The 72,089-nt window shown below is 41.9% G+C and overlaps 2 protein-coding genes across 2 annotated transcripts in view; both read left to right on the top strand.

The window, feature by feature from the left end:
- LOC140727627 (NXPE family member 3-like) overlaps nucleotides 1-22,099 on the top strand; it is a 22,692-nt gene extending 593 nt beyond the window's left edge. The window contains exons 1-5 of the mRNA XM_073045232.1: nucleotides 1-169; nucleotides 2,105-2,883; nucleotides 11,659-11,732; nucleotides 14,299-14,508; nucleotides 18,264-22,099. The exon at nucleotides 1-169 is cut by the window's left edge and continues 593 nt beyond it. Of these exons, the coding sequence (XP_072901333.1) occupies nucleotides 35-169; nucleotides 2,105-2,883; nucleotides 11,659-11,732; nucleotides 14,299-14,508; nucleotides 18,264-18,817 (1,752 nt within the window). The 5' untranslated portion in view covers nucleotides 1-34 and the 3' untranslated portion in view covers nucleotides 18,818-22,099. The remainder of the gene's footprint in view (nucleotides 170-2,104; nucleotides 2,884-11,658; nucleotides 11,733-14,298; nucleotides 14,509-18,263) is intronic.
- Nucleotides 22,100-34,336: 12,237 nt separating this feature from the next.
- Nucleotides 34,337-63,246, top strand: LOC140727625 (NXPE family member 3-like). Its single transcript, XM_073045229.1, has 6 exons — nucleotides 34,337-34,589; nucleotides 42,106-42,282; nucleotides 43,525-44,312; nucleotides 56,158-56,231; nucleotides 60,505-60,714; nucleotides 62,461-63,246. The coding sequence occupies exons 2-6, from the start codon at nucleotides 42,136-42,138 to the stop codon at nucleotides 63,012-63,014; spliced, it is 1,773 nt and encodes a 590-aa protein (XP_072901330.1). The 5' UTR covers nucleotides 34,337-34,589; nucleotides 42,106-42,135; the 3' UTR covers nucleotides 63,015-63,246.
- Nucleotides 63,247-72,089: the final 8,843 nt, after the last annotated feature.

Genomic DNA, 72,089 nt, shown 5'->3' with positions numbered 1-72,089 from the left:
AACGGGCATGCGCGTTAAAACCGAAAGTCCGTAAATGCACGGGAGTTCTAGACTTGCCGATATGGAAGAACAACCTAAAATTAAAAACGGTTATATCCAGCGTTCGCTGTTCGTGTTTTTGATGCTGTTAACTCTGACACTGGTCTTTCTAACCCTGCAGAATACAAAGGTGTGTATAATGGTGAAAGTAAAATGCTCAGTGAAAAGCAGTTCCTGACCATCGTTTGAAGTGATTGTGTTTAAACGAGTGCGCGTCTCTTGTTGAGCACCCGTTTTACAGGGAAATGATTTAAATGATCACAATCTGTTGCTCATCGCTCCGCTTCTCCTTCTACTGGCAACTCAAGACTTTAACCCATGCTCTCTTTCACCATCCTGTCCGCTCGGACACGCAAACTGTTGGTGCAGTTTGGGTACATCGTCGTTTTCGCTCATTACCAACCCTGCAAGTAGACACGGGTATCTGCTGTGCCTTCCCACTTTCTCCCCTTCAACTGTGGATCTACACACAGAGCAACGGAGAAATGATTAAGCTGCGCCTTCATAGCGTTGAAACGGCTATTTTAAATCACTTTTTATTAAACTATAAAAGTTTATTTACATCATCAGGTACAAACATTCAGTATTTACAAGACAGTAAGTATATTCAGATCAAAATGTGGTTACTACCATCTATAAAACCGTCAATACCCCGTGCCGTGGGGGCACCGTTCCTGGAAGTTTCTCATTGTACCGCGTGCTCCCTCTCCAAGAACAACCGGGAGCGAACAAATCCTCAGAAGAGGGGCACGGGGCGGGCAATCTGCCTGGGCAGTGTCTTCCATTTTCAGCCGCTTCGACACATAAATGGCCAACTTGGCCAGGCCCATGAGCATTCCCACCCCCTTCCGAACTGGGTGCCAGTAGATGAGGAACGCGGAACTAAAGTGCAGCGAGAACCTCAGCAGCAGCCCCTTGAGAAACGAACAGAGAGGCTGCAACCTCCCCCGTTCCGTGTACGCGTGGTTCACTGACTGTTCCCGTCTACAGAGTGGACAGGTGAACCTGCTCAGAAACCTGTTGTGCGGTACTGCCCGATACACCTTCCACCCCAGCTCCCCAATGTACAGTCCTTGTGACTGGTGTCCTCGGGTGTATTTAAGTAGCAAACGACCAGAATTTGAAATATGATCTGTTCCTTCTGATTTTTTATTGTTAAGTTCAGCCAGTAATGGAATTGGGAACAATGGTGAAGTATAGTTGACCCAACGAATCGATGTCCACAGATCTCCCGCTGCCCAGTTTTCGGCAGAAATGGAGTTTAGCAATCTCTACTGTTGGAAATTGTTACTTTAATTAGAGCCATTATGGATACAAATCGTACTGCCGTCCACGGGTGCTCCGCATGCCCTGACAAAGCGTTCTGTTCAGCACTGACAGTGAGCATTAACAGTTCACCTGACCTGTAGTGGGGCACAGTGGACAATCCCACTTTGCTGCATAGGCTGATCTAACAGAATCTTTGCACAATGCTCAGCAGTGAGAATGACTCTTTGTTTTCACTTCATTAACTGTGGATAATGCGAAATTCAGTTCCTCCTTTAGTTAGCTTCGGGCGCTGAGTGGATAAATTCACTGTATAGGAATACATTGTAAGCATTTTTATTAATTTAGTTTATCTCTTGTTTTTAGATATCATGCTAGAAAGTGTCAGGTAGAGCCTTTCTCACTGAAGTATACACTCAGTGGCCATTTTATTAGGTACAGGAAGTGTGAGTGTATTTTCATAATCTTCTGCTGCTGGTGCTCTTCTGCACACCGCTGTTGTAATCCACGGGTATTTGAATTACTGTCACCTTCCTGTAAGCTTGAACCAATCTGGCCATTCTCCTCTGACCTCTCTTATTAACAAGGTGTGTTCACCCACAGAACTGCATTAACAAGGTGTACATGTGTACCTAATGAGGTGGCTTCTGAGGGCGTGTATAATGCTGTGAACACTAGATAATAATTCTGTGATTAGAACTATGTTTTCTAATGATTCTCGACTTGATAATGAACATGAAAAAAATGTGGGTGTGATGATGTTGAAAAGTATATTCATTAATGTTGTTGCTTTCCGTAGTTCGAGCAATTTTCAACTTCCAGAGGAAAGCCCAAAAATCCAGCTCCGAAAAGTAATTCCACAACACAGCAGGAAGGGAAAATGGAGGAGATCGATTGGGTACACAGGCTGGTGAAGATTGGCTATCAGTATCACAGCTTCACTCCTGAAGAAAGATTGGAGGGTTCAGCCTTGATGAAACTGATTGAATGGCCAAAGCCTCCCAATGCTGAAGTTCCCTTTCAGAAAAGCAGTGACCCAACACATACTTGCTTTGTTATTTTAAATTCTGGAAAGACTTTCTATGTGGGAGATCAGTTACAGGTGATGGTACGTATGTACGATTTTGAAGGAAATCCAAAGCAATACGGGGGTGACTATCTCCAAGCCCGGATCCACACTCCAGAGTTGAAAGCTGGTTCAGCAGGAACGGTTATAGATCATCAAAATGGATTTTACTATATAAATTTTAATTTATCCTGGGCGGGAAAAGTCCAAGTGTCTGTTTCGTTGGTTCATCCCAGTGAAGGGATCCAAATATTAAAAAGGCTACGTGAAGAACGACCAGATAGAGTGTATTTGAAATGTACTTTCAAAGCTGGGGATGTTTCCGAGACTACAGTATGCAGTCTGTTTTTGCCTGAAACTAAACCACTCTGCAATTTTACTGATCTCAGGGCAGGGGAGCCCTGGTTCTGTTACAAACCAAAGAAGCTTTCCTGTTCTTCTCACATAAATTATGCTACAGGAGGATATGCAAAGAATGTTATAATTGGAGAAGAAAGACGGTTTTTTCAAAGGTTACGTACATTTTCTTTTTTTGAAATTCAAAGTCAAAATGTGTTTAATATCAAAGTGTGTATATGATATACAACCCTGAGATTCATCTCCGTACAGACAGCCACAAAACAAAGTAACCCAACAGAACCCATTAAAAAACGACAAACACCCAATGTGCAGAAAAATAACAAATCATGCAAACACTTGAAGTTCCCGAAATAAGTCCACAGCCACAAAGCCAGTCATCACTGCAGCCAATTAGTTGCAGGGCACAGTGTCAGTGAGGCGAGTTGTACTGGCCTACCCCTCACCTCCAGCCCTGACACCCTGACCTTTTTAATTTGGCCTGGCGTTTAAACTGTGCAAGCCTCAGGTCATTCCTCGCTCTTTTGTCAGGGTCCCTCCGGATCGATACGCTCTTTGGTCTGGACTCCACCTCCTCAATTCAGCCTGTACCCAGCCCTTCCAATTAGGTCCGGCACTTAAATTGTTCAAACCCCAGTCCTGCCATGGGTCTGCATGTTTCACCTTGGTTCTGTCACTTCGAATCATCTCCAAGTCTGCTCCAGGTACCACTGCCTTGATTTGCCTCATAAATGCCATGTCACAACCGCCCTGCACCTTCGAGGCTTCAGTTTGCACTGCAAGGGAAGTTATAATCTAGTGATTGCAATGTTCATTTTCCATAAAAATTGTTAATAATGACTTATTTAATAGTTTTTTTAAAGAGCAAACATGAGGAAATCTGCAGATGCTGGAAATTCAAACAACAAGACACAGAAAATGCTGGTGGAACACAGCAGGCCAGGCAGCATCTATAGGGAGAAGCGCTGACGACGTTTCGGGCCGAGACCCTTCGTCAGAAATGTCGACAGCACTTCTCCCTATAGATGCTGCCTGGCCTGCTGTGTTCCACCAGCATTTTCTGTGTCTTGTTATTTAATAGTTTTGTTTGTTTTGTTTTGTGACAGGCAAGTAGACACTGTACTTCACCTGTGCTGTCTTGTTATTTTGTTATTGCCATTTTTCAGTATTTTCTGGGTTTGTTTCTGATTTGTATCTAACCTACGCTGTTTGTTGCTTTGAATTTCCATTCATTTTGTTTCTACATTTGGAGTTCTAATTAATTTAAGAAGTTTCAGTTGCTCCAGTTTGCTGGTGCTGGTTGTTAGGTTTAATTACTATAAATTATCTCTATGCTGGTACGAGAATTGGGGGAAGATTTGATAAATATCTGAAAAAAAACAGGTAAAAGGACAGCAAGAGAGACAATAGACAATAGACAGTAGGTGCAGGAGTAGGCCATTTGGCCCTTCTAGCTAGCACCACCATTCACTATGATCATGGTTGATCATACACAATCAGTACCCTGTTCCTGCCCTCTCCCCATATCCCTTGACCCCGCTATCTATAAGAGCTCTATCTAACTCTCTCTTGAATGCATCCAGAAACTTGGTCTCCACTGCCTTCCGGGGCAGAGCATTCCACATATCCACCACTCTCTGGGTGAAAAAGTTTTTCTGCATCTCTGTTCTAAATGGCCTACCCCTTATTCTTAAACTGTGGCCTCTAGTTCTGGACTCACCCATCAGCGGGAACATGTTTCCTGCCTCCAGCGTGTCCAATCCCTTAATAATCTTATATGTTTCAATCAGATCCCCTCTCATCCTTCTCAATTCCAGTGTATACAAGCCCAGTCGCTCCAATCTTTCAACATATGACAGTCCCACCATTCCGGGAATTAACCTTGTGAACCTACTCTGCACTCCCTCAATAGCAAGAATGTCCTTCCTCAAATTTGGAGACCAAAACTGCACACAATACTCCAGTTGGGGTCTCACCAGGGCCCTGTACAGCTGCAGAAGGACCTCTTTACTCCTATACTCAATTCCTCTTGTTATAAAGGCCAGCATGCCATTAGATTTCTTCACTGCCTGCTGTACCTGCATGCTTGCTTTCATTGACTGATGTACAAGAACACCTAGATCTCGTTGTACTTCCCCTTTTCCTAACTTGACTCCATTTAGATAGTAATCTGCCTTCCTGTTCTTGCCACCAAAGTGGATAACCTCACATTTATCCACATTTAACTGCATCTGCCATATATTTGCCCACTCACCCAACCTGTCCAAGTCACCCTGCATTCTCATAACATCCTCCTGACATTTCACACTGCCACCCAGCTTTGTGTCATCAGCAAATTTGCTAATGTTACTTTTAATCCCTTCATCTAAATCATGAATGTATATCGTAAACAGCTGCAGTCCCAGCACCGAACCTTGCGGTACCCCACTGGTCACAGCCTGCCATTCCGAAAGGGACCCGTTAATTGCTACTCTTTGTTTCCTGTCAGCCAGCCAATTTTCAATCCATCTCAGTCCTCTGCCCCCAATACTATGTGCCCTAATTTTGCCCACTAATCTCCTATGTGGGACTTTATCAAAAGCTTTCTGGAAGTGGAATTGCTCCAAGAACTGGCATAGGCTTCAAATATGAAATGAAATATGAAATTGTTTCTTTCTGTGTTGTAAGAAAAGATCTAAAAATGATCTACCATTTTTCTGCCTCCTGTATAACTGCTTTATTTTCCTTTGCAGTCTTTGTCATCCTCTGCTTGCTTTCAAATATATTTGCAATGTCAGTAAATATGGTTACACTACATTCAGTCCCTCTTCCTAAACAACTTAAATTCAATGGAATGTACTGTCACTCTGTCTGTACCACTGATGTGTTAGAGGTTGCCAACCAAAGTGATTCATTATCCTGACTGTTAATTAGTTGGTCCTCATTACATAATCTATAATATGATATATATAATTAGGTACTTGCATTGTGTGATAACCTTTTATCCAATAGCATCTGGAAATCCAAATACACAATTCTTGGTCTCCATTCACCCAGGGCAAGCCCTCTTCTCATTGTTACCATCAGGAAGGATGCCTGAAGCCACACACTCAGTGGTTCAGGAACAGCTTCTTCCCCTCTCCCATCAGATTTCTAAATGGACAATGAACCCATGAACACTACTTCACTTTTTTATTATTTCTGTTTTGCACTTTTTAAATATATATACTTTCTGTAATTGATTCATTTTTTCCTATGTTTATCATGTATGAAGTTATACTGCTGCCACTAAGTTAACAAATTTCATGATATATGCTGATGGTATTAAATCTGATTCTGAGCATTCTGCAGTGACTTCTGACATCATGGGGAAAATTCTGTAACCTGTTGATAGATGTTGCACTAAGTGTCTATTACTTGCTGCCTGAATTCTCTTTTCTTTAAATGGGGTTGTATTTATGCTTCTGTAAACCATTAGGCCTTTCCAGAATCTGGGGATATTGGAAAGTCGGGATCAATATCTTCACTATCTCTGCATCCACTTAGAACACAGAACAGTATATCTGAGGAAATGGTCCTTCAGTGCACAATGTTCCTTCCATTCCCTGACTGTTCATGTATCTGTATAAGTGACTCTTAAATGTTGCCTTCATAGAACATAGCAGAACATACAGCAAAAGAAAAAGTCTTTTAACCCACAATGTTGCACTGAACCAGCAAAAAGCAAATGAAAAACTCCTGAACATTAATCTCTCCATGTCCATATCCCTCCAACTTCCTCACATTCACGTGCCTATCCAAACGTCTCCTAAAAGCCTCTAATGTATTTGCCTCTACCACTATACCAGGAAATGCATTCCAGGCATCCACAACTCTCCGAGTAAAAATACTTGCCCCTCACATCCCTCTTGAATGTACCCCCTCTCACCTCAATGCATGTCCTCTGGTATTAGGTATTTCAACCACGGGAAACAGATACTTTCTCCACTCTATATATGCCTCTCATAATCTATTAAACCTCTTTCAGATCTCCCCTCAGCCTCCAGCACTCAAGAAAACTGCCACCTCTCCTGGCACTTACAACTCTCTGTAAGAAATGTTTCTTCTTTACTTGCTTTAAATTTTTCCCCATCTCACCATCAACTTTGACTAACTATACCTCTCTTCATTTTATATTCTATAATGTCACATTTCAGCCTCTGACATTCCAGGAAAAGCAGTCCAAGTTTATCCAATCTCTCCTTATTACGACAAAGACTCTCGCCGAAGGGTTTCAGCTTGAAACATCAACAATACTTTTTTCCATAGATGCTGCCTGACCTGCTGAGTTCCTCCAGCATTTTATGTGTGTTGCTTACCTATTGCTAATACTCTTTATTTTTAAATAATACAATTTATTTGTGTCACCAGTTTGCCAATCTTGTAATAAATGCTGCTTGGGTTCAGATAAAGTCTCTTTCATTTTGGCCACTTACCATTTTTCTCATTTTTATTTGGAGGGCACATCTTGTGTTTGCTTTTCTGTTTTTGTCCATCGTCTCAACATGCTGCTTATCATTATGCATTTGTTTCCTTGCTCAATTCCTCAACTTCACAAATTTCCCCTCAATTGGACCATAACTATGTCAGTAGACCCCATAGTATCCTAGGTATTTTATTTTCCAACATAAACTCTAACAAGTCTATCCAGGTGAAAAGGTCCCTTTCTCTCCATTTGCCCACAGAAATTGATGGCAACGTAGCATTTGTTCCATAATGGCATGCAAGCCACAAACCTAAACAATGTGCCTGCAAAGAGAACTATTTTTCTTCACGACCAGTGACAAACAAGGCTGCATCATTGCCCCAAAGCTTTTCTCAAGCCCCTTGTGTTTCACCCCACTGCCAATAATGGAGCTAATCCAATCTGTCATGGCTGGGTATGTTGCAAAAGCCCCTTACAAGTATTAGTGACAATTTTGTTTTCTAACTAAATTCCTGTCTGGTTTCTCTGAGACAAGGCATGGAGGGTATGCTGAACCTTCCTCGAGGCTGACTTTCAATGTCTATCCTAATTCACTGAGTCACCCAGTTCCTCTGCCACCCCTTTTTATTGCTGAGCATGTCAGTAATTCAAATGCAGAGTGATCACAATATCATTAATTAATATGCCAAATTGGCAATGCCAAATATTACACCTATCCCTATGTACAAGAACAATCAACATGGAAGGCAAAGAAAGCACTCAGAATTTAGTATGGCTCAATCTTTACTAATACTTGGATCAGCTAAATTTTAGACATTCAAATAATGCCTATAACTCTCAATAATCTTACATCTATTAGCTTGCTACCTGATACATTCAATCATAGAACTCAGCAGCAGACTTGAAAACTATTCAATTGAAATAAACTGGCCAGGCTCACTGACATTGTTGTCATGAATATCTATTTACAGTCTGTACCTCGCAGTTTAATTACCATAGGTCATTTCTCACAGCAGCTGCCAGTTGTTAATACTTTGATCAGTCACTCAGTACTGATGTGACATTCCTCCAGTTAAACGGTTTGCATTTCTGGAGAATTTCACAGACCATGAACTAACCTTGTGTGCAGTCACTGTCCAGTCTTAAGTTTCGGGTTGAGTCTCTGCAAGAGTTCTGTTTAGGATTGGGACTACATGGGTGCAGAGTCTCGACCCCAAATATCAACCATTCATTTGGCTCCTCATTTCCTGTCCCAGCAAGTTCTTCCAGAAGATATTTTCTTTCTCCACATTCCAGTACCTATAGTTACTTATGACTTCTTGCTGTTTTAACCCTTTTTTCCACAATCATCGGTTCATATGAAGTTGGCCTTAGATACATCCCACCAAGTTCTTAGATACTGGCCAGAAGCAGCTGAAGTTATTTTCCAATTGAGATGGATTGAATTATGAAGGGCTTAAAAGCGTGAATAAGAAGCACATCTTCTCTTGGCAGAGGATATAGATTTAAATAGTTGCTAAGACAATTAGTAAAGATCTGAGCTGAAGTTCCTTCACATAAGAGTTGATGTGCACACAGAATTGTGACATTCAATGTTGCACACCCAATCCTAGAAGTTGATGCAAGGCAAATTATGAAAACATTAGGTAGGAACTAGGAGAGTTAATTGGGAACAGCTGCTTTTGAGCAAGTCCACATCTGACATGTGGTTGGTCCTTAAAGACCAACTGCATAGAGTACAGGACAGATACTGTCTGTTCTGGTCAGAAGGAAGGACAAGATGGCAAGATAAGAAAACTTTAGATATTGAGAGAGGTGTTGAATTTAGACAAGAAGAAAAAGAGAAAGTACTTGTATGTAAAGCTTAGGAATCTATAATCAAGCAGAGCCCTTAAGGATTACAAAAGAAGACAGAAAAGAACTGAAGAAGGGAATTAGGAAAGCCAGGAGGGGCAATGAAAAGTCCTTGACAAGCAGGATTAAAAACAATTCCAAGGCATTCTATACATACAGTGAGAGCAAGAGGATAACCAGGGAGAAGGTGGGACCACTCAAGAATAAAGCAGTGGGGGTGAAGGGATGTCTGCTTGGATGCTGAGGATATGGGTGAGGCTCTTAATGAGTATTTTACATCAGTATTTGCCAAGGTGAAGGGCATGGGAGATAGGGAGATCAGTGCTGAGAGTATTGATATGACAGAGCATTTTGAGGTAAAGGAGGATGTGGTTTTGGATCTCTTAAAGACCATTAAAGTGGATAAGTCACAGGGTTTGATGGGATACATCCAGGGTTATTGAAAGAGGCAAAAGAAGAAATTACTGTGGACTTGAACAATGTCTTCAAGTCTGCTACAGCAACAAGCAAGGTAACAGAGGACTGGCAAGCAACTAATATCCTTCCACTATTCAAAAAGGGAAATTGAGATAATTCTGGAAATTATAGACCAGTGAATCTCACATCAGTAGTAAGTAGGTTACTGGGAGAATTCTTTAGGTATAGGGTTTATGACCATTGGAAAACCATAGCCTAATTAGGGAGAGCCAGCATTACTTTGTGCAGCTAAGTCATGTCTTACTAACTTGATTGAATTTTTTTGTACTGGGACCTCTCTCTTTGTTATGTTATGACCTAAACGAAAATGTAGATTGGTGGGTTAGTAAATTTGCAGATGATACGAAGATTGGTGTTGCTGTGGATAGTGTAGTTGACTGACAAAGAAAACAACAGATTAATAGATAGATACTTTATTGATCCCAGAGGAAATTACAGTGTCGCAGTAGTATGACAAGTGCACAGGTATACAAATATTAGAAGAGAAGTAAGAAACAATAAATAAATAAGTTACCTCAAACAGTCTAACAGAAGGAGGTCATCATTTCCCCGGCTATAGGTTGACTCATTATAGAGCCTAATGGTCGAGGGTAAGAATGACCTCATATCACTCTATAAAGCAGCGCAGTTGTCTTAGTCATTTACTAAAAGTGCTCCTCTGTTCAGCCAAGGAGGCATGTAGAGAGTGAGAAACAATTGTCCAGAATTGCCAGGATTTTCCATAAGTTCTTTTGTTCTACCACAGTCTCCAGTGTGTCCAGTTTGACTCCAATAACAGAGCCAAGCTTCCTAATCAGATTATTGAGACTGCTAGCATCATTTGTGTTGATGCCATTGTCCCAGCACACCACAGCATAGCATAGAAGATTGTACTGGAGACAGCAGACTGGTAGAACAGGTGAATTTCTGCAGATGACTTGACATTGTGTTGTATCGAAAGTCAAAGGAATACAAGATAAACAAGAAGGGATATAAATCAGTTGCAGATATTGGTGAGAAAAAGCAGATGGAGTTTAAACTGCCTAAATGTGAAGTGTTGCACTTTGCTAGGTCTAATGCAAAGGGAAAGCACACTATTAAGGGCAAGATCCTTAACAGTGTCAAAGAAACAGAAGTATCTTGTGGTCCCAGTCCATTGCTTCCTGAAAGTGTCTACACAGGTTGATACGATGGTTAAGAAGGCATATGGCATGCTTGCCTTTATTAGTCAAGGCATTAAGTTCAAAAGTCAGCAAGTTATGTTGCAGCTTTATAAAACTCTAGTTAGGTCACATCTGGAGTATTGCATAGTTTCGGTTGCTCCATTATAGGAAGGATATCGAGGCTTTGGAGATGGTGCACAAGTCATTTACCAGGATGCTAGGCAGGTTGCTTTTTTTCTTGGAGCAGCGAAGGCTAATGAGAGATCTGACAGAAGTTTATAAGATTATGAGAGGCATAGATAGAGTAGACACACAGCACCTTTATCCCAGTGTTTAAGTATCTAATACCAGACAGCATACATTTAAGGTGAGAGGGGGAAATTTCAAAGGAGACGTAAGGGTCAGGTTTTTTTTTACAGAGTGGTGTTTGCATGGAATGTGCAGCCTGGGGTGGTGGCAGAGGCAGACACATTAGGACTTTTAGGAGACGTTTAGATAGGCACATGAATATGAGGACAATGGAAGGATAATGAAAATGTGTAGGCAGAAAAGATGTACTTAGTCAGCCATTTGATTACTAATGTAATTGGTTTAGCTAAACATTTTGGACCAAAGGGCCTGTTCCTGTGCTGTTTTATGAGATTACACTAGGTAGCTCCTTTGACTGGTATGAACCGTATGGATGTGAATAATCTGAATGGAGCAATGCTACAGCACTGATAATCCTCAAGTCTAATGTAATGGTTCTTATCTATCTGATACTTTAATAAAAGATGAATTTCCTTTAGTAGCAATAACATCTAATGTGCAAGGCAAGTTGGAATGCACTGGGTTTGCTGAGTTATATCTTTGAAACTATTAAAGAGATTGAGTTTAAAGCCAAAATTTTGGAAGCTACATTAATTGCATTGGGCTAGGTTGGAGAAATAGAATAGTTAAGGACTTTCTTCAAACTGTCTCCTGAATATTTTACATTGAACATGTGACTTAATCTATGGTATTGGTATTTGCAGTGGTGTCAACATCAAGAGACCCATATTACCCTGTGGCATTGGTCATGTAATCGTAAAGCCGTCCCCACGACAAAGTAAGATCATTTATAATCATAACTAATAAACTGATAGTTTGGTATTTTAGAGAAAATATAAATGGAATAATGGAGTAGTTCCTTGGCTTAAGTATTGCAGATTTTTCAAATAAAATACAGGTCCACAATCCCTTATCTGAAATCCTTGGGGCCAGTTGCATTTCAGAATTCAGAATTTTTTTGGATTTCAGAATCCCTCTTTATTGGCTCCGGGACCCTCCATGGATACCAAAAAAACACATATGCTCAAGTCCCTTATTTAACCTGTCACAGTACAGGTGGACTTTAGGACCCAGTGGAGCTCTGGACCTATGCACATCCTCCCGTATACTTTAAATCATCTCTAGATTACTTATAATACCTAGTACAATGTAAATGCTATGTAAATAGTTGTTATACTGTATTGTTTAGGGAATAATGACAAGAATTTTTTTTTATTTCCAACAAAATCATTCAATAAAACAAAAATATACAGCTTCAAATGAACCAAATCAAACACATGGTAAATGACTTATTGGAATAAATGTAGAACATCACTGTCACTATAAAACTTCAGTAACTTGTCTTTCTGTTTCTTTAAATCATATACAGCGGTAGTTCCGACACCATATTCTTCACCATATTCACCATATTCTTTCTTCACTGATGCACCATGATCAAGCTTCTGCAATAACTCCACTTTCTGTGTTATTGATAATGATAGATGCTTCCTTCTCTTTTTCTCATTGTTACCCATAGGAATATCTGCAGCTCTTTTTGACATTTTCACAGCGAAATTAAACACAAAGTCAACAGTGAACACAACATATCAGCGAACAGCAAATGCATGTGTAACTAGTACGAGTGCTGAGCCACAACTGGCGTCTGGCGGCCTCTGCTAGTGCTGCCACGTCACACCTGAGTGACGTCAGCTGTTGGTGAAAAAACACTTCGGTTTTCAGAGCTTTTTGGATTTCAGAATTTCGAATAAGGGATTGTGGACCTGTATAACTTAACAGTGTACATATTTATTTTTGGAATTACATAAACATCAGCTATATATCCTTTTAAAACTATAACTTATTCAGCAAAATGTGCAGTTTAGTTGGGTTAAAATTGATCCAGAATTTTACACTGAATATATTTATCAATTTATCAATGATGATGGACCATCATCAAACATGCACTAAGCCTGAGCATTTCTGCCAGATCCCCCCCCCCCCGCCCCCCACCACAGCAACAGCAGCAATAAATAAAATTGGTGACTTATTCCACAGGAAATGAAATGGGTTAGAACTAGTGGTCAGCCAGCTACTAATCACTGCTGTAATGCACAAATTGTAGATGAGAGAATTACCAGTAATCTTAAACAAATTTTGTCCATTTATTATTCATAATGTAACATTTCATAAATAAGGTGGTGTACCATTTGCTCTTGGTGCAGATATAGTATTGCAGTTAATCAATGTTCCCTCTAATTTGGAATGTGCGCAAAATTCTTGTGCTGTGCAATGTTCTGCCCAGAGACAATAACATGTGCACTAAATAATTAAATCATTTCTTCAATATAAAGAGTATAAATGAGCCAGTTCTAAAATCTGCAAACAAATCAAAAACTCCACATTGTCAACACCATCTGCATCAGAATCCAGTAAAGGAAATGTGATCGTGTACGATTGTGAAATATACTTAACATGCCAATGAGATAGAGGGTGACCATTTGTTGTGCGTAATTTAAATTCCTTTGTGTGCTACTGGCAAAAGGTGTGTACACACACAAACACACACACACACCCACCCACCCACCCTAGAGGGAACATTACAGTTAATATCTAATTAGTTTTGTAGATTGAGGCATCTGGGTCCGATTTTTGAATAAACTACTTTCCAAGTTTATATTTGCTTCCTTAAAAACAGTCTGGAACTCTGCTATCAAATTGAGAAATGTAAAGCAAGTTGATTTTATTTATGGCCTGCCACTGCCCTACCTTTCCCTGCACTATCTCATAGTTGAAACAACATATTCAAACAGTATTCACAGGCTCTTTTTCCTGTGGGCCAAATATTCTGTCCCTAGGGATTTATTCTGGAAATCATCTGCATGATTTTTTTCCTGAGGATGTGGAATATTGATATTAAACATTACAGATTGAAACATATTTGGGTATTAGTTGGACTTGTGATATGGTAATGCAAATACACACTGAAAATTCTGCAGTTTTAGCTGTGAAAAGAGATGACCACAGATACTAGGACATGGAGCAAAATGATAAGTTGCTGGAAGAACTTGGTGGGTAGAGCAGTATCACTGGAGGCAAAAGAGATGCCTGACATTTTGTGTTGAGAGCGTAAAAAAGTATAGCATAGGAAAAAGCCGTTCGGCCCAAAGCGTTATGCCAAACCGATTAAATTAGTAATCAAACGGCCAACTAAACTAATCTCTGCCTGCTGACACAACATTATTAATGTCTTGTTTGGGTTTTTCCAGGGGTTTATCTCCTTTCTAAGTAAGTTAAAACTCCTCATTTCAGAAAGTAATGGCAGCCTAGCATATTTTTTATCTCCATTTGTCTCACTTTACGTTCAGCCACAGATCTCAGGGAATGTGTTCGGGGCAAGCCAGTGGTATCACCGTCTGGCTTTTATTTTAAGAACTGGTGGATATCGACAACCTGTAATATTCGTCACTTTACCACTCCTGCAAAAATTACAAAGTGCCTTCGTGGGAAAAAAGTTCATCTGTTTGGAGATTCTACAATACGCCAGTGGTTTGAATATCTGACAGCTTTCCTTCCAGGTTAGTTTGATTCATCATTTGATCTTTGTAACAATGTTTCTCTGGCGCATTTAAATATAAAATGGAAATAAGACAGGATATAATTGCACTACTCTTGTAGAACGTAGAAACAAGATGGGGAGGGTCAATCTCGTGGGGATGTGAATAGGCTTCCCTGTTGTCAGCACAAACTTGAGCAGGTGTGCAAAGAAATTGCTCTGTTTTCTTTTGTACATTGGTTCTTTGTCAGTCTTTGTTTATGTATAGTTTTCATAAATTCTACTGTATTTATTTTCCTGCAAGAAAATTAATCTCATGGTGACATATACATACTTTGATGATAAATTTACTTTGAACTATGATTGAATTTAATTTACTTAATTCTTACATCCATCCCATGTGAGGGAGTGAAAATCTTTGTGCTATGACTCCGTCGCAATGTACAGAAGTAAATTTATAAGTCTACCAGCTTGTAGAAAGAAGTTGTCCCATAGCCTGTTGGGCCTGGATTTAATGCTGTTGCAGCATTTGCCAGACGGAAGCAGCTGCAACAGTTTATGGTTGAGTTTCCCCAATGATCTTCCACGCCTCCTTTACACACCTGCTGTTGTAAATGCCCTCAATGGAGGGAAGTTCACATCCACAATTGTGCTGGGCTGTCCGTACCACTCTGTGTGGTACCCAGTGATCAGGGTTGGTACAGTTGCCACACCAGGCATTGATACAGCCAGTCAGGATGCTCTAAATGGTGCCCCTTGTAGAAGGTCTTGAGGATTTAGGGACTCATGCCAAACTTCTTCAGTCGCCTGATGTTCAAGAGATGCTAACTGGTGGGGTACGAGGAAGTGTATTGGAACTAGGAGTACAGATGCTTGGTTCATTCCAAACAGCATCACAAATAGACAGTGTTGAAAAAGATGTTTAGCACAGGCTGTCATCAGTCAGGGTACTGAGCATAGGAGTTTGGACATTATGTTGCATTTGTATAAGCTGTTGGTGAGACTACATTTGGAGTTCTGTGTAGAGAGTTGATCACCTTGTGTGTAAAACTGTATCACACTAAATGTTGAATTGACTGCATTGGTTGCTATGTGGTTGATAACAGGGTAACTTAACTGGCTGCTGTGAAGTGCCCTATTGTGGATGAGCAATGGTAGGAGAATGCCAGGTTGGTGTGAGGCAGTGAACAGGCATCAGGAAGAATTTTACCAAATAAGTGGGAGGAATGTGATTAAGAGGAATGCTCTAAAAGCTGGCAGAGTCAACGGGCCAAAAGGCCAAATTCTGTGTCAGTAAAGATTATGAAATACAGAAACTCTGATAATCTGCCTATAAGAGCTCTCCAGGTTGCACAAGATCTGACGATGCAAATTCCCCCATAATTTTTAAAGCCTTTGTCACAGCAGCTATGTTAGTTGCAGAAATCCAAACATCTTCAGGAGTTATGGAAGTACTAATACATTCAAAAGGCAACAAGTCTTATTTTTTTAAAAAAAGCTATTTTCATGCAAGTTCCCTACAGTAATTAATCAGATGCATTATCTTTAAGAATTTAGCTTCTGGCTTACAATGGGAGGCAATCTAATAGATTTACATTGTAAACTAACAAGGCTAGCTCTTCTATTGATACTTATAAAATCCTTCATCAAATAATATCACCTCCATTGAATCCAGTAGATGGTGGCATGCACTGTCACAGCGGCCTCTCTGGATCCAGTCAAAGGTGTAATTGTTCATCCTCTGTCTTTTTTTTCCAATCACAAGACACTTTCCTGGTAAGTTCCTGGATTGAATGGAGCCTGACTTGTTGCAAATCATGTTGTTGCCCGGACTTGTCGAGTATTGTCATGGCAAAGGAGTGTGCGGTCCAGCAAATAGTGAAAATTATTAACTTGGACATTTTTATTGTGATAGAAACATAGAAATCCTACAGCACAATACAGGCCCTTTGGCCCACAAAGTTGTGCCGAAAATGTCCCTACCTTAGGAATTACTAGGGTTACCCATAGCCCTCTATTTTACTAAGCTCTATGTACCTATCCAAAAGTCTCTTAAAAGATCCTATTGTTTCTGCCTCCACCACCGTTGATGGCAGCCCATTCCACGCACTCACCAATCTGAGTAAAAAAACTTACCCCTGACTTTCCTCTGTACCTATTCCCCAGCACCTTAAACCTGTGTCCTCTTTCAGCAACCATTTCAGCCCTGGGGAAAAGCCTCTGACTATCCATATGGTCAATGCCTCTCATTATCTTATACACCTCTATCAGGTCACCTCTCATCCTCCGTCGCACCAAGGAGAAAAGGCCGAGTTCATTCAACCTGTTTTCATAAGGCATGCTCCCCAATCCAGGCAACATCCTTGTAAATCTAATCTGCTCCCTTTCTATGGCTTCCACATTCTTCCTGTAGTGAGGCGACCAGAACTGAGCATAGTACTCCAAGTGGGGTCTGACCAGGGTCCTATATAGCTGCAACATTACCTCTTCTGATCACAAGACCCCATTGGACATTGTGTTGTCAATGAGCCAGTGAACTGGGATTTGGAGTGTTCTACATTGCCAGTGTTCATTGATAACACAGACAGCAGCGGAACAACATTGCTTCAGTTGTTGCACAAAGCAGGTCCTCTTGTCCCAGTCTCAACTGCAGCAGCTGTCCGGAGGAGAAGACACCGAAGGTGATGTAGGAGGGAGCATTGTTCTCCAGTGTTCACTGAGTGGAAGGCAAGCTAGACTGCCTTCATCTGTGGCTGCACTAGTGCATAATGAGCTTGTTTTTGCAGAAACGTGGCTCAAAGGCAACATACCATGCTCAATCAATCTACACATCATCAGGCTGAAGTTACGTTATTTTTGTTGACACTCCTTTTCTGCTGATGTAACTGTCTGACCTGTGTGTAACTGTTGGCTGTGTTTCATTTGGCTGTATTCATCTGTATGGTTGAATGATAGTGAAGCATAAAATTGAACTACTGTAAAGCCATCAATATTAATCAATGGATTTGAGACATTCTGACTGTGTACCATTGTAACTGCTCGAGGAAGACAAAAAAATGGTCATGTTAATCAACCTGATTAACATTGTTCATTTTTGACTGTTGGAAAAATTGGTTTATGGATATTCTCAGGAAAAGAACACTTATGTAATCCCTTTTTGACTCACCAAGCCCTTATTTCTCTCACTTATTTTAAACTTACCTGATTTATTGAAAATTGATTATAATAGTGTAAAATCTCCATACAAATGTGCAACATTTAGTTGTCCAGAAAATAAGCTAATAACACTGAAGTACCAGGTGTGCTGAATTATTGGGGTTTTGCTGCAATGTGAGAATTGTTAGAGCTTGGAATCTTCGGAGCAGCAGCTGACTTATTTACCTCAGCATACCCAACCTCAGTGCTCACGTGACCATAGTAGTTCTGCGGCTGTTCCAGACTAACCACTGGTTAATGGTAACTTGAATACATTGATGAAATGGGATTTAACAATTGTAACATTAGCAATGTAATTGAATGTCAAGTGGGGGGGGGGTAGATTATCTCCAAATGGAAATAGTCATAGGTTGGCACTTACCATATATAACTTGAGGAAACTAAATGATAAAGGCTCCAGGATTCCACTGTGAGAAATGCCCCTCTTTATTCAGCTCTAACCTTGTGAGATAGTTAATTCAATGCCTCCCTTTGGAGTTATGTTGTTTAAAATGTCTATTCAATTTTCAAAAAAATTATGATCAGGATTGTGAATTAACAAGTTAAATATATTTTATTTAGGTCTTAAAATGTTTGATCTTGGCAACCATATCAAGGCTGGCCCTCTGTGTGCTTTGGATGTGGAAAACAAGATTATGCTGGAATATTGTGCTCATGGTCCACCAATCCAATTCAGAAGTCTTTCAAGCCAGCATTTGTATTATATTTCAAACAAATTGAATGAAATTAAAGGAGGGAAAGATACAGTTATTGGCATTACCATATGTGCCCATTTCAACACTTTCCCAGTGGGAGTCTACATCAGAAGGCTGCAGTACATCCGGAGATCGATTCTGCAGCTGCTCAGCAGGAATCCAGATACAGTGATTGTTATAAAGACCGGGAATGCACGGGAAGCTAACCAAGATTACATTCTTAACTACAATGACTGGTTCTCTTATCAACTCGATGTATTGATGAGAAGAATATTTGCACACATGAATGTTGCATTTGTGGATGCGTGGGAAATGACCATAGCCCACTACCTGCCCCATAACATACACCCTCCACAAATTATTATAAAGAATGAAATAGATGTGTTTCTTTCATATGTGTGCCCTTCTGAAAAGGAATAAAGGTATTTGTTTACCATGCAAAGCAAAATCTACATAATGACATTGGAAATCTTAGATCTGTCTGTCTAAAATTGGTGCAATTTGAACCATAGAACCATAGAACACTACAGCACAGAAAACAGGCCATTCAGCCCTTCTAGTCTGTGCCAAAACTTTATTCCGCTAGTCCCATTGACCTGCACCCAGTCCATAACCCTCCAGACCTCTCCCATCCATGTATCTATCCAATTTATTCTTAAAACTTAAGAGTGAGCCCGCATTTAGCACATCAGATGGCAGCTCGTTCCACATTCCCACCACTCTCTGCGTGAAGAAGTTCTCCCTAATGTTCCCCCTCAACCTTTCCTGTTTCACCCTAAAGCCGTATCCTCTCATATTTCTCTCTCCTAATCTAAGTCGAAAGAGCCTACTCCCATTTACTCTGTCTATACCCCTCATAATTTTGTAAACCTCTATCAAATCCACGCTCATTCTTCTACACTCCAAGGAATAAAATCCTAACCTGTTCAATCTTTCCCTGTAACTCAACTCCTGAAGACCTGGCAACATCCTAGTAAATCTTCTCTGCAGTCTTTCAATCTTACTGATATCCTTCCTATAGTTAGGTGGCCAAAACTGTACACAATACTCTAAATTTGGCCTCACCAATGTCTTATACAACCTCACCATAACAACCCAACTCCTATACTCAATACTTTAATTTACGAATGCCAGGATGCCAAAAGCCTTCTTTACAACCCTGTCTACCTGTGACACCACTTTCAGGGAATTATGTATCTGAACTCCCAGATCCTTTTGTTCCTCCGCACTCCTCAGTGCCCTACCATTTACTGTGTATGTCCTACCTTAATTTGTCCTTCCAAAGTGAAACACCTCACACTTGTCTGCATTAAATTCCACCTGCCATTTTCTGGCCCATTTTTCCAGTTGGTCCAGATCCCTCTGCAAGCTTTGAAAGCCTTCCTCGCTGTCCACAACACCTCCAATCTTAGTGTCAACAGCAAACTTGCTGATCCAATTTACATTATCATCCAGATCATCGATATAGACAACAAACAATGGTCCCAGCACAGATCCATGAGGAACACCACTAGTCGCAGGCCTCCAGTCTGAGAAGCAATCCTCCACTACCACACTCTGTCTTCTCCCACACAGACAATTTCAAATCCAATTTACAACCTCTCCATGGGTACCTAGTGTCTGAACCTTCTAAACTAACCTCCCATGTGGGACCTTGTCAAAGGCCTTACTAAAGTCCATGTACAAAACATCCACAGCCTTTCCTTCATCTACTTTCTTGGTAACCTCTTCGGAAAATTCTACAAGATTCGTTAAACACAATCTACCACACACAAAGCAATGCTGACGATCCTTAGTGAGCCCTTGGCTGTCCAAATACTTGTATATTCAAACTCTCAGAATACCTTCCAATAATTTACCTACTACTGATGTCAGGCTCATTGGCCTGTAATTACCTGGTTTACTTTGGGAGCCTTTTTTAAACAACGGAACAACATAAGCTACCCTCCAATCCTCCGACACTGCACCTGTGGCTAAGGACATTTTAAATATTTCTGCCAGGGCCCCTGCAATTTCTACACTTGTCTCTGTCAAGATCCAAGGAAATATCATGTCAGGCCTGGGGGATTTATCTAACTTTATTCGCTGTAAGGCAGCAAGCACCTCCTCCTCTTTAATCTCTGTATGTTCCATGACACTGCTGCTTGTTTCCCTTCCTTCCATATATGCTATGCCAGTTTCCTTAGTAAATAGTGATGCAAAATAACTGTTTAAGATCTCCCCCATCTCGTGAGGCTCCACACATAGATGATCACTCTAATCTTCTAGGAGACCAATTTTGTCCCTTACTATTTTTTACTCTTAATATACTTGTAGAAACCTTTTGGGTTTACCTTCACATTATCTGCCAAAGCAGCCTCATGTCTCCCTTTTGCCTTCCTGATTTCCTTCTTTAGTATTTTCTTTCATTTTCTATACTCTTCAAGTACCTCATTTGTTCTTTGTTGCCTATACCTGCTATACACCTCTCCTTTTCTTAACCAGATTGTCAATATTCCTTGAAAACCAAGGTTCTCTATGCCTGTTAACTTTGCCTTTAATCCTGGCAGGAACATGCAAACTCTGCACTCTCAGAATTTCACCTTTGAAGGCCTTCCACGTACTGAACACATCCTTACCAGAAAACAACTTATCCCAATCCACTTCCTAGATCCTTTCTTACTTCCACAAAATTGGCCCTTCTCCAATTTAGAACCTCAACTTGGGGACCAGACCTATCCTTACCCATAATTAACTTGAAACTAATGACATTATGGTCACTGGACCCAAAATGTTCGCCTGCACATACTTCTGTCACCTGACCTGTCTGGTTCCCTAATAGGAGATCAAGTATTGCATCCTCTCTGGTAGGAACCTCTACATATTGATTTAGAAAACTTTCCTGAACACATTTGACAAACTCCAAGCCATCTAGCCCTTTTACATTGTGGGAGTCCCAGTCAATATGTGGAAAGTTAAAATCCCCTCCTATTACAACTTTCTGTTTCTCACATCGGTCTGCTATCTCTCTACAGATTTGCTCCTCCAATTCACTCTGACTATTGTGCGGTCTGTAATACAACCCCATAGTTTTTATTTGAAGATGAATTCAATGCATGAATTAATTTGTCACTGTAAACAAGTATTTTGTCATAAGTGATTCATTTTTGGGCATTCTGTACCGGAAGCTTCAATAAAAGTAATAGCGTTAACTTTGAAAGGTTCGGAATTTGGGTTTTGAACATCTGGGTCATCATCTTTGTGTCTTCATCTGTCACGTCAAAATTGAAGTTGCATAGGAGGGCTATTATATAAAGGGAATAATACCCAATCTATTGGAATACATTCATGACTTACAAAATAACAATTTATCAAGCAACTGATTGTCATAATCCAAATTGCTTATTCTGTAAAGGATTCATTGAATATCAGAGAACTTGGGATTTGTTGATTTTGTGTCTTAAATTAGGTGCTTTTGAAGATTATCTTTATTGACATAGAAATTATTTGTTAATAATCATCTTGAAGCTAATATAGAATTAGACTGAAAGAATTCACAATGTTCAAAAACAGACCAGAGAACTGCTACGTGAGTGATGATAGATTAGATTCTGATATGGGTCTCTATTGTGGACTGAGAGTGGGAAGGGGCAGGGAGAGGGGAATCAAGGTTGGGAAAAGAGGAAGGGAGCACAAAGCACCAGAGACTTTCTGTAATGATCAATAAACTACTTGTCTGCAACTAAATAACCTTGGATTGGTGTGTCTATCTCTGCACCATTCCCGACATCCTTTGCTCTCACCATATTTACAAACTCTCTTTCTGCTGCACGTTGACAAATACATTGCTATACAAAAGACAGTCATATTATATACAGTGCCCATAAGAAGTATTCACCCCCCCCCATGGAAGTTTTCATGTTTTATTGTTTGACAACATTGAATCGCAGTGGTTTTAATTTGGCTTTTTTGACACTGATCGACAGAAAAAGACTCTTTTGTGCCAAAGTGAAAACAGATCTCTAAAACAAACATACAGAACCTAGGACTTTTGCGCAGCACTGCAAGTCTTACCCTCTTTCAGCGTTATCATAAATGAGCAAGCACAGTAATTGCTATACTTTGTAGCCTGGGAAAAACACACACTCAAGCCAACAAATACTTGTTAGGGTCTTTAATTCCTTTATCTATTTTAGATGTTTTAATGCAGAAAGAGGGTATCAAAATAAAAACAGCAACACAACTTTAAAAAGAACAGTTCCTGCTGTTACAATCTCAGCTTAATTTCAGTCCATTAATATCAACTAGTTACATATGCAGTATGAAAGTAAATAAATCAAAATATACAAAACCAATAGAGTAGTGGCAATTCTAAAAAAAATACAAACATCAGAATCTCACCAACCCTGTACCTTATATACAACATCAACATATAAATAAATACATCTTATCTTAATTAAGTATACTCGCTTAGGGACACACGTGCTCATGTATAGGCTAGACCCCCAAACGAGTTTTCCTCACTCACGCTACACAAACAGAAATGAACACATTCACATTACTCTGTTATATTCACATTCAGTCATGAAATAACAAAGTACGACAAAATAAACTTTTACAATATACTACCTTGTTGTTAAATTACTAGAAAAACTAACCTACTAGGCCGATAAGGAACTTCGCACAATCACGCTATCCAGCGCCGATGCCTTACTCGCAAAAATTTAAAGCATCCACATGTAAAACATGTCAAATTACCGATATTGTAGATTTACAAACAAGCATACTTGAATTTACATGGATATTATCAAATATTATTGACCTTTGCTTACCATGCCTGGGAAAAGCAACTCCCAGCACTCGACACAAACAAGAGAGAATCTGCAGATGCTGGAAATCCGAGCAACACACACAAGATGCTGGAGGACCTCAGCAAGCCAGGCAGCATCTATGGAAAAAAGTACAGTCGATGTGGCATGCTGAAACCCTTCAGCAGGACTGGAGGGAGAAAAATATGGAGTCACATGATGGGAGAAGCACAAGGTGATAGGTGAAACTGGGAGGGGGAAAAAATGAAGCAAAGTGTTGGAAAGTTGATTGGTGAAAAAGTACAGGGCTGGAAAAAGGGGGAATCCAATTGGAGAGGACAGAGGGCCATGGGAGAAAGAAAACTGGGCGGGGGGAGGAGGAGCACTAGAGGGAGGTGATGGGCTGGCAAGGAGATAAGGTGAGGGAGGGAAAAGGGGATGGAGAATAGAAAAGGAGGGGGGATTAGCAGAAGTTCGAGTAATTGGTGTTGGGGGCTACTCAGACAGAATACGAGGTGTATTCGGACTGTGGCTTCATCGCGATGGCAGAGGAGGCCCTGGATGGACGTGTCAGAATGGGAAGGGAAAGTGGAATGAAAATGGGTGTCCACTGGGAGATCCTGCTTGTTCTGCTGCGCAGAGCGCAGATGTTCAGCGAAGCGGTCTCTCAATCTACGTTGGGTCTCACTGATATACAGGAGGTCACACCTGAAGCACCGGGTACAATGGATGACCTTGTTCCTTCTTCCATGGCCTTCTGTCCTCTCCTATTAAATTCCCCCTTCTCCAGCCCTGTAACTCTTTCACCAACTTCCCAACTCTTTACTTCACTCCCACACGTTTCATCCTCACCCTCCAACTCTGACTCAACTTTTATTTCTTCAGTCCTGCTGAAGGGTCTCGGCCCGAAACGTTGACTGTACTCTTTTCCATAGATACTGTCTGCCCTGCTGAGTTCCTCCGATATTTTCCATGTGTTCTCAGCAATCGCCATTCATTCAGGAACTTTGTAACTCTTCCTCCACACCGCATGTGCACAATGACATCACCGGTTTCTCTTAAAGGCACTTTAGCATTATCAGGGTGAATACACAAGCACACTTTAACAATAAAATTTAATATTAACGGTCACCTGATACATATAATACAAAGCATGGCTAATAATTTATGTTACAACATACAAGGAGCTATAAAAGAATGATGTGCTATGAAATACAAACTTCAAGACAACTATTTGAGCTTAATAGCTATGACATCATGCAAGTTCTGTACTTACAGTAGGTTCATTTAAATTTATGTAAACTATGGTTGTAATACACTGTACTGCTGCTACAAAAAGTTAATACTCAATATGCATGCTCGTGACAATAGACTTGATCTTTAACTTGTAATTGAAAATGCCATGCTCCAAATGATATTTAGTACTTAATGTGATATGGACACTGCCCTCTTAACATATTACACATAAAAATAACATAATGGAAGTTTCCATGTTCTGTCACTACATTCATAGGACACAGACATTGAACTACTTGGAACAGGACTAGATGTGAGAAGGAAGCAAGGGAAGAAGGGAAGATAGGACGCTGTACCTGACACCGGCCCCGGACCGGACAAGGACTCCAGGCCTGGGCTAGGACCTGACGAGGATAGGGAACCAGGACATGGAACTGGGGACTAGGAGCCTCAGCTTGGACTCCGAGCCAGAGACTGGACAAGGGCCCAGAACCTGGGTCTTGACTCGGGCTTGGACTCCAGAACCCGGCGAGGACAAGACGTAGCTACAGAACGAGGAGAGGCACTGGACGTGAGACTGCTGGACGGGACAAGGGAACCTCAGCACAGGACGAGGGAATCCCAGCACCGGGCAAGGTACTCCTGTGCTGGGTGAGGCACATGGAAATGACAAGAACCCAGAGCCTTGGTCGAGGGAGAAACAGGAACATGGAACACCAAGCCAGGACCCCTCCTTGGGTACAGGATGTAGGGCTGGGACTCATTACTCAGAACGCTGAACACAAAGAGACAATTCCCGGTCGCGGCAAAATGGCCAGACCTTCCTAGCGAAGGCGTGGACACAGAGAGACAGTTCCAAACAGGGTGAGGCTCCAGGCAGGAAGGTGAAGAGAAGGGATACAGACAAGGGGTTTGGACAGGAGCAATCCAGCAGCCTGAGGCGCTCTCTCTCTCTCTCTCTCTCTCTCTCTCTCTCTCTCCTCCTCCCCCCCACCCAGCTTAATGGTGCATTACCGCCACCTTCTGCTCCGGAGTGTGCGATAGACTCACATTCTAAATCCCTTCACCCAATCGCTCACACACACATACCCTAACCTACACTTTATCCTCCCATCTTTGGCCATCCTAGTACCCTATTCCTGTTTATCCATCATATCCTACTAAAAAAACCCTGTACCCCTTAAGAAAGCTAAAAATACCCTAACCTGTGTTCTCTCACCCATGCCCAGCAACCCTTTTAATGTGAATTCCTGCATTCCCAATTCCCTTAGATTAATTCTCATCATCTCTCTCTGTATCCCATACTTCCTGCAACTCAGAACTACATGTTCTACTGACTCCTCTTCCTGACATTCCTCACACAATCCTGTCTGGTGTTTCCCTATCAATTTCAATGTTTGGTTTAGTGCACAGTGCCCCAGCCTTAACCTAGTCTACACAATTTCCTCTCTTCTGTATCTACTACCTACAACACTTTGTTGTACTTGATATAAATGCCTCCCTTTCCCCTTCCTGTCCCATATTTCTTGCCACATTTGGTTGATTTTTTCCCAGATTACACAATTAACCTCTGCTTTACTGATACTAATGTGCATTTCTATATTTTCTTTCTTTAATGCACTCTTTGCCAACTCATCCACCCTTTCATTCCCCTTCACCCCTACATGAGCTGGAACCCATAGAAATTTAACCTGACCTCCCTGATTTGCAGCTCTTGTGACTGACTGAAGGAATTCATGAAGTACATCTTGCCGGCTGTTTGAGTGAGAAGACCTTAAACTTGCTAGAACTGAAGATGAATCTGAGCATATCAACGCTTTGTCTAGTCCAGCTTTCTCCACCCAACGCAACGCAACCAACACCGCCATCATCTCCACTGTATACACCGCTAACTTATCAGATGTACTTCTGCTGATTGCAATTGCTTTTGCTGTTATAGCCACCCCAAACCCTGTCACTCCTGTTTCAGGTTCCTTAGCACCATCTGTATAGACCTGAGTATAATCACTATACTTTCCATCACATGACATTTAAATGCACTTACCAAATCAGTTTTATATTTTCCTTTCCTTTTTACCTCTAACAAATGCCAGTCTACGTCAGGCCATACAAGCTTCCATGGAGCTACAACCGGATAAACTACTGAAGGACTTATCCTTAGATCAAACACTCCACATGATCTAGCAATATCATTCCCTACCCGACTAAAGTTTTCCCTCTGAAACCTCCCATTTTCCCAGGACTCCTGCAACACTCCTTTAGCAGGGTGAGAATCATTGTGTCCCTGCAAATTAGCCCAGTAGTTTGCCATCAATTGCATCCTTCTTAATTCCAAAGGCATTACTCCCATTTCTACCTGCAGGGCTGACACTGGTGATGTTTTAAAAGCCCCACTGCACATTCTCAAAACCTGAGCCTGAATCACATCCAGTTTCCTTATAAGAGACCTAGCTGCTGATCCATATGCTACACTTCCATAATCCAACACAGATCTTACTAAAGCCACATACATTCTCTTCAATGCTGAACAACTTGCTCCCCATTCCCTACCAGTCAAACATCTCATCACGTTTATTACTTTTTTACATTTCTCCTCAACTTTCCTGATATGGTCTGCTCATGTTAATCGTGAATCAAATATAACTCCCAGAAATTTAAATGATCCAACCCTTTCTAATTCAATTCCATAAATCCTTAACTTCTTCCCTACCTCAATTCTTTTCCTAGTGAAAAATACAGTTTGAGTTTTTTCTACTGAAAATCTACATCCCCAATCATAACCCCACTCTACCACTTCATCAATTGCTCCTTGTAGTTTCCTGATTATATGCTCCATGTTCCTGCCTCTTTTCCACAAGGCCCCATCATCCGCAAACAGTGACCTACCTATATCCACTGGTACCTTTGTCAAGACATCATTGATCATAATGATGAAAAGTAATGGGCTAATCACACTACCCTGAGGTGTGCCATTTCCCACTATGTACTGTTTTGATCATTCTGATCCAATCCGAACTTGAATTTTTCTACCGAACAAAAAATCTTTAATCCAATTAAAAGCTCTACCCCCAACCCCCATCTTGTGCAGTTTAATTAATAATCCTTCCTTCCACATCATATCATAGGTTTTTCCAATGTCAAAAAACACTGCAACTACTGATTCTTTATTTGCCTGGGCCTTTCTTATTTCAGTCTCTAACCATATCACTGAGTCCATGGAATTCCTTCCCTTCCTAAAACCACTGATAACTTGCCAGCATTTCTCTCTTCTCAAGATCATACGATAACCTTTCTGTTATCATCCTTTCCATTAACTTACATATATTTGATGTTAGTGCTATTGGCCTGTAGCTAATGGGTTTTGACAGATCCTTGCCAGGTTTCCTTATTGGAATTACTACTGCTTCTTTTCATGCACTTGGTAATCTTCCCTTCTCCCACACTCTGTTATAAAATGTTATAAATGTTATAAAATAACTTCAAGAGCGCTCCTTCTCCTAGATTTTTTAGCATAACATAACATATTAGATCTTTCCCTGGGGAGGTTGGTCTCGATCTCTTTATTGCTCTCACCATTTCTGCCAAAGTAAATGGATCATCAATTATATCATCTGTTTCTTTCCTCCTGTTTAACACACCTGGGTATTGACTCATTGTTCTTTACCTTCTCCTTCTCCCTTCTTCAGACAAATTTTCTGAACTATGTATCATTACAAATGACTTGGCCATGATCTCAGCCTTATCCCTGCTGGAGACTGCTGTTTCCTCCTCAGATACCATTACTGGATATTCCCAATCCCTTCTATCTCCCCCCCCCCCCCCCATCCTCTTAATCATTCCCCATACCTCTCCCACAAGCATTGTTCTTCCTATTTTGTTGCAAAAACTCCTCCAACTTGCCCTTTTAGCTTGACGTATAGTTCTTCTCACCACTGCCTGTGCCTTCTTATATTGAATCAAATGCTGCATATTATGGATCCTTTTTACTAGCCTGAATGCTCTATTTCTGTTTTTTACATCCTGACAACATTCCTCTGTCCACCATGGAAACAGTTTTCTATTCATCCTATTTTTACTCCTGGGTATAGATCCTTCTGCTGCCATAATAATTGCTGAAGTCACCACGACTGAATCTGCAGATGCTGGAAATAAAAACACAAAATTCTGGCAGAACTCAGCAGGCCAGACAGCATCTATGGGAGGAGGCAGTGACGACGTTTTGGGCCGAAACCCTTCATCAGGAGTGAAGTAACATGGGATGGTCGAGGGGGGATAAGAAGTGGGGGGAGGGATGAATTAGAAAGCTGGGAAGTGATAGGCTGAAGGGAAATGAAGTCACCTGACTGTTTAATACATCTATATTTCCAGAAATGTCAATCTTTGTCAATGCTTCTTCACTTAACTTCTGGAACTTACCCCAATCTGCTTTTCCAAACACCCACTTTGGGATTCCACCACCTGGTCTTACTTCAACTCTTTCACCCACTGAACATAAAACTGGGTAGTGATCACTGCCTACAGTTAAAGCAGTGCAAACTCCCCAGTTACTAATGCCAGCCAAGATATTAGACACTAATGTAATATCTAATACCGACTCAGTTCCTGTTGTTATGTTTATCCTTGTTCCTCTCCCCTCATTCATACATACCAAATCCCTTTCTTCCATCAAATCTTCAATTACCTTTCCATTTGAATCTGTAATCAGACCCTCCCAAACTGTGCTGTGATTATTGAAATCTGCACACCACACTACTTTATGTCTGTTTTGTCCTTGTATCCTTAATAGGCTGTCCAAATCTAAACTTTTACATGGATTGTAGTAGTTAATTATAACTACTCCCTCCCCTCTCTCCCACAGATCCACCACTATGTATTCCTGATCGTCTCCTTTTTCCAGTACCCTATATGGTATACCTTGCTTGATTAACATAGCACAACCCCCTCCTCCCCCTAGATTTCGATCTTTCCTTATTATTGTATACCCATATACCACAAAGTCTAAAGTTGGTTTCAACCAAGTTTCCTGAATACACACTACATCTGGTTTTACAACCATTTCCTTAATAAAGTCCTTAAATTCCTGGCCATTGGCCAGTAAACTCCTTGCATTCCATTGCAAAAGAATCACCATAATGAGTATTAACGAACCTATGACACTTCCTGGCTTGGCTGATTAGTGAGGTTCTCCTTCACTTCTTCCCATGTCAGTCCTACTAACCCTAAATGGTTTAATGCTGCTTTGACCACCAGCTGAATTTCGTCACTTTTTGACTTTACCTCAGCCATACTAGTAATCATTCCTACAATGAATGTTACTAGAGCCTTTTTGTCTACATAAATCCTGTTATTTGTTCTTTGCTGCATTTCTCACATCCCTATAGCTCCCTGTTCATTGGGAGCATTATTCTGTTCTCTTGACATTCTTACAGCTTCTGCATAAGTGATCTTTCTTTTCACTCTTATTTCTTGAATTTTGTTCTCCCGTCTCATAACCTCACACCCCCTATATGCCACATTATGAGCTCCTCCACAATTACAGCATTTTGGTTGCACTCCTGTTCCGCACTTTCCATATTCATGATCACCCCCACATCTAGCACATCTCCTCTGCCTTTTACAGTTTTTAGCTATGTGTCCAAACCTTTGACAATTATAGCACCTCAACGGCTTTGGCACATATACCCTTACTGGGTAACTCATGAAACCCAGGAACACCTTCTCTGACACTCCTTCAAATTCAATCAATACTGCTTCACTTTCCTTTTTCATTCCCTCCTTTGTTCTTTTCAGTCTTAGAACATTAACTACCTTTCCCCCTTTGATATTCCTCTTTAAATCCTCCATGTTTATACTCATTGGTACACTCGTAATCACTCCTTTACAACCGCCATTTCGTGCTCTCACCCTCCCTGGATATTCCACCTTGCATTTTCCCATCTCTTTTAGATTGAGTGCTTTCTCAAGTTGTTCCTCATTCGCATATTTTACCAATAGATTGCCATCATTAAGGACTTTTGCAAATACTATTTCCCTGATCTTATTTGCCAGAGTTGTTGTTAGCACAAACGGGTTAATTTTCTTCATGTGTCCTTGCGCCTTCTCATTAAACCTAATTATGACAACACCTCCTCTCTGAACTTGTTCATCTTCCTCACTTTCAGAACTCTCTCCACTGTCATTTCTTATTCTTTTATTCCCTTTGTCTCGGTTTTCATTCATCCATCCCCTTACTATCTCCTCATTCCCATTATTTCTCCCTTCATAATAATCCATTTCTCCTCAGCTGCCTATCTCTGATCCCAAATCCCTATCCCGCTCCTTCCCCTCAACAAGTTCCCAGCCACAGCCGGACCGAGAGCTTTCGCAGCCCGAGGCTGAATCTTGAAGCTATTTATGGAGCCAGCCCCAACAAGAATCAGGTGTCTCTACAGAAACTGGGGAAACCCGGAAAACCTGGAATAAGGAGCGTAGACCGATCCGTGAACCGGAATGCGGAATTCACGGACCGGACCATGACAATAGCCGTACCCTTGACAGCAGCAGGTGCAGTTGTTGTTTTATGCACACAGTACAATCTTTGAATGTAAACTGACGTCTCGGCCGGAAACGTCGACTGTTTAAAAGTTTGAAAATACATTTACTATCAAAGTATGTATAAAGAAGACAACCCCGAGGTTTCTCCTCCCACGGAACAAACAAAACACCATGGAACCCGTTCAAGAAAACATCAAACACCCAACTCGCGAAAAAAAAAACACATTGTGCAATTGGCAAAAGTGAGTGAAGAACCCATAAAATATTAAACATGAAACCCGGAGTCTAGTAGTATTCAGAACCATCGGTCCACTGCTGATGGCAGAGCTGTTCTTCAAAGTGCCCCAGATCACATCGATCATCCTGATCAAACCACTCAAAAACAGCAAAAAGAAACTAGAATCCAGGAACATTTGCAACATTAATCTCAAAGTCTCCCAAAACAAGTCCACAGCCTCGCTGTTCAATCCTTGCGACGTGGATCCCAAGGCTCGTGCACTTTCCTCTGACAGCAGCTAGTGAGCGGGAGAGGAAGGCCGTGAAACCCTAGCAGACAGTACCGACCACCCGTCCATCCTCCGCTCTCGTCCTCGTTGAATTCACCCTTGCTCGCTGTCTCAGTTGGAGCGAAGCAATGGAGTTAGTTGAACGTGGGCTCACGCCAGGCTGAGTAGCAGAATCATAACCCTCGACCCACAGGCTCATAATGAGTTAGCTATTACCGTCAATCCAACCTTTCAGTAACATACTATAACTCTGCAATGTGTGGGGAATAGTGATGAGAAGGAGAAGGTAATTTCAAAGAAATAAATACACCCAGGGTAAATATGATTAGGGTAAACACAACACAAAAGTTTGAATGTCCCTTTAAGGGAAAATGAGACTATCATTTGTCTGAACACTGAAAATTCACCGTTCGCCAGGAAGCAATAGCTTAACTCACAGCAACACAAACTTAAATTAGAATTGTATGGACAGAATATTTTAACTGTAACAAACAAGATAAAGAAAGGGGTCCATCACACACATATAGTGTGCACGTAATTATTGGAGCTCATGATTGTGTAATCAACCAAATTTGCTTCACTTTATTAGCTCACGGTACCGAACAATTCTGGCCAAAAACACAGTAAAAGTGAAATGTCAATTAATATCCAGACCATTCTCTGCACAATGATTTTCCAACAGCAGTATCTATCCTTCCAGAAGGTTCTGTGAGCATTTCAGTATGTTCTTCACTCATGTTTGTCGTCCCTCTCCCTCTTCTTCGAGCTCCTTCCAGAAAATGGCTACCCCAGATCCTTCTAGAATCTTCCGGGCATCCTTTTAGCCAAATGCTAACATGACAAATCTTGTCAGCTAAGACAACAAGCCTAATTTGTCAATCAACTGAATTACTCAATTAGAAAAAAAACATACAGCACAATACAGGCCCTTCGGCCCACAAAGCTGATGTGATTTAATTAAAGGATCACGTTGGATTTTGATAAAATCTGCAGAAAATAAAGTACCCAACAGTATATCTCTATTAATAAAGCGAAGCATGGTCTTAAACCAGGGATATACACGTATTTGAAAGCAGTAAAAAAAGTCGTTTGATGAACTGGCTACAGAACGTCATCGTTGGTTGCGTTCATCACTGGCACCATCTTGAAGGAATAATTTTGGTACTTTAATTTAATTTTGGTACTTTATTGTCGCCAAACAATTGATACTAGAGCATACAATCATCACGGCAATGTCTGATTCTGCGCTTCGTGATCCCTGGAGTACAAATCAATAGTAAATATAATAAAAATTTAAATTATAAAATCATAAATTAAAAAAAGGGGAAGTAAGGTAGTGCAAAAAAAATGAGAGACATGTCCAGATATTTGGAAGGTATGGCCCAGATCCGTTCAGCAGTCTTATCACAGTTGGAAGGAAGCTGTTCCCAAATCTGGCTGTACAAGTATTCAAGCTCCTGAACCTTCTCCCAGAGGGAAGAGGGACAAAAAGTGTGTTGGCTGGGTGTGTCGTGTCCTTGATTATCCTGGCAGCACCGTTCCAACAGCATGCGGTGTAAAGTGAGTCCAAGGATGGAAGATTGGTTTGTGTGATGTGCTGGGCTATGTTCATGATCTTCTGCAGCTTCTTCCGGTCTTGGACAGGACAACTTCCATACCAGATTGTGATGCACCCTAGAAGAATGCTTTCCACGGTGCATCTATAAAAATTAGTGAGGGTTTAGGGGACAGGCCAAATTTCTTCAGCTTTCTCAGGAAGTAAAGGCACTGGTGGGCCTTCTTGGCAGTGGACTCTGCTTGGTTAGACCAAGTCAGGTCATTTGTGATATTAACCCTGAGGAACTTAAAGTTTTTGACCTGTTCCACCTGTGCACCACCGATGTAGATGGGGTTGTGCGGTCCGCTACTCCTTCTGAAGTCAACAACCAATTCCTTCATCTTGCTGACGTTGAGGGATAGGTTATTGTCTTCGCACTATGCCACCAGGTTCTTAATTTCCTCTGTATTCAAACTCATCATTACCCAAGATACAGCCTACAATTGTGGTGTCATCAGCAAAATCATATATTAAGTTCGATGGAGGTTTGGCTACACAATCATGGGTGTACAGTGAGTACAGCAGGGGGCTGAGTACATAGCCTTGTGGGGCACCGGTGCTCAGAGTGATTGTAGAGGAGAGCTTGTCCCCTATTTTTACAGCCTGGGTCCTGTCTGTGAGGAAGTTGAAGATCCAGCTGCAGATCTGGGTGCTAAGACCCAGGTTCCGGAGTTCAGGAATCAGTTTATTTGGAATGATGGCATTAAAGGCAGAGCTGTAGGCAATGAAAAGGAGCCTTACATATGCGTCTTTATTCTCCAGGTGTTCCAAGGAGGAATGTAGTGCCAGAGAGATGGCATCTGCCGTTGACCTGTTGCTCCCATAGGCGAATTGCAAAGCAGCGAGGTTGACTGGTAGGCTATGGTTGATGTGATTGATAAAGGAGTTTATTCCTTCCATAGATGCTGCCCGACTTGCCCAGTTCCTCCAGCATTTTGTGCGTGTTTCTGGCATTTACAGTATCTCAAGTGTTTTAAATTTATTCGCTGTTTTTCCGACTGCCTTTTGTGGAGTCCAGAATTTGTTCATAGTCGTTCAAGGCACAATGTCACTAGACGCTGCCCATTGACAACAAACAACAAAAGCCGTTTCACTGAATAATTTTACAATCCTATGAAGGGTTACTGTTGCTTTAAAATTCGGCTATTATCATATGACAGCATTTTTGAATTATTACTGCAACACTGTACGAAGTCTGAGATCATTATAAACTGCCAGAGTATTTCAGATATGACAAATTATGTGCTAAATTATAAACTAAATTACTGGAGTCAATTTGCTCTTTGTGAACTCAGTGAATTTCATCATCTGTAGGTTTTCTCGAGATTGTCACTGAACTCGCCTGTTTGGTGACAATAGGCTCGTTACAGGGAGTGGTCGATAATGTTGCAAACTTTGGCTGTTGAAGCGCCGAGGAGATTATTACTATTTTCCTGATGGTTCGATCGTTGCTAACTTTACGAGAGGAGCGAAGTGTAATCCGGCGACGGCACCCTATTTTATAGTCCGAGGGAAACAATTACAAATCGCAGGTAATTCAACATCGATTCTTATTCCTTTATTCTAACATTTTTGTAATGTCTCCGAAAGAAAAGTCCTAATGAAAGCTGCCGGTTTAATCTCTCAGCAGCAAACTGATGTGGGAGACGATAATAAAAATATATTTCAGATACTTTTGAATCTCCGGGAAGATCGTAGTTTGTTTTGTTTGCATGACGCCAAATGTCGAATGAAAATTGAAGATCCGTTGGGAATCTTTCTTGGGTCTCTTGTGCTCGGGGACTGTACCTTTACATTTTGTAACACACGAATAAACTGCAAAGCTCGACAGAAGCAACAGCTCCCGCGGAAACCTGAAGTACCTGTTCTGTGGCCATAGTTTCTACGGAAACTTATAGTTACAGCACAATACGACATAGAAGACATTTTTTTAAAAAGTCATTCAAATTGTAATTTATACAGCGCTTCTTTTAGTGTTTATGTATCCAGGGAGAAATAGAGGAAAAAAGTGGGTACTATCCTTTTTTATTCGCGTCAAGACTGATTTGAATTGCTGTCTTTCGACACTGCCAGCTAGTCCTCGGAATATATTAACGAACGAAAATGTTTCGCAATTCTTCGCAGCTCAGGGTATCGAGGGAATAGCACATCTATTTTGCAACAAAAACATGCCGGATCTGTGGAGAGAAATGGCAGTCGACGATTCGGTTGTACTGCAGACGCCGATCGTCCTTTTTCCTCCACAGATGCTGCCTCGCCCGCTGTGATCCTCTTTTAGTCAGTGTCTTGCGTGACTTTAGGGCGTTGCGATAAAATAAGAAGTACTGAGTGACGTATAATGAGTTTAAATATATGCCACTATATTTAAACTAAAGAACAAAACTGTGTTAACAAGAAAATGTCCCAATAAAAATTGCACTCAACAATTCAATGGACTGTTCACTTCTCAATTTTCTAGAGAAGGGGGCTTCAAAGTTTTACACATTGCTTTGTAATTTAGCTGCCCTGTCTCAATTCTTTTTTCTTGTGAAGATATCATTTCTTCGCATTATGAAACGGCTTGTACATGTGATGAATTTCTTCACAGCAAGTCTTTGTGACGGTGATTGCCGACGAGAGGTTTTCCAGCCTCCTTGACACAAAGGATTTTGCAGTGTACAGAAAAGTCACTTAGCCCATTATAATTCTTCTGTCAGCGGGATCTCGTCATTTTGTGCCTTTCTCCCATTTCTGACATATATCCTTCTCAATTCTTCCTATCCAAATGTTGACGCACTTCTCTTCCTAAAACCTCTTTTTTTCTTAATTTTTCTTCAACTGTTGTTTCATGTCTCTGTTTCCACAGCCTCCGTATATGGGATTGGCTATTAGGACCGAATCATTGGACTTCTCAATCCCACATGAAGATGTAGATTCCATTTTAATTTAGAACAAAGATAGGTGGATTCTTGAATATTTAGGGAAATTTAACTTTGTGCTTGCTTCTGTCTTTGACTTGAACTGTTCAATGGATTTACAGTATAGATGGTTTTCTATTTCTATTTTTGTAGTTTCTTTGCCTGCAGCTGTATCACTGTATCACTTTGTTACTAAAGCTGTTGCATGGACTATTCTTATCAAAGACATTTTCTTATATATCAAGTTTGAGCTAGTTTTCAATACCAGATTGCCACAAGTTATTTGCTATTTTTCTTTTGAATCCTTTCTTTGTTTCTTGGTGTTATGTGTAAAGTGAGTTAGTGTTATGAACAGCTAATACAATGACTATCCACATGATATGTATCTCATTCTTGAATGCTGAAGAATTCTCTTGAGAATATTATCTCTAGATCCAACAGGAAGGAGCGTCAGAACATTTGGATATGATCCGAGTGTGGAAAGGCAGACAGACACTGAAGCAGGTCAAAATAATAGAGTCATAAAGATTACAGCACAGAACCAGGCCCTTCGGCTCATTTAGTCCATGCCAAAACTTTTAACCTGCCTAATCCCACTGACCTGTACTGGGACCATTTCCTTCCATTCCCCTACCATCCATGTACCTAGCCAATCTTCTCTTAAATGTTGAAATCAAGCTCACACGCACCATTTGCACTGGCAGCTCATTCCAAACTCACGAACCTCTGAGTGATGAAGTTTCCCTTCATTTTCCCCTTTCACCCTTAACCCATGACCTCTAGTTGTAGTCCCACCCAACCTCAGTGGAAAATGCCTGCTTGCACTTACCTTATCTATACCAATCATTCTTTTGTATACCTCTATCAAATCTCCTCTTGGTCTTGGGAATAAAGTCCTAACCTATTCAATCTTTCCATATAACTGAATTCCTCCAAACCCAGCAACATCCTTGAAAATTTTCTATGCATGCTTTCAACCTTATTTACATCTCTCCTGTAGGTCGGTAACCAAAACCATACATAGTACTCCATATTAGGCCTCACCAATGTCTTATACAATTTCAATATGACATCCCATCTCCTGTACTCAATGCATTGATCTATGAAGCCAATGTGCCAAAGGCTTTCTTTACAACCCCATCTACCTGTGATGCCACTTTCAATGAATTATGGACCTGTATTCCCAGATCCCTTTTTTCTACCACACTCCTCGGTGCCCTGCAGTTCACTGTGTAAGACCTATTCTCCTTGGTCCTACTGAAATGCAACACTATGCACATATCTGCATTAAATTCCATCCGCCATTTTCTCAGCCCACTTTCCCAGCTGATCCAGATCCCGCTGAAAACCATGATAGCCTTCTTTGCTGTCCACTACATCCACAATCTTGGTGTCATCCACAAATTTGCTGATCTAGTTAACCACATTATCTTCCAGGCCATTGATATAGATAATAATACAAACAATAATGGATACAGCACCGATCATTACGGTACTCCACTAGTCAAAGGCCTCCAGTCAGAAAGGCAACCATCTACTACCACTCTCTGGCTTCTTCCACAAAGCCAATGTCATATCCAATTTTCTACCTTATCTTGATGCCAAGTGACTGAACCTTCTTGAGCAACCTCCCATGCAGGTCTTTGTCAAATGCCTTGTCAAAGACCACATAGACAAGATCCACTGCCTTGCTTTCATCAGCTTTCCTGGTAACTTCCTCAAACTCTATAAGACATAACCTACCATATATGAAGCCATGCTGACTATCCTTAATCAGTCTGTGCCTTTCCAAATACGTATATATTTGATCCCCTACACTACGTTCCACTTTCCCCCCTGTTGATGTCAGGTTCACTGGTTTATTTTTAGAGCCTTTCTTGAACTGCTCTATCCTCCATTCTCTGGTACCTCACCTGGCACTAAGGATGATTTATATATCTCAGCGAGGGCTCCAGCAATTTCCACACTTGCCTTCTGCAGGGTCTGACTGAAACATTTTGTCAGGCTCTGGAGATTTAACCACCCTAATATGCCTCACAACAGCAAAGACTTCCTCCTGTAATCTGTACAGGTCCATGAAGCTGAGGACACTTTGCCTCACTTCTGGACTCTGTATCCATCTCCTGAGTAAAAACAGGTGAAAAAAAATCCATTTAAGATTCCCCCATCTCTTTTGACTCCACACATGAATTACCATTCCGATCTTCCAGATTTTGTCCTTTGCAGTCCTTTTGCTCTTAACACATCTGTAGAATTCCTTAGGATTCTCCTTCACCTTGTCTGTGAAGGCAACTTCATGCCTTCTTTCAGACATCCTGATTTTTTACTTAAGTGTTTTCTTGGATTTCTTATTCTCCATAAGCACCTCGTTCGTTCCTACCTGCCTATACCTGCAATGCACCATTTTTTTTTTGTATAAGAACGTTCGGATATGGCCTATGTGGGGAGAGAGAGCGAGAGAGACTGACTGAAGCAGATCAACAGTTCACTGACTTTAATGAGAATTGTTGCAGAATTTGAAAGAAAGGGGGAAGAAAACAATAAATGCTAGGCCAACGGGACTGTAAAGTAAAACTCAGAAACTGAAAGCCAAGTGCCAACACTGTGATAACTGAATGCTAAATGAATACTACACGTCCACAGTGTGTCAAAACGGTGGTTCTCTTCCCCGGACATGGATGAGGGTAAACAGAGAGCGTAACTTCGCTGGGCCAAGTCAAAAGAAAGAAGTTAAATACCACCATAATGAAACAGTGATTAGCTGGAATGTGCATACTCACAAGCGCATTTGCCAATCCCAACCCCAACCCTAGTGCTCAGCCTGCCTGAAGGGGTGCAAAGACCCTGCAGTGGAATACATGGTTGTGATAGCAACAGCAAGAAGGGGAACTACTGACCTGTCAGCCTAACGTAATACCTCACATGCTCTTCATCATTTCATTTCGCTGGCCCTGACCCTCTTTCTTCAATATGGACATCCAATCCCTATAGACTTCCGTTCCCCATCAGGAAGACCCTAAGGCTTTCCAAACAACAGACCTAAACAGTTCCATTTCACCGTCACTATCCTCTGTTTGGTAGAACTGATTCTGACACTCAACAATTTCTCTTTGAGCTCTTCCCACATTCTCCAAGCGACCAGTATCACCATGGGCACAGGTATGTCTACCTTTTCATTGACTAGTAGAAGTGTCCATGTCCCAATGTTCCTCAAATATTATTCAACTACATTGATGCTGCTTCATGCACTCATGTCGAGTTCGCCAATTTAATCAATTTTGCATCCAACTTCTACCCCACCCTCAAAATTACTTGGTTCATCTGTGACACATCTCTCTTCTTTCCTGATCTTTTGTTCCCCTTCTCCAGAGACAGACTATCTATGGACATCCTTTACAGATTCACGTACTCTCGCAGTTATCTTGACTATACCTCTTCCCTCCCTGTCACCTGAAAAATTGCTGATCCCTTTTCTCAATAACTCTGCCTCCACCACATCTGTTCTAGAATATCAAGGAGTTGTTGTTTATCAGAAAATGGGGCTTCCCTTCCACCACTCCACTATCAATGCTGCCCTCACCCATATCTCTTTGATATCACCTGTGTCTGACTCCATCCATTCCACAATTTGTCATAACAAGGATAGGGTTTCCCTTGTCCTCACATTCAGTAACACCCCACATGCCTCCGTATCCAGCACATCATTCTCTGCAAATTCTACAATATCTAATAGGATCCTACTACCAGGCACAACTCTCTCTCCTACCCCATTACCCCCTCCCCTACTTCCCACAGAAAACACTGTCTGTATGAATTCCTTGTCTACTTGTTGCTCTCCATTGACCTCCATCCCGGCACTTATCCCTGCAACCATGACAAAAACTACACTTGCCCCTACACCTCTTCCCTCACTACCATTTAGAGCCCATCTAGGTCAGGCAACTCTTCACCTTTGAATTTGTTGTGGTCATTTATTGTATCGGGTGTAACCTCCTCTACACCGACGAGACCTAACGCAGATTGGGAGACTGCTTCAACAAGCACATTTGTTCTGTCCTCCCCAAATCCCAGTGACCACCCATTTGAATTTGACACTGCTATTTCCATTCCAGCATTTTGGCCTATGAACTCCTACCATGATGTGGCCAAACGAAGCTGCAGGAGCTACAACTCAAACTCCAGGGTAAACAACAACATCGATTTCTCAAACTTCACCATGATTCCCCGGTTTTTATTCCCCTCTTTTATTTCCCTTATTCTGGTAGCCCTTTCACCTCATCTGTTCTCCCTAATCCTCATGAACTGCCCAAGACTTCCCTCCAGTTGTCCACCCCACCTCCCTTACTCCACTGTCCTCTCCTATCAAGCTTCTTCCTCAACCCTCTGCATCTTCCACCTATCACTGTCCAGCTTTTCACTTAATTCCCCTCACTGGTCTCACCCATCGCCTACCAGATTGTACTCCTCCCCTTCCCACTAACTTCCTAATCTGGATTCTCTCCGCTTCCTCTCCAGTCCTGATGGCCGGTCTCAGCCCATTCCTCTCCATACTGTAGATGGTGCCTGACTTACTGTGTTGCTTCCGCATTTTATGTGTGCCAGTGTCTCTTCATGTTTTTCAGTTACGAAGCCACACCTCCTCCTAACCCCTTTCTTTTCCCAATTTCTATCCAGGTCCACAGTAGCATCCTAGTCTCTACCACCACAGTCACCCCACTGAAAAATAATTAGCTCACTTTATCATCCCATTCCCACAGTTCCAGCAAGGAAGAAAGCCTATTGCTCTACCCACTTATGAATTGTGAGATATTTGAAGATATAAACATATTCATAGTTAAAAACATATCCCCACCATCATGTCCCACTGCTGTACCATTGCCTTTTGAAGACTCTCCTTTACTTTACTGTCACCAAACAATTGATACTAGAGCGTACAATCATCACAGCGATATTTGATTCTGCGCTTTGCACTCCCTGGAGTACAAATCAAAGTAAATATAATAAAAATTTAAATTATAAATCATAATTAGAAAATAGAAAAGGGAAAGTAAGGTAGTGCAAGTCAGGTTCGGATATTTGGAAAGTACGGCCCAGATCCGGGTCAGGATCCTTTCAGCAGTCTTATCACAGTTGGAAAGAGGCTGTTCCCAAATCTGGCCGTATGAATCTTCAAGCTCTTGAACCTTCTCCCGGAGGGAAGAGGGACAAAAAGTGTGTTGGCTGGGTGGGTCGTGTCCTTGATTATCCTGGCAGCACTTCCCCAACAGCATCCATTGTAAAGTGAGTCCAAGGATGGAAGATTGGTTTGTGTGATGTGCTGGGCTATGTTCACGATCTTCTACAGCTTCTTCCGGTCTTGGACTGGATAACTTCCATACCAGGTTGTGATGCACCCTAGAAGAATGCTTTCCACGGTGCATCTATAAAAATTAGTGAGGGTTTTAGGGGACAGGCCAAATTTTTCAGCTGCCAAATTGTTTTAGCTATATTCTTTCCTCATATATTGTGTTTGCTTTTATCCATACTACCTTGATTGATGGAAAATTAGCAGAATTACCATGGACATTCCTTTAGATGGTAACCAGATTCCAGTCCTCCAGAAGAACCTTATTTGGATCTGTGGAAAATATGGTCAAAGTTTTCTCTTTGAATGGAGTGGAATGGAAGAAAGCGGCATCCATCATCATGTTCCTCCACCATCAAGGCTATGCACTTTTCTTATTATTACCATTGAGCAGGAGGTACAGGACCCTCGGGTCCCACACCACCAGGTTCAGAAACAATTATTGGCCTACAACCATCAGGCTCCTGAACCACTGTGGATAACTTCATTCACCTCAATGCTGAACTGATTCGACAACCTGCAGACTCACTTTCAAGGACACTACTACAATACATTCTCAGTATTATAGTTTTGTATTTGCACAATTTGTCTTCTTTTGCCCATTGGTTGTTGTCAGTCTTTGTTTATGTATAGTTTTCCATAAATTCTAATGTATTTCTTTGTTTTCCTTTAAATGCCTGCATGAAAATGAGTCACAAGGTAGTATATGGGGGCATGCATGTACTTTGATAATAAACTTACTTTGACATCAAAGCTGTCAGGTTAAAATTGTTTGTCTTAAATTTATTTGAATCATTTAAATTTCAGATTTGCTGAAAAGAAGTTTTAAACAGACCGATGGGCAAGGGAGCACAGCAACCTTCCAATATGAATGACCAATGGAAAATCAAAGTGCCTCTTTACTTCAATTCCAAGCAGCTCCTTTACATGTTTCTGGTATCGCTGACACTGCTTGTGGTAATTATAAACTTTCAGCTCATCAAGGTGTGTAAAATGGTATTCTGAAAAATCAATCGAGTAAACTGAGCATGAAGAAACAATATTTAAAAGCTTCTCTTTTTAACACCAGATCCAAGAGGAAAGGATCAGATTGTTCATAGTTCTGTTGTAGCCATTTTGACCAGGAGCTGTGTTTCTCCCTGTTCACCTTGGTGGTTTATGAGAGCAGGGAGAGGGGCCAGATGCACTTTTGGAGATTTATGAGAATGTCATGTCCTTTTACCGCATTCCTTTTTAATTACATTTCAAATGTAGGCATGACACCACCACTTCAATGTCGCATTGGGATCTGGGTAGTGAGGATACGTCTTCCTGCTGAGTGTTAAAGTATTAGTGGGAAGCAGGCATTTTGATTCATGGTCTCCATGTCCTTTGGTTTAGCAACTAAGAGCAAGTGAGCTAATTTTATTGTACTAAGATTATCCAGTTTTAAATCTCTTAAATAACACAATTTCCTTCTGATATCCTCCTCTATTACATGACTTCAATGTTGAAGAACAGAGGTAGTGGTAGCTTTTCAGCACATAGATTCAGTCTGCCAGTTTGCCTTCTGTTGTCTACATTTCTGCTATTATTACTCACAGGGGTTAAGTATTTGGTGTTCTTAGATATTTCAGACTGGAAATAAGTTGCTCCATTTATTGTTCAGGAAACATTTTGAATAGTTAAGTTTACAAATGATGTAGGAAAACTAATTTTGATGAACAGCTCAGTAGATACCCTGTGGTTTCTGATACTTTGACTAAATTATTTCCCACTGTGTAACCTTGACTATACTTTCAGGTCACTTGATCAGTAACATGGTGTCATGATAAAGTCCCACCCTGTTGTTTTTTACTTTTGCCATACAACAGAAGTTATTGGGCAGTGATCAGGTATCGAAGCACTGTGTAGATTGTTTTCTTTTATCTCACCAACTCTGGAATTCTGTAATACTTTTACCCAGACAGGAACCTACTCTGGGGCACCTTCAGTCTGATAAGTTTTCAGAAGTACCACGTTACTTAAGATGGGTGTTTCTTATGGATGCTGCAATCCTCAAAGGAAGGCACAACTTAGGTAACCCTGTTCTTCTCGGATCTCAATGTGACTTCATCGAGAAGACAGTGGGATTCATAGCTCTGGATAGTCTCTCTGAATTCCCTTCTGGTTGACAGATAAATCTTCTAGGAACATCTCAGATGCCAACATAAGATATTCAATACTGAATTATTTTTCTTTCCACAGTCAGATATACATTCACTTTCTCAATCAGACTCCCAATGGAGCAGGTATCCACCTCTAAAGAATTATTCCACAATACAGCAAGACATGGAAGTGCTGAAGCCTGATTGGACACACAAGCTGTTGCAGTACGGCTACCAGAGTCACAGCTTTACCCCTGAGGAAAGATCAGAAGGTGCAGCTGTATTGAAAATGATTGAGTGGCCAAAGCCTTCGAACTCCAGTGTACCTTTCCGGAAAAGCAGCAACCCATCACTTACACGTTTTGTTATTTTGAATTCTGGAAAGACTTTCTATGTTGGAGATCAGCTACAGGTGATGGTGCGTATGTACGATTTTGAAGGAAATCCGAAGCAATACGGGGGTGACTATCTCCAAGCCCGGATCCACACTCCAGAGTTGAAAGCCGGTTCAGCAGGAACGGTTATAGATCACCAAAATGGAACTTATCACATCAATTTTACTTTATTCTGGCCAGGAAAAGTCCACGTGTCTGTTTCACTGGTTCATCCTAGTGAAGGGATGCAGGTACTTTGGAGACTTCGTGAAGAACAGCCATTTAGAGTGTTTTTGAAAAGTACCTTCAAATATGGGGCTATTTCAGAGACTACAATATGCAATGCATTTTTACCTCAGACTAAACCACTTTGTAACTTTACTGACCTCAGGACTGGAGAGCCTTGGTTCTGTTACAAACCAAAAAAGCTTCTCTGCTCTTCTCGTGTCAACTATGACAGAGCAGGATATGTAAAACTGAATTTGAAGGGGGAAGATATTAAATTTTTCCAAAGGTATGTTATTTATTTCCTTTCAATTATAACTTAGTTTCTTGATTTAGCAAAACTGTAGCAAGATTGCAATGCTGACAATTTTTCTTTTTGGTCATGTATAATCTGGATCAGTGGATAAATGTGCTGAAAATGGCAAATGTAATTTAATGCAGACAAGTACAAGTTGTTGCACTTTGGTAGGACCATCGAGGGTAAGTCTTGCACAGAGAATGGTAGAGCACTGAGGTGTACAGTAGAACAAAGGGATCTGGGAATACAGGTCAATAGTTCTTTGGAAGTGCTGTCATAGGTTGATGGGGCTGTAAGGTAAACTTTTGGTACATTGGTCTTCATAAATCGTAGTATTGAGTACAAAGTATTGATGCTATGTTAAAGTTGTATAAGATGTTGGTGAGGCCTAATTTGGAGTACATTTGCAGTTTTGGTCACCTACCTATAGGAAAGATGTAAATAAGATTGAAAGAGTACAGAGAAAATTTACAAGGATGGTGCCGAGTTTAGAGGATCTGAGTTATATGGAAAGATTGAATAGCTTAGCACTTTATTTCTTGGAACATTTGGAAATTTGATAGGGATATACAAAATTATAAGGGTAATAGTTAGGATAAATGCTAGCAGGCTTTTTTCACTGAAGTTGGGTGGGATAATAACTAGAGATCATGGGTTAAGAGTGAAAGGTAAAAATTTAAGGGGACCTTCTCTCAGAAGGTCATGAGAATGTGGAACAAGTTGTCAGTGCAAGTATTGCATGCAAGCTCGATTTCAACGTTTAAGAGAAGCTTGGATAGATACATGGAAGGTAGAGGTATGGAGGACTGTGGTCCCAGTGCAGGTCAATGGAAGTAGACAGTTTAAATGGCTCAGCATAGGCCAGATGGGCCAAAGGGCCTGTTACTGTGCTGTACTTTTCTATGACTCTGACTAATTGATTCTCAAAGATTTAACCTAGATGAAAGCCTGCATCTCCAAGTCACCACCCAGCTAACAGGAGTCACCTGCTACACGTTTCCAACTCATCACCTGCAGCCTATTTAAACCCAGCTCTCATCCACAGTCCTTATTCACCCATCGCATCAGCCAGTCACAACCAGCTGCTCCTAGTCACTGTAACCTTGTTGCCTTGTTGTGTTAAGTATGGGTTCTCTCTTGTTTTGTGGCCCCTCATAGCTTGTTATTTTGCAGGAAAAGTTATCGCCCACTGCTAGGTCATCTCTGCTGCTCTGCATTTGGGTCAAGACTTCTGTATATTTCCTGACAGATGAGTGAACCAGTGATTGACCTGCAGAGCTTGCTATCCTAAAGAAAGTAGTCTGTCGACAGGCACACACAATCCTGAAGCAGCAGGAAGCTATTAACTCTATAATTCTCCATTTCAGTACAGCAATCCCACGACACTCAACCTCCTCCCTGATTCTGGTGCCTGAACGCTTCAACTGATCCCCAGTGCCAAGCCGCGACTTCCTGTCCCAGCTGGCCTTGCATTTCAAGCTCCGGCCATCTCTGTATGTTACAGACTGAGGCAAGACTGCCCTTGTGTTTCTCTCATGATTAGGTGAGCTCTGACCTGCACTGCTGTGAATTGGGACAATAAAAGCCCCGTTCGCAATGAATGTGAAGATTTCACAACCTGAGATGCGCTGGATTTTCAACCATCCATGAGGTACTGGTTGGACGCTTCGCATGCACCAATGCTCACGCTCAGTTCTGTGGAATTTCGGAACCTCATGGCAGAGTGCGGCTGGAATGCAGAAGCGATGCTGGCGCACTACCATCACGGCCTCTCAGAGCACTTGAAAGAAAATCTTTCTACCCAGGAAATGCCCACTAACATCAAACGCCTCATCACTCTGCCTCTTCTAATTGACAAGTGTCTTATGAAGCAACTCTGCAGATAATCTGCTAGAATCTCAGTTCCATTCCCAGAACCATTTCAGGCTGCAGGACCTTCTTTACCAATGCCTCCAGAAACCAGGTAGTTAGGGAGAGCTCCCTTAAACCTTACCCCCCCCCCCCCCACCCAACCACCAAGAGCGTGAGCATTGGCAGAGAAACAAATTGAGCACTTACTGCGATACTGCCAATCACCCATGCATCAAATGCCTCCTGCATCTAGGAAGATTGAACCACCAGGAAGAGACAAGGGACATTCTAAACGTTAAGCTCCCTCCAGTCCTTTGTTCCTGCACTATAGTACGAGCTCCTGCAGACATTGGAGAGCATCCTGAGTCCACTCAATACCTCCTGACTGACTGACCCAACACTCCTCTTATCTTGTGTTACCCCTGGCTCTCCACTCATAACCCTCACTTCATCTAGTCATTAGGTTTACTGCTGAGCCGGAGACCCACCTGCCTGCCACCTTAGTTGACCTTTCCCTACAAATCCTTGGCAACTTCAGACAAGTTTTCCAGGATAACCTCCAGCAGACTGTTGGAGAAAATAGAGATAGTCACCATAATTATCAGACTTGTCTTCAATGCTATTCTTGAAAGCCCTCACAAATAGATGATAAATGAATGCAATATGTTGTATCATAAAACTTGTTATTTCCTTTCGGGTTCTTATGACCTCCAGTGTGGGAGTTAGACCTTTATCATCTCAAACACAAGTTTCTTCACACTGTAAATCAATGCCCTCAAAGCACCTTATGTTATTGGACATGGCATAGGTTCAGAGCATCTCCTTGCTGCAGGCTGAGTGTGAACACACTGAACTACCCTTTGGGACTCAAACTCATGACTCATAGGCATTTGTTCTTCAGATGTATCCGCAATAGTATGTAGTAAGTTGGACTTTTTCTGCTCCATCTCAATATAGGGACTCTCAACATAGAGCTGTTCTGTTGGAGAATGTTTAGCACTTGAAGCCCTTAGCACTTTGGCCATCTTGGCTGCTATTTCTTCCTGCAATTTAAGCTGCTCCATATTTCTTTAAAGCTGTTCCACCTGTTCTTCCAGAGAGTGCTTATCTCTCAATATTTGCTGTCTTGTGTATCACTCAGCTAAATCAGCCTCCATTTGAATGTGCAGAAATGTGGTGTCAGATGCATGGTAATATGCTGCACACACTTTAGGTGTGCTGAATTCAATCTTATACACGGTCACAGCCTGTCCTGAGGCTTTGTGAATATTCTCATTTCCTCCAACAAATTGACCTTCAACATCGTGAGTTTGTTTAATTTCTCTTAGTCTTGGCTTCAAGGACACTGCTTCCAGCTGGACTCATGTTGTTTTCCAAGTGTGCAAACCAGACAAAAAACAACATCAAATTCAATTCAGCTTTTCAACAATGGAAGCAATTCAATTCTTCAACTTTTCAACTGAACCAAGTGATCGAACTCTTCATACAAACACCACTACACAGCTTACAACTTTATTTAGTCCAACTGGACAGGCAACACTGGCCATTCGAAACAGTGTTTCAAATCCAAACACACGGCATATATCAACAAAAGTTCATTACTTGCCATAAGCTCTTCCAGGCTGCAGTGATCCTAACTTCTTGGATACATCTGAATGCTGATGCTTATTTGGTATAACTGTTGAAAATTATTTTTCTGTTAGAAATGTATCAGAAAACCTAAACCAAAACTAAAACAAAAATAATTGCTACTACTTCTGACCACTATGGATGTGTTATACTTGCATGACCTGCTCCCAGTTACAATAGTGAAATCCTTCATTCAATCCTTAATTCGCAATTAGCAAACATAATTTTAAAAAGATGAGACTTAAGCATACCCGAGTGTAAGTTAAGCATAATTAAGCATTATTCAGCATTATCACAGTGATATCGGGTGATCAGCAAAAGATATAGATCCACCAGTCCCAAGCTACAAACTGCCGCAAAACAAGCAAGGATTCTGAACTTATTCACCCCACTCACATGACCAGTTACCATAATAAACATAGTAAATGTGCAACACAGAATTCAATGCAGATAGGGGATTGATACATGGCTCCTACAATGGGCACATCTTTGCCTTCAGCCGCAAAGTGCCTGACCCACTTGAGTGCTCAGTCATTATTTTGATAAAGCCTCCAGTGATGTCACCTTTGAGGCATTCATTGGTAAATGCAGGACAAAATACACCCTGTAACACAGCCAGAGACCTTTAGAAAGTGCTTGACCAGTAAGTCTTGAAAATATCTAGTCAGGAAAGGGTGGAGAGCATAAACATGGATTGCACATGGAAGTGGCTGGTAGCCTCACTCAGAAGTGTTTATTAGTGTAATCTACCTAGGTCAAATTAACATTCTGCACCTAAAGTGTACCACAACCACAGTCCTTAGATCATGGGTGATACAGTTTCTGTTGCCACTAGGCAATTAAACTTTTATGATTTTAAATAGGGTGTACTGGAATTCTGAAATTCTTGAAAAGGTGCAGGGTAATAAGTTTTGTATGCTCTGACTGTAAGGGCCAGTGTTTAATATCTCAGCTCAGAACAATCATGCATGAGCTTACTTCCTTCCCTAACTTCTACAGTCACTCAGATTTTTTGAACCTCACAAGGAACATGCACACACCAAATGTGACAGAGCAGAATACAAATAATCATTATCTGAATGGATTGTACTGGTTTAAGATGGCAGAACTCTAGAGCAGGCAATATTATTTCAGATTGTTTCTTGTAAGCTGTTTAGACTTATTTACAATCAGGCTAAAAGACAAATCAAGTCTTGCAAAATGCTAGAAGAACTCAGCAGGTCAGGCAGCATCTATGGAAGTAAATAAGCAGTCGACATTTTGAGCAGAGATCCTTTAGACTTTCTCATGTTAAGACTAAAATTAAACTCAAAGCAAAAGCTGGCTACTCACCCTTTGAGCCTGCTGTATATTTGAAAAAGATCACCGAAAGCCGTTGATGAGAAAATCAAGATTTGAATAGCTCAGACTCAGCAGAAAGCAGCTGATTGGGCAATCGAGGTCAGGTGACCAAGCAGTTTGAAAAGCTCAAATAAATAAATAGAGGGTTACCTGAAGCGGAGCGGCCTGTGGCAAGTGGCCAATGAGTGAGTGGGCCAGTGAAGGAGTGGAGATTTGAGGCTTTGATGAGAAGAGGCGGAGGACGAGTTTGTTCCCAGTTAGTCTTTGCAATGCCCCCTGAGACAGTGATGTGCCTCTCCTGTGAGATGTGGCAGTCTTGGGGGAACTCCCCTCTCCCGCAGAGTCATATCTGCCAGAAGTGCTTGCGGCTGGGTGATCTGGAAGACCATGTGAGGAATCTGGAGCAACAGCTGGATGACCTTCGACTCATAAGGGAGAATGAGGCAGTCATAGATGAGAGCTACAGGGAGGTAGTCACACCTAGGCTGCCGGAAGCAGGTCATTGGGTGACAGTCCGAGGGGGTAAAGTGAAGGAGAGTAGACAGGTAGTGCAGAGCACCCCTGTAGCCTTTCCCCTGAATAATAAGTTTACTGTCCTGGATACTGTTGGTGAGGACAACCAACCAGGTGTGAGCCACGGTGGCAGGTCCTCTGGCACTGAGTCTGACCCCAGAAGGATGGGATGGAGAAGAGGAGAGCTGTCGTCATTGGATACTCTATAGTCAGTGGAGCAGACAAGAGATTTTCTGGACATGAGAAGGACACCCGCATGGTTTGTTGCCTCCCGGGTGCCAGGGTCCGGGATGTCTCTGACAGGGTGCATGACATCCTGGTACGAGAGGGAAAACAACCAGAAGTTGTGATACATGTTGGGACCAATGACATAGGCAGGAAGAGTGATGAGGTCCTGAAGTGTGAGATTCGGGAACTAGGCAGAAGGCTGAAGAGCAGGACCTCAAGGGTGGTGTTCTCAGGATTGCTGCCAGTACTACATGATAGTGATGGTAGGAATTGGAGGAGATGGCAGTTGAATGCGTGGCTGAGGAATTGGTGCAGGGGGCAGAGATTTAGATTTTTGGACCATTGGGATCTCTTCTAGGGAAGGTGGGACCTGTACAGATTGGATGGGTTGCACCTGAACTCGAGGGGGAGCATTTTCCTTGCTGGTAGGTTTGCTAGCATGGTTCAGGAGGGTTTAAACTAATTTGCAAGGGGAATGGGACCTGGAGCAATAGAGCAGTGAAAGAAGTGCATGGAGTAAAGCCAGATCTAACATATAGAGAGGCTTTGAGGAAAGAGCAGCAGAATAAAGGGTATAAAGGTAGTAAGGTAGAAGGGCTAAAGTGCGTATACTTCAATGCAAGAAGCATCAGGAAGAAAGGTGATGAACTGAGAGCTTGGATACATACATGGAATTATGATGTAGTGGCCAGTACAGAGACTTGACTGGCACCAGGGCAGAAATGAATTCTCAATATTCCTGGATTTCAGTGCTTTAAAAGGGATAGAGAGGGGGGGAAAAGGAGAGGAGGGGTGGCATTACTGGTCAGGGATACTATTACAGCTGCAGAAAGGGTGGATAATGTAGCAGGATCCTCTTTTGCGTCAGTATGGGTGGAATTCAGGAACAGGAAGGAAGCAGTTACTCTAGTGGGGGTATTCTATAGGCCCCTTGGTAACAGCAGAGATACCAAGGAGCAGATTGGGAGGCAGAATTTGGAAAGGTGCAAAAATAACAGGGTTGTTATCATGGGTGACTTTAACTTCCTTAATATTGATTGGTACTTGATTAGTTCCAAGGGTTTAGATGGGGCAGAGTTTGTTAAGTGTGTCCAGGATGGATTCCTGTCACAGTATGTTGACAGGCCAACTAGGGGGAATGCCATACTAGATCTAGTATTAGGTAACGAACCGGGTCAGGTCACAGATCTGTCAGTGGGTGAGCATCTGGGGGACAGTGATCACCGCTCCCTGACCTTTAGCCTTATCATGGAAAAGGATAGAATCAGAGAGGACAGGAAAATTTTTAATTTGGGAAGGGCAAATTATGAGGCTATAAGGCTAGAACTTGCGGGTGTGAACTGGGATGATATTTTTGCAGGGAAATGTACTATGGACATGTGGTCGATGTTTAAGGATCTTTTGCAGGATGTTAGGGATAAGTTTGTCCCGGTGAGAAAGATAAAGAATGGTAGGGTGAAGGAACCATGGGTGACAAGTGAAGTGGAAAATCTAGTCAGGTGGAAGAAGGCAGCATACATGAGGTTTAGGAAGCAAGGATCAGATGGGTCTATTGAGAAATATAGGGTAGCAAGAAAGGAGCTTAAGAAGGGGCTGAGAAGAGCAAGAAGGGGGCATGAGAAGGCCTTGGCTAGTAGGGTATAGGAAAACCCCAAAGTATTCTTCAATTATGTGAAGAACAAAAGGTTGACAAGAGTGAAGGTAGGACCTATTAAAGATAAAAGTGGGAAGATGTGCCTGGAGGCTGTGGAAGTGAGCGAGGTTTGACTATGAAGGAGGTAATCGATAAATTTACTTTTTAACTGGATTAACTTTCAGCAATTCATCCAGCTGCAAGTCTGAAGGACACCATCTGTTGCTGATTATTGTCGTCTTCAATTGTATGTAATGTTGTTCATAGAGGGAGTGAGCATGATTATACTGCATTTGTGAATTGCATACAGTAAACAGTAAGTGCAAACAGTAACAGTAATTAAAGAGAACACAAGGGAACAACAATAGAAAATGATTAAGTGAAATTGCAGGAACAAAGTTGATAAAACATCATGCAGGTAATTGTACATTGGAAATAAGTATTGAAAGAGATTATATTTACAGAATGTGGTACAATTTTAGAAATCCACAGGAAAAGCCAGACCCTTACTTATACAGTGGATTTGGTTATATAGTTAATTTGCTGAAGTTTCATGGAAATATTTGAAAAGGTATAACTGAGTAACAATTATATATTTAAAAAATATATAGAACAAATTAGAATGCTACCAACACTACTACACAATGAAACTATACTGTATCAGTTCCTAACAATTATTGACAGCGGAATTAATCCAGTGTATGCTGCTGTGTTCTTTTGATTGACCGTAAATGAACAAAATCAGCACAGATACCTAGTGTGGATAGTGGATAGTGGATTGCCTTTCTGCACCTTGGCAAGGATCTTAATTTTTTTTAAATGGCAGAAGTATCAAAAATCACTGCTTTTAGAATTGGTATACATCGGCACAAATGCATAACATAACACAAGCATTCACAACTGATGCTATTTTAAAACTGTTCACTCTAAGCATGGTGTAACAGTGAACAAGTGCACACAACTGACACTAGTTGGAACCTGTTCAGCAACAATTTCCTGTCCCAGTTAAGTGGCAGAGTGTCCCAAGTAAACAAAGGGAATCCCAGCTACTTTCTTGGTTAATTTTTGTTCTTTAAGAGCTGTCCCAAATAAGGGGCTGCCCCATTCAACTGTCAGCCCATTAACTGGACTTAGAATCTAAAGGTGGCAGGTCACGTTGAGAAAAATGTTCAATGGACAAAGATAATCCTAGGCATAGAAATAAAAGAAGTTCAACTAATATTTTCATAAATTATGATTTTGGCCTCAACTGAAGAACCAAGTCCATTTCTGGGCTCAAGTGTTTGCTGCTTCAAAGCCATGTGAGCCACATTAGGTACCCAGAGAGACAGTGACAGGAGAGAGTGCAGCTAGGAATTAGTAGAGATGATAGAAAAATAAGCATTTTACAGATTAAATGAGAAGAAACGTTTGCCTTTGTTGAGGAATTGGCAATGGAATGTGAAGGTTCAAAACAACTGGCAAAAAGGCCACAAGTACATTGAGAAAAATATTGACTTGCAGAATGGCTTTAATGCACTGCCTAAAAGAGTAATGGTACAAAAATGTCAAAAGAAATTTGGATATACAGTATCATTAAAGTGAGAATATTGCTGGGCTGGTGGCTAAAGCATAGATAGGGAATTTACTGAATAAGTCTTTCAAGTAGCCCGTATAGATATAGCTTGTTTTGATAACAGTAGTACTGAGGTTGGGGATGGCATTAAACTGGAAATTAGAAATGCATGCAATAAAGGAACAGTAGTTATAATGGGTGACTTCAATCTACACATAGATTGGATGAACCAAATTGGTAAGGGTGCTGAGGAAGAGGATTTCTTGGAATGTATACGGGATGATTTTCTGAACCAACATGTCAAGGAACCAACTAGAGAGCTGGTCATTCTAGATTGGGTATTGAGCAATGAGGAAGGATTAGTTAGCAATCTTGTTAGCAACCTTGGGTAAGAGTGACCATAATATGGTGGAATTCTTCATTAAGATGGTGAGTGACATAGTTAATTCAGAAACAAAGGTTCTGAACTTAAAGAAGGGTAACTTTAAAAGTATGAGACCTTTAAAGGTTTGAGGTATGAGGTATTAGCTAAGATAGACTGGCAAATGATACTTAAAGGGTTGATGGTCGATATGCAATGGCAAGCATTTAAAGATCACATGGATGAACTACAACAAGTGTTCATCCCAGTTTGGCAAAAGAATAAACCAGGGAAGGTAGTGCACCTGTGGCTGACAAGGAAAATTAAGGATAGTATCAATTCCAAGGAAAAAACATACAAATTAGCTAGAAAAAGTGGCACACCTGAGGACTGGGAGAAATTCAGAGTCCAGCAGAGGAGGACAAAGGGCTTAATTAAGAAAGGGAAAAAAGACTATGAGAGAAAGCTGGCAGGGAACATAAAAACTGACTGTAAAAGCTTTTATAGATATGTGAAAAGAAAAAGATTGGTTAAGACAAATGTAGGTCCCTTACAGTCAGAAACAGGTGAATTGATCATGGGGAACAAGGACATGGCAGACCAAATGAATAACTACTTTGGTTCTGTCTTCACTAAGGAAGACATAAATAATCTTCCGGAAATAGTAGGGGACCAAAGGTCTAGTGAGATGGAGGAACTGAGAGAAATACATGTTAGAAGGGAAGTGGTGTTAGGTAAATTGAAGGGATTAAAGGCAGATAAATCCCCAGGGCCAGATGGTCTGCATCCCAGAATGCTTAAGGAAGTAGCCCAAGAAATAGTGGATGCATTAGTGATAATTCTTCAAAACTCCTTAGATTCTGGATTAGTTCCTGAGGATCGGATGCTGGCTAATGTAACCCCACTTTTTAAAAAAGGAGGGAGAAAGAAACCAGGGAATTATAGACCGATTAGCCTGACATCGGTGGAGGGGAAAATGCTAGAGTCGGTTGTCAAAGATGAGATAACAGCACATTTGGAAAGAGGTGAAATCATCAGACAAAGACAGCATGGATTTGTGAAAGGAAAATCATGTCTGACGAATTTTATAGAATTTTTTGAGGATGTAACTAGTAGAGTGGATAGGGGAGAACCAGTAGATGTGGTATATTTAGATTTTCAAAAGGCTTTTGACAAGGTCCCATACAGCAGATTAGTGTGCAAACTTAAAGCACACGCTATTGGGGGAATGGTATTCATGTGGATAGAGAATTGGTTGGCAAACAGGAAGCAAAGAGTAGGAATAAACAGGACCTTTTCAAATTGGTAGGCGGTGACTAGTGGGGTACCGCAAGGCTCAGTGCTGGGACCTCAGTTGTTTACAATATATATTAATGATTTAGATGAGGGAATTAAATGCAGCATCTCCAAGTTTGCAGATGACACGAAGCTGGGCGGCAGCGTTAGCTGTGAGGAGGATGCTAAGAGGATGCAGGGTGACTTGGATAGGTTAGGTGAGTGGGCAAATTCATGGCAGATGCAATTTACTGTGGATAAATGTGAGGTTATCCACTTCAGTTGCAAGAACAGGAGAACAGATTGTTATCTGAATCGTGGCCGATTAGGAAAAGGGGAGGTGCAACGAGACCTGGGTGTCATTGTACACCAGTCATTGAAAGTGGGCATGCAGGTTCGACAGGCGGTGAAAAAGGCAAATGGTATATTGGCATTCATAGCAACAGCATTCAAGTACAGGAGCAGGGAGGTTCTACTGCAGTTGTACAAGGCCTTGGTGAGACCACAGCTGGAGTATTGTCTGCAGTTTTGGTCCCCTAATCTGAGCAAACACATTCTTGCCATAGAGGGAGTACAAGAAGGTTCACCAGATTGATTCCTGGGATGGCAGGACTTTCATATGAAGAAAGATTGGATCGACTAGGCTTATACTCGCTGGAATTTAGAAGATTGAGGGGGGATCTTATTGAAAGGTATAAAATTGTAAAGGGATTGGACAGGCTAGATGCAGGAAGATTGTTTCCCATGTTGGGGGAGTCCAGAATCAGGGGTCACAGTTTAAGGTTAAAGGGGAAGCCTTTTAGGACCGAGATGAGGAAAAACTTCTTCACACAGAGAGTGGTGAATCTGTGGAATTCTCTGCCACAGGAAACAGTTGAGGCCAGTTCATTGGCTACATTTAAGAGGAAGTTAGACATGGTCCTTGTGGCGAAAGGGATCGGGGGTATGGAGAGAAAGCAGGTACAGGGTTCTGAGTTGGATGATCAGACATGATCATACTGAATGGCGGTGCAGGCTCGAAGGGCCGAATGGCCTACTCCTGCACCTATTTTCTATGTTTCTATGATAACAAGAACCCACACCTGTGGCATTCTAGTGTGAAGACATTTTGTAACTGCATTGGGTTCATGGTGAATACTCACTTGACTAAAGATTGGAACTCACCATCTTTTGGTGTGCTGAATTTGTGCCATCTACAACACTGACATTTACCTGGATCTCCTGATAAGTTCATGAAATTGGACAATTGCTGTTAAAAGCAACACGATGTGAACCATGAGACCTGTGTTGTTCGTTATGGGGGATGTACAAGAAACCCTCAGCTACCTTGTTAGTGTCACTGCAGCTTGAAGTAAGAGAATAGTCGAACATGTTTTTGAGCTATATCTAGTAAGCATTCTCTTTACGTATTGATGCAATGACTTATTCTATGAAATATTTCCATTTACAGTAAAGTCAATCTCAAGAAGCCTTTACTTCCCAGTACCAGAGATTATGAAACTGTAAAACCTTCACCTCAGGCACGTAAGATTATTTTTATTCATTACTATTAAGTTAATAGTTTGGTAAGAACTACAAGTCCTCAGCCATTCCAAACAAAATATAAATATTCATGTAGTTATTTCCTGAATTCTATTAGCATTTTATGTTCAGCTTGATTAAAGCATTTACAAATTATCCAGCCAAATATATTCATGAATTCACATAGGATTTAAACTGAGGCAAAATTTCCATTCTATACAAACCATTCAGCGACATGAATTATATTAAAGACATGGTTATTAGGGTGTATTTTAAGAATTTTAATTAGTATTATTTATGATGGATTGGTTTGATTTCTCATTGGACTCCAGGATGTAACATTATGCTCTGTGTATTTAGAGCCAGATTTCCCCAACCTTTGTTGCAGCTACAAAGAGGGTGAGAGATAGATGGATGTAGACCATCTCTGTGCTCTACAGCAAGCTTGAATGTCACTTCTTGTGACTCGACCTGATCACTTTGACAAAATCAAGCATTCTGCAAATCCAAATATTGGATTCAAGAGAAAGGAAATATCAGTTTGGAGGCTACCCAGACAGAATATGAGGAAATGCTCCTGCACCCTGTGTTGGGTTCCTCATGGCAGTCATGTCAGAATGGGAACGGGAGTCCAAACTGAAGTGGATGGCTGCCTTTTGTGGTGGACAGAGCAAAGAGATGTAATGGTCCCCCAATTTATGTCGGGTCTCACCGACATAGAGGAGGCTGCACCAGGAGCACCTGTTACCATAGATAACCCCTGACATTAGAAACATAGAAACATAGAAAACCTACAGCACAATACAGGCCCTTCAGCCCACAAAGTTGTGCCAAACATGTCGCTACCTCAGAAATTACTAGGCTTACATATAGCCCTCTGTTTTACTAAGCTCCATGTATCTATCTAAAAGCCTCTTAAAAGACCTTATCATATCTGCCTCCACCACCATTGCCTGCAGCGCATTCCACGCACTCACCACTCTCTGAGTAAAAAACTTACCCCTGACATTTCCTCTGTACCTACTCCGCAGCACCTTAAACCTGTGTCCTCTAGTGGCAACCATTTCAGTCCTGGGAAAAAGCCTCTGACTATCCATACGTTCAATGCCTCTCATCATCTTGTACAACTCTATCAGGTCACCTCTCATCCTCCGTCACTCCAGGGAGAAAAGGCTGAGTTCACTCAACCTATTCTCATAAGGGATGCTCCACAATCCAGGCAACATCCTTGTAAATCTCCTCTGCACCCTTTCTATGGTTTCCACGTCCTTCCTGTAGTGAGGCAACCAGAACTGAGCACAGTACTCCAAGTGGGGTCTGACCAGGGTCCTATATAGCTGCAACATTACCTCTCAGCTCCTAAACTCAGTCCCACGATTGATGAAGGCCAATGCACTATACGCCTTCTTAACCACAGATTCAACCTGCGCAGCTGCTTTGAGCATTCTATGGACTTGGACCCCAAGATCCCTCTGATCCTCCACACTGCCAAGAGTCTTACCATTAATACTATATTCTGCCATCATATTTGGCCTACCAAAATGAACCACTTCACACTTATCTGGGTTGAACTCCATCTGCCACTTCTCAGCCCAGTTTTGCATCCTATCATTGTCCAGCTGTAACCTCTGACAGCCCTCCACACTATCCACAACACCACCAACTTTTGTGTCATCAGCAAACTTACTAACCCATCCCTCCACTTCCTCATCCAGGTCATTTATAAAAATCACAAAGAGTAAGGGTCTCAGAACAGATCCCTGAGGCACTCCACTGGCGACCGACCTCCATGCAGAATATGACCCATCTACAACCACTCGTTGCCTACTGTGAGCAAGCCAGTTATGGATCCACAAATCAATGTCCCCTTAGATCCCATACCTCCTTACTTTCTCAATAAGCCTTGCATGGGGTACCTTATCAAATGCCTTGCTGAAATCCATATACACTACATCTACTGCTCTTCCTTCATTAATATGCTTAGTCACATCCTCAAAAAATTCAATCAGGCTTGTAAGGCATGACCTGCCCTTGACAAAGCTATGATGACTACTCCTAATCATATTATACCTCTCCAAATGTTCATAAATCCTGTCTCTCTGGATGTTCTCCATCAACTGACCAACCACTGAGATAAGACTCACTGGTCTATAATTTCCTGCGCTATCTCTACTCCCTTTCTTGAATAAAGGAACAACATCCACAACCCTCCAATCCTCTGGAACCTCTCCCGTCCCCATTGATGATGCAAAGATCAAAACCTGAGGCTCGGAAGTCTCCTCCCTCGCCTCCCACAGTAGGCCTGGGGTACATTTTGTCCAGTCCTGGCGACTTATCCAACTTGCTGCTTTCTAAAAGCTCCAGCGCATCCTCTTTCTTAATACCTACGTGCTCAAGCTTTTCGGTCTGCTGCAAGTCATCACTACAATCACTAAGATCCTTTTCCATAGTGAATCCTGAAGTAAAGTATTCATTATGTAACTCTGCTGTTTCCTCTGGTTCCATACACACTTTCCCACTGTCACAATTGATAGGTCCTATTCTCTCACATTTATCTTCTTGCTCTTCACATACTAGTAGAATGCCTTGGGGGACATTCTTGCAGGTGAAGTGTCATCTCACCTGGATGGATTCTTTAGAGCCTTGGTGGTGAGGGAAGAGGTACAGGGCAGGTTTGACATTTGTCATGTAAGCACCAGAAGAGGGATGTGTGGGGAGGGGTTGAGTGAACAAGGAACTCATACAGAGAGCAATCACTGCAGAAAGTGGGCGGGGATGGAGGGAGAGTTGTGCATGATGGACGACCTGTTGGAGATGTCAGATGTTACAGAGAATGGTGTTCTGGATACAGAGGCTCATGGGGTGTTAGGCAGGGACAAGGGGATCCCTATCTCTGTTATGACTAGCCGGAAGAAGTAAGAGCAGATGGAAATGGGAGAATGTGTGAATGTAGCATTGATAGTGGTGGAAGGGAAGACCATTTTCTGGAAAAACAGGCAAATCTTGATGTCCTAGAATGGAAAGCCTCATCTGAGAGCAGATGTGGAGGAGTCAGAGGAACTGAGAGAAAAGAACAGTATATTTACAAGTAATAGGGTGGAAAGAGGTACAGTCAAGATAAATGTGAGTGTCAGTGATTTGTATAATAGATAATTTGTCTCCAGAAATGGAAACTGAGAGATCAAAAAAGAGGGAAGAGGAGTCAGAGATGGACATTTAAAGGCAGTGTGGACGTTGGAGGCAAATTTGATGAAATTGATTAGATCAGCACCAATGCAGTCATCAATGTAGTACAGATTGAGTTAGGGAACATTGCTGGTATAGAGTTGGAACATGGACTGGTCCAGGTAGCTGACAAAAAGGCAGGCATAGCTGGCTTAGAGAAAGTGAGAGGAGCCAAAAGAGAGATTGTTGAGGGTAAGTGCCAGTTCCTCCAAATGGAGGAGCGCGGTGGTGGAGGGAAACTGATTAGGTCTGTTTTTCAGAAGGAAGCAGTGAGCTTAGAGGCCTTCCTAATAGGGAATGGAAGTGAATGGGGACTGGACAGCTTTTGTGAAAATAATATGGTCAGGGACATGGAACTGATCAAGAACATGTGAAGAGTCACAGATGTAGGTGGGAGGGACTGAACCAAGGGAAACAAAATGGAATCAATGTATGTGGACACAAGTTCAATGGGGTTGGAGTAGACAAAGTCAAAGTGCTTATCAGGGCAGTTAGGTTTGTGAATCTTGAATAGGAGGTAGACATGGGCAATGTGGGATATGGGAGCTATGATGGCAGTAGATGGGAGATCTCCAGTGGTGAGGGGAGAGTGAAGGGCAGTACATTCAGAGGGGATGAGGTTTGAGTAGGTGAATGGAGTTGTAAAGACAAGATGAATAATGTCACGTACACAGTTAGAGATGGAAATCAAGTGTGCCTAATGCCAAAGTGGAATGTCTAAGAGGAGGAAGTGGGTTGAAGAAGGAGAAAGGGGTGGGGAATTCTTGCCCAAGAAGTAGGCCCAGAGATGTAAGTGATGGAAGAAGAGCTTGGTGTCATCACCAGGTCTTCACCAACATCTCAAGTGAAAGGTGGGTGAGCAATAAATACTACCCGCACAGAGAATCCCACCACCAGTAAATGAATAAAACCAAACTTCGTGGTAATTGCTAAATAAACTTCTTGGAAGATGTCGCTGCCATTGAAACTGTGACTAACCAATTACGGTTGCATTACTAGTCCAATGTATATTACACCGCAATGTCTGTACTTCTGTTCACTTTATTCTTAGCTGCAGTTCCTGGTGAATGTGTCCGGGGAAAACCAATGATATCACCATCTGGCTTTTATTACAAGAACCAGTGGATGTCATCAAGCTGTAAAATCCATCGTTTTGACACTGCTGTAAACATTACAGACTGTCTCCGAGGGAAGAAGATGTATCTGATTGGAGATTCCACAATGCACCAATGGTTTACGTACTTGATTCGATCTCTTCCAGGTTAATCTGTCTATCTTATTTTGGTGGATAGTACATTAAATTCATATGTTATATTTGAGATTGGTCTCTGATATGGTAGATTATATAGGAAATGCTAGAGATACAGGCCATTCAGCCCATCAGTCCACTGTGGTGATAATACTCATACTTGTGTCCTCCGACAAAAATCCATCAACAGAAACTTCTGCACCCTTCACCCTCATTTGTTTGTCCAGTCCCTCATTCAACACATCTTCTACCTTTTTGAATCACTCCCCATTCTAATTTTTCACAACTCTGTTGGCAAAGAAGTTCCTTCTGAATTCCCTTTGAAATATCATGTGACAATCTGAGCAGAGTCTCAGAGAGGCAGCCCTTAAGGTCCTCCAGCACCCAGGGCATGACCTTTTCCTCACTGCTACCATCAGGAAGCGGGTACAGAAGCCTGAAGGCACACACTCAGCTATTCAGGAACAGCTTCTTTCCTTCTGCCACCCAATTCCGAAATGGACATTGAACCCTTGAACACTACCTCACTTTTTTAATATATGTTATTTCTGTTTTTTGTGATAAGTAGGTGAGAAGAGGTATAAGGCCAGAGTGGGGAAAAGAAGAAGAGGGGAGGAGGAGGGATTATTTTTAACCAGAAAGAGATATCAATATTCATGCCATCAGGTTGGAGGCTACCCAAATGGAATGTAAGATGTTGCTCCTCCATTCTGAGAATGGCCTCATCTTGGCAACGTGTCCAAATGGGAATGGGAATCGAATTAAAATGTTTGGCCACTGTAAGTTCCACTTTTGGCGGATGGAGTGGAGATGCTCGACAATGTGTCCCCAGTTTACAACTGATCTCACCAATGTAGAGGGGATCAAACTGGGAGCATTACACACAATAGACAACCACAGTAGATTTGAAAGTGAAGTGTTGCCTCACCTGGAAGGACTGTTTGAGGTGCCAAATGGAGGAGCGGGAGGAGGTGAGTGGGCAGGTGTAGCACTTAGGCTGCTTACAGGGATAAGTGACAAGAGGGTGGTTAGTGGGGAGAGATGAATGGACAAGGGGACCTTGAAGGGAGTGATCCCTGAGGAAAGTAGTGCGGAGGGGGGTGGGGAAGAGGTAAAGATATATTTAGTAGTAGAATCCGTTTAGAGATGCCAGAAGTTGGAGGATGATGTGTTGAATGTGAAGCCTCATGGGGTGGTAGGTAAAGGCAAGAGGAATTCTATCACTGTTAAGGCAGTGGGAAGATGGAGGCAGTGCAGATGTTTGGAAAATGGAGGAGATGTAGGTGAGGGCAACATCAATAATGGAGGAAGGGAAGCCTCATTCTTTGAAGAAGGCGAACATCTCTGATGTCCTGGAGAGAAAAGGTGCATCCTGGGAACAGATGTGGTGGAGGCAAAGGAATTAAGGGCATAGCACTTTTTTTTTACAAGAGATAGGGTGGGAAGAGGTATGGTGAAGACTGCTATTGTATTTGGTAGGTTGATAAAAGATGTCACTTCATAGTTTGTCTCCAGAAATGGAGACAAAGAGATCGAGGAAGGGGAGGGAGCTGTCATTATTGTATGTCTCTTGCTACCAAAGACAAGGATCCTATGCCAGGTTAGTATCTCTTAGCTCCTTAATTACATTGACAAGGTGTTAAGTCATTTATACTATTTGGTGCTGTAAGCCTGAAAATCAAGGGTGTTGTCCATTTACATGTGTATACATTTTACTAAATGATGGCCAGCAAGTTACATTTATTTTATTCCTTTTAGGTCTGAAAGTATTTGACCTTGGCTCTTCTGGAAATGCTGGCCCTCTCCTTGCCGTAGACAAGGAGCACAACATCATGGTGGAATTTCGTGTCCATGGACCCCCAATCCAATTCTACAATATTTGGAGCCAGCTATTGCGGTACACTTCAAATAAAATAGATGAAGTTAGAGGAGGGAAAGATACAGTCATAGCAATTACCTTATGTGTCCATTTTGCCTCTTATCCAATAGAAGTGTACATTCGGAGGCTGCAGTACATCCGGAGGTCAATCCTACAGCTTTTGGGCAGGAGTCCGGATACATTAGTGGTAATAAAGACGGCTAATGTACGGGCCCTTACACCATCCCTCAGTCTACGCCAGAGTGATTGGTTTTCCTATCAGCTTGATTCAGTACTGAGGAGGATATTTGCAGGCATGAATGTAGCATTTGTAGATGCGTGGGAAATGACCATAGCCCACTACCTGCCCCATAACATACACCCTCCACAAATTATTATAAAGAATGAAATGGATGTACTTCTTTCATATGTGTGCCCTTCTGAAAAAGGTTGATGGACATTTGAAGAATATATCAATATTTGCTTTAAGATAAATCATCTTTGAATTTTCCACAGATAGGGAGTATGTACTGGATACAATCAAACTGTTTTGGAATGTGTAAATAATCCTATGTTCTTTTCTGTTCCAGTATTAGTGGGAATTCTGTATGTAACTCAATACATTATGTAGGCATTGTTTCCATTGACTATCCATTTATCATCAAATAAAAATGGTTTGCTGTGCATTCCCAACGTTTTCTGTTTTAATTTCAGATTTCTGACTCAGCAATTATTTGGTTTTCACACGTTCTAATGAACTAGTTTGCTAGTGCCACTAGGGAGGATTCAAAGTAGATTGACAGAGTGGTGGAAACCAGAGTAGCAGGACAGAGGGATTGAAAGGAAGAGATGGCTAGACATGCAAGATCAGACAGGAACAAGGTTAGAGACTCATGTTGGGCTTGAAATTCTGCCCTGTGTTCGTTTAGGAAGAGAGACAACCAACACCGGAATATTACAAAACTTGGCTTTAATGGTGAATCGTAACTGGCACAGCGAATCGACGGAGTCGCTGGAGAAGGCGCGTTCCGACCTCCCCTTACAATCTGCTCTTATTTATATCCCTTTTCCCCCCCAGCACAACCCCCCACTACATATTAGGTAATATCGGGCACTTGTGTCCATCTTATTGGCCCGCAGCCATATGCTCACGAGTTACCTGTTTCTTTTGTTTACTGAATCGCGTAACACTTAGTTTCGGTGTAGCGGGGTCCCCAGTTTCGCTCCCCCCTCCCTCTCATTACGTGAGCCACTCCTGACCTGTAATGGCAGTCTCGAATTAACCCTAACACTCCCTCCCTTGGCCTCCCAGAGGCCACACCCCTTACAAGCTTTTCCGCGGCTGCCGGGATCAGGCAGGGAGGTGAGCGTCCCCCGGCACTCTTTGGCGTGTCCTCCCTATTTGCTTATCCTGATTTGTCCGACCTAGGGTCACAAAATATGGGTAGGGGTTCCCTAAACATCCGCAATTTTTACAAGTAGCATGCAACATTTCAGAAAACTTATTCAAGAACAAATTCACAATCCCCCCCTTGCCATGGTCCATTTCAGTCCGTGTCCTCCCATAGCGCGTCCGCTTTCCGGGAGGGCCGTGTCCTCCCCTTCCACCGGGAACAAGGGTGCCTGGTACGCCGGTGGAGGTCCATCCTTTCCGGTCAAGGCTCGATCTATAGTCCCGCAACAACAACCACACGTAATAAAGATAGCAATTGAAATAGACAGTCCTAGAGCCGACTGTCCCAGAAACGCTCCCCACTTACCAAAGGTCTTATTTGGCCAGTAGAAAATGATGCCAGTTATTGTCCCCCTCCCTTCTTACCCTTTAATGCCCTGTTGGAGACCTCGGTGACAGGGTATGGACCATGCCACCGTTTTCCGTTCCAGGTGAGCTTCCCCGGGCCTCGGAGGAACACTTCCACTCCTACCTTGATGGTGTCCGAGCCCTGCGGCTGCTCACTGTTAGATTATTGAACTCGCACAGTTATCAATTTTACCATATTTCTAAAAACTCTCATATACTCTGTTACTCAACACACAAATGTCTGAGTTTTGGTAACTCGAAATTGAAGTGCTCCATGGCTCCCTAGTACACAGAGAGGATCAAATGTGGGACGGTCGCCTTTCAAAACCTGACCTTCGCGTGGGAGATTTCTCCTCTTAACAACCAGTCTAAGGTAGGCGCCGTCAATATCCCCGTGCACTAAGGTGTACCGCGGAACACTTTCTCTTCTCCTCCTCACTCCTGAGACTTTTATGCCCATCGTGGGCGGCGGGTACCCTCACTCAGAAGACTTTTCCACGGGCGGAGGATCTTCCTAAAAACAGATAAGAGTTAGTACTTACCAGTCACGATTCTGCACCGGGAATGATCTCTCCCAGGGTAATTTGGGGTTGGTGAGGATCCTTCAGCAGACAAGATCTAACTCAGTGATTTAACTATCTAGTGGAAGTCTTCGATATAATAGGCACTTCCTGACCTTAGTCGAGCTTGCGGCCGCAAGTTGTCTGCTGTCGGACCCGCCAGACTGTGTTGTCTCTCCCTCCCCACGTCGGGGTCACCAAATGTTGGGCTTGAAATTCTGCCCTGTGTTCGTTTAGGAAGACAGACAACCAACACCGGAATATTACAAAACTTGGCTTTAATGGTGAATCGTAACTGGCACAGCGAATCGACGGAGTCGCTGGAGAAGGCGCGTTCCGACCTCCCCTTACAATCTGCTCTTATTTATATCCCTTTTCCCCCCCAGCACAACCCCCCACTACATATTAGGTAATATCGGGCACTTGTGTCCATCTTATTGGCCCGCAGCCATATGCTCACGAGTTACCTGTTTCTTTTGTTTACTGAATCGCGTGACACTGTTAGTTTCGGTGTAGCGGGGTCCCCAGTTTCGCTCCCCCCTCCCTCTCATTACGTGAGCCACTCCTGACCTGTAATGGCAGTCTCGAATTAACCCTAACATTAACCCTAACACTCAATAGGACAGACTGATTGAAATGTGTGTGTTTTAATGCAAAGAGTATTATGACTGAGGGTGATGAACTTAGAGTTTAGATCAGTATATGGAACTATTTTGTTTTAGCCATTAAAGAAACTTAGTTGAGTGAGGGATAAGAATGGATATGTAAAGTTCCAGTGTTTTGATGTTTTATAAAAGAAGATAAAAGCAGATGGGTGAGGTGACAGTTGTGCAATTAATGAGGGACAATATCACAGCTGCACTCGTACCGGAGGGCTCATCCACTGAGTCTAAATGAACAGAATAAGAAAGATGCAATCACACTACTAGATTATATTACCTACCTTCGAATAGTCATCAGGACATTGAGGATCAAATATGCAGGCAGATTAGGGAAAGATGTGAAACAACAGGGTTGTTGTAGTGTGCGACCTCATATAGGCTGGGATATCTTTAGCGTAAGAGGTTTAGACAGGGCTGAATGTATTAGGTGCATCCAGGAAGGCCCAACAAGAGAAGAGGTCAAAGCAGATCTGGTGTTGGATCATCGAAGCCTGACGATGTAAGTGGGAGAGCAGTTACCAGTTACAAAACTCCTTAAGCTTTAAGATAGCATAGATAAGTACAGACATTGTGAGATGATGGAGTTAATTGGAGCAGGGGAAAATTACAAGGGGATTAGGCAGGATCTAAGGAGTTAATTGGGAACAGCTGTTTTTGGGCAAGTTCCCATCTGACATGTGCAGAGTGTTTAAAGACCACCTGTACAGAGTACAGGACAAGTGCATATGTTCCAGTAAGAAGGATGGCAAGGTAAGGGAACCTTGGATCTTGAAAGAGGTGTTGAATTTAGTTAAGTAGAAAAAGGAAATGTTTAAGGCTTAGGAAGCTAAAATCAAATGATACCCTTGAGGATTATAAAGAAGCCAGAAGAGAACTAAAGAAGGGAATTAGGAGAGCCAGGAGGGGCCATGAAAAGCACTTGGCAAGTAGGTTTAAAGAGAATTCCAGGGCATTTTATGCGTTCTGTACAATCAAGAGCAAGAGGATATCTAAGAAGCAGGCAGGACCACTCAAAGATAAAGGTTGGAACATATTCTTGGAGGCACAGCATATGTGTGAGTTCCTATTTTCCATCAGGATGTGGAGGATAGGGAGATCAATGTAGCATGTGTTTATTTTCTAGAACTTTGAGATGAAGGAGGTAGTTTTGGGTCTTGTAAAGAAAATCAAGATGGATAATCATCCCAGGTTTGTTAGGATATAGAAACATAGAAAACCTACAGCACAATACAGGCCCTTCAGCCCACAAAGCTGTGCCGAATATGTCCTTACCCTAGAACTACCTAGGTTTACCTATAGCCCTCTATTTTTCTAAGCTCCATGTACCCATCCAGGAGTCTCTTAAAAGACCCTATCGTTTCCGCCTCCACCACTGCCACCAGCAGCCCATTCCACGCACTTACCATTCTCTGTGTAGAAAACTTACACCTGCCATCTCTGTACCTACTTCCAAGCACCTTAAAAAATGCCCTTTCATGCTAGCCATTTCAGCCTTGGAGAAAAGCCTCTGACTATACACATGATCAATGCCTCTCATTATCTTGTACACCTCCATCAGGTCACCTCTCATCCTCCGTCACTCCAAGGAGAAAAGGCTGAGTTCACTCAACCTATTCTCATAAGGGATGCTCCCCAATCCAGGCAACATTCTTGTAAATCTCCTCTGCACCCTTTCTATGGTTTAATATCTCCCCCATCTGTTTTGGCTCCACACGTGGATTACCATTCTGGTCTTCCAGAGGATCAATTTTGTCCCTTGCAATCCTTTTAGTCTTAACATATCTTCACCTTGTCTGCTGGAGCAACTTCATGCTTTCCTGATCTCTTTCTTAAGTGCTTTCTTGCATTTCTTATACTTCATAAGCACCTCATTTGTTCCTACTTGGCTAAACATGCCGTGCACCTCCCTTTTTCTTTTAGCCAGGGCCTCAAAATCTCTTGCAAACCAAGGTTCCCTACATGTGTTATCTTTACCTTTTATTCTGACAGGCACATAAAAGCTTTGTACTCTCAAAATTTCATTTTTGAAGGCTTCTCACCCTCCTCGTACACCTTTGCCAGAAAACAGTCTGCCCCAATTGACGCTTCCCAGATCATTTCTGATACCATCAAAATTGACCTTTCTCCAATTTAGAATCTCAACCCGCTCCCAGACCTATGCTTTTGCATATTTACATTGAAATTAATGGTATTGTGGTCATTGAATGCAAAGTGTTAAACTGCACAAACTTCTGTTACCTGCTCTGTCTTATTCCTTAATAACAGATCCAGTAATGCACACTCTCTTCATGAGACATCTGTGTGCTGATGAAGGCGTCTCTATCCCATCTAGTCCTTTTCCAGTATGGGATTCTAGTCAATATATGGAAAACTAAACTCATCTACTATAACAACCCTATGTTTCTTGCAACAGTCTGCAATCTCTCTACAAATTTGTTCCTCTAAATCCCCAGTACTGTAACAGCCCCATTTACTTGGTCATAACTTTAATATTTCTCAGTTCCACCCATAATGCCTCACTAGTAGAGTTCTCCAGTCTGGCCTGATGGAGCAAAGCTGTGACATTTTCCCTGACTAGTAACACCACCACTCCTCCTCTAATCCCTCCTGCTCTGTCACATCTAAAACAACAGAACCCCAGAATACTGAGAAACCAGTCCTGCCCCTACTGCATCCAGGTCTCACTAATGGCTACAATGTCATACTTACAGGTGTTGATCAATGCCCTGAGCTCATCCACCTTTCCTTCGACATTTCTCGCATTGTTACATACGCAGTTCAGGACACTCGTTGCACGATGCTCAACGTTTTGATTCCTGACTTTGTCTGAGGTCTTACCAACATCTGCCTCCATAACCTCTTCATGAACTGTTCTGGCACTCTGTTCCCATCCCCCTGCAATTCTAGTTGAAACCCCACCATGCAGCATTAACAAACCTTTCCACAAGGATGTTAGTCCCTCTCCAGCTCAGGTGCAAACTATCCCTTTTGTACAGCTCCCACCTTCCCCAGAAGGGAGCCCAATGACCCAAAAAGTCTTATGCCCTCCCTCCTACTCCAACTCCTTAGCCACATGTTAAGATGTATAATCTTCCTAGTTCTGGCCTCACAAGCACGTGGCATGGGTAGCAATCCTGAGATCACTAGCCTTGATGCCGTACTGTTTAACTTAGCCTTAAATCCCAGAACTCCCTATGCAGAACCTCATCACTCGTCCTACCCATGTCATTGGTATGTTCATGGACTATGACCTCAGGCTGTTCACCCTCCTACTTAAGAATGCTGTGGACTTGATCTGAGATGTCCCAGACCCTGGCACCCGCGAGGCAATACCATCCGGGAATCTCGTTCTCACCCATAGAACTTCCTGTCCATTCCCCAAATTGATGAATCCCCTATCACCACAGCATGCCTCTTCTCCGTCCTTCCCTTCTGAGTCACAGAGGCATACTTAGTGCCAGAGACCAGACCGCTGTGACTTTCCTCTATTAAGTCAGTCCCCCCAACAGTATCAAAAATTGTATTCCTGTTCTTAACGGGTTGGCAACAGGGGTACTCTGCACTGGCTTCTTAAACCCTTTTCCCTTTCTTGTACCTTGTGTGTAACTATCTCTCTATATGTCCTATCCATCACCCCTTCAGCCTCCCGAATGGTCCGGAGTTCATCCAGATCCAGCTCCAACTCCTTGACATGGATTGTTAGAAGCTGCAGCTGGATGCACTTCTCGCAGATATAGTCATCAGGGACGCTGGAGGTCTCCCTGCCTTCCCATGTACTGCAAGAGGAGCATTCAACTATCCTTGCTTAACACAAAATGTAGAGGAGCTGTGACCCAGATACAAAACAGTGGAGATGATTTAGTGGTGAGTGGCCAGTTTAAAAATAAACTCCAAAATGAGAAGTCACAAGGGGCCACGAAACAAGAGGGATACTAAACACAACAAGGCAACAAGGAAACTGAAGAACTGGAGCGACTGGTTGATTTGATGGGTGATTCAGGACTGTAGATGAGAGCTGGATTTAAATAGGCTGTAGGTGATGAGTTGGAAACAAGTGGCAGGTGACTCCTGTTAGCTAGGTGGAAACTGGGAGCTGCCTGCCTGTGGAGGCCTGACAGGAGAGACAAGACACATCCCCTCCTAGGATGCTCGACATCCCAGGACAAAACGGATAGGTCTGTTGGAACTCTTTAATTAGGATGGATCCAAGATGAAACAGATCAGCATCCAAGATGTTTCGTCCAGCCAGTCAAGCAGGTAATGCACACCCCATCCACGATGACATGAATCCATCAACTAGTGAACTGTATACACTGGACCACCTTCCACCATTCTATTTTCTTGAAGCTCTGCTCCCCTCCTCAATTTTTTCCTTTGAGCATCATATGATTGGTTGCACCAACATATCACAGCTCTCAACTCTGCTGCAAAATAATAATCTCTAAGAGAAAGTAGATCTCATCTACCCTTTTCCTTTGCTAATTGCAAAGTTTTGAGATGAACTCTAGGCCATTTACCTAGCCAAATATATCTGGGTCATATATAAAAAAATAAAATCGAAGCAATAGTGATCAGCGTGGATGCTGAAAAGGCATTCCATTCGGTTAATTGGAATTTTCTTTACAGAGTTTTACATAGATTTGGTTTCCATGACACAGTTATTAAAGTTATACAGGCACTATATGATAACCTACTGCTAGGATTAAAATCAATGGATATTTATCAAATAGTTTTACCCTAAAAAGGGGCACAAGACAGCGTTGTGCATGGTCATCGCTACTCTTCACATTATATCTGGAACCATTAGCTCAATACATCAGACAAAATGAAGATATCAGGAGAATTACTATTAAAGGGACAGAGCATAAATTGGCCTGTTATGCAAATGACATTTTTGATCTATCTAGGGCAATCAACATACTCTTTACCTAAATTGATGCAATCCTTTGAACAATATGGTCAATTATCAGGATACAAGATCAACATAGATAAAACCCAATTACTTTCATATAACTATAGCCCACCAAGAGAAATTGAAAGTAATGGTTGGTAGGTGACTCCTGTTAACTGGGTGGAGGCTGGGAGCTTCCTGCCTGTGCATCCCTGACACTTACTTTGATATTCTAATCCTGTAGAAATGAATGCCAACATTGCATTCACCTTCCTTACCAGCAACTCAACCTGCAAGTAAAACCTTTAGGAAATCCTGCACAAGCACACCCAAGTTCCTTTGTAGCCCTGGTTTCTGAAATTTCTCCCAGTTTAGAAAACAGTTTAAACCTTTATTCTTTCTACCCGGGTGCATGGTCATACATTTCCCTGCACTATATTCCATCCGCTGCATCTTTGCACATTCCCCTTGTCTGTCTAAGTCCTTCTGCAGACTCCCTGCTTCCTCAAACACTACCTGCACCTCCAGGCATTTTCATATTTTCCGCAAACTTGGCCACAAAACTATCAATTCTGCCATCCAAATCATTGACAAATAACATGAAGAAAAGCAATCCCAACACTAGTCCCTATAGAACACCACCAGTCACCAGCACCCAACCAGAAAATACTCATTCCCACATATTGCCTCCAGCCAATCAGCCAATATTCTTTCCCTGCTGTTCTCTTTCCTGTGATTCTATGGGCTCTTACCTTGTTAGCAGCCTCATTTCTGGCACGTTGTCAAATGGCCTTCTGAAAATCCAAGTACACAACAATCACTGACTCGCCTTTGTCTATCCTGCTTGTTGTTTCCTCAAAGAATTCCAACAGATTCGGCAGGAAAAATTTCCCTTTAAGGAAACCATGCTGATTTTGGCCTATTTTATCATGTGCCTCCAAGTACTCTGAAATCTTATCCTTGATAATGAACTCCAACATCTTCCCAACCACTGAAGTCAGGCTAATTATTCTATAATTTATTTTCTTCTGCCTCATTCCCTTCTTAAAGAGTGGAGTGGCATTTGTAATATTGTAGCCCTCTAGAACCATTCCAGAATCCAGTGATTCTTCAAAGATCATTACTACTGCCTCCACAATCTCTTCAGCCACCTCTTCAGAGCCCTGGGGTATAGTCCATCTGGTCCAGAGGATTTACAGTATCTACCTTCAGATCTTTCAGTTTCCCAAGCATCTTCTCCTTGGTAATAGTAAACACTCACTTCTGCACCCCCTTCGCTCTTGGATTTCTGGCATACTGCTAGTGTCTCCTATGGTGAAGATCAACACAAAATACATAATAAGTTCTTCCACCATTGCTTTGTCCCCATTACTAACTCTCCAGCATCATTTTCCAGCAGTCTAATATCAACTCTCATCTCTCTTTCATTCTTTATATACTGTTTCTGAAATAAAACTTTGATATCCTGTTTTATATTATTATTTGGCTTACATCCATATCTTATATTTTCCTACGGCTTTTTAGGTGCCTTCTATTGGTTTTTAAAAGCTTCTAGTTTCTGGATGAGGATGGATGAGATTTTATGGTGTATTCGGCCCAGGGTAGCTGCTGACTC

The sequence above is a fragment of the Hemitrygon akajei genome, chromosome 5 (assembly GCF_048418815.1).
Source record: "Hemitrygon akajei chromosome 5, sHemAka1.3, whole genome shotgun sequence".
Classification (NCBI taxonomy): Eukaryota; Metazoa; Chordata; class Chondrichthyes; order Myliobatiformes; family Dasyatidae; genus Hemitrygon; species Hemitrygon akajei.
This window is presented reverse-complemented; position numbering and strand designations above follow the sequence as displayed.

Excerpts from the sequence above, each read along its gene's own strand:
- LOC140727625 (XM_073045229.1), top strand. The coding sequence starts at position 42,136 with ATGGGCAAGGGAGCACAGCAACCTTCCAATATGAATGACCAATGGAAA. Across the intron at positions 44,313-56,157 it reads GATATTAAATTTTTCCAAAG|TAAAGTCAATCTCAAGAAGC; the intron begins GTATGTTATTTA and ends TTCCATTTACAG. Across the intron at positions 56,232-60,504 it reads AAAACCTTCACCTCAGGCAC|CTGCAGTTCCTGGTGAATGT; the intron begins GTAAGATTATTT and ends CTTTATTCTTAG.